This window comes from Magallana gigas, chromosome 3 (assembly GCF_963853765.1).
Source record: "Magallana gigas chromosome 3, xbMagGiga1.1, whole genome shotgun sequence".
NCBI classification, from domain to species: Eukaryota; Metazoa; Mollusca; class Bivalvia; order Ostreida; family Ostreidae; genus Magallana; species Magallana gigas.
This window is the reverse complement of record NC_088855.1, coordinates 8,483,160-8,555,248: the sequence shown is the minus strand read 5'-3', so window position 1 is coordinate 8,555,248 and position 72,089 is coordinate 8,483,160. Positions and strand designations below refer to the sequence as shown.

Here is a 72,089-nt window from a genome sequence, read left to right as displayed (position 1 = left end):
TTATACGTTTCCGTAATTGTTACAGAAACCAAAATAGCAAGAGATGTACAGTTATATGACAAAAATAGCAGTTTGAGACTAATAACCTGTTAAAACATTTTATGTTTTTATTGCTGATAAACAGATTCTACGAAAAATCAAATTGTAAAAATAAAATTTTCATTTGTTGAATTAAGGTCTACGTTTACTCAGGGTTTGAGATTTTAAAAAATATTTTTACAAAGTTTAATATCTGAAGTCCCAAGTTGTTTTAAAAACACAAAATAACAATGTTATTAACAAATATCGATATTGATATCCATGACTTGTTTATTTGAGGAAAATATGAATCATCAAAGGTAGTTTTATATTAAAATAGAGGAAATTCGGACTAATTTTTTCATTTTCTTTTTTTTCTCTTAAAAACTTTCTGCTGCAATGTAATTGCAAAAGTTAACTTTCTATTATTTTTTTAATATCATTTTGTATATTTTTTGGTTGTATTTACTCGTCTATTGACACGCAATGGGAAAAATCTTTAAAATACATAAAATCGAATCAAGATAAAATATCTCGAAATTTTGATCATTGACCTTATATTGTGTTAATGTCAACATAATACAGGCAACAGACACAGTTTTAATGCAATCAATGGTTTGGAGCTCCTATTAGTCAGTTTTTTGGTAAAACTCGATTAAAAATGGGTACAATTTTGGAAATTGATTGAAATTAAAATTCGGACTAAATTTAATTTAAAATATGAGCTAAAAATGATTCAGTCAAATATGAAATTAGTAAAGCTATTCGTATTTTATCATTTCCCAACCTACAAATTGTTTTATTATTTCTAAAAATTTCAAAATAAAGAAAGAAAACCTAGAAAATGGTGGACAATTTTGACAAATTTTGACAATTTTTCCAAAAAACATTCAGAGGTCACTAGCAGAAAAAGTAGGTCATTGATCTAGTTATTTGAAAATGAAAAATAGCATCACAATAGTGAGTCTACAATGTAGAATAAGTAGTTTTACGTTCCTATTAGTGGATTTTTTCCGCCCCTGAGTAAACGTAATCCTTAAATCTATAGAATAATTTTAAAAGATTTATGTCAATAGTATAAAGCAATTTTCAAACAATCAAATCTTAAAATGAAGTTTGAAAAGAAATTGCAATTGTTTAAAAATTTGAACTAAAATCGATTGAATTTAAACTGAACCCGAACGAAATTATTAAACTTGGAAATAAATCATAATTTTGGTAAGTCCTTTAAGTTGTTTCTATTTAAATTGGTCTGTAAATAAATTGATTTTACTATGCATATAGACCTATCACAAATTTCGCAATTTCGTTTTAATTTTCGTTTTCAATATATTTGTTTGATTGTAGTTTTTTAAGACCGGTGTATTGGGTTATAAAGAACTAATTAAGTATTTAAAAGTAATGGATAACTAATTAAGGCGTAACATTATAAATATACTAAACTTATTGTACAATATAAGTTTATATAGTACCCGGTATATAGATATAATTAAACTTTTCAATTACATGTAAATTAGTTTTTCAATTACATGTAAATTAGTTCTTCAACTGAAATAACAAATTCATAACTAATTTTAATGGTGCTTTCATACTGTTTCGGTATTATTTAAAACAATATTTTGTAACCTTTGTGGAAAAGAATGCTCAATTCCTTTTTACAGCCTTCAGACTAAGACAAGAAATAATTTTACTTTGAAGTTGAAGTCTTATTACACCTGTTAATATTCGTTCAGTGTTATATACTCTGATTAGTCAGGTGTAAGGTGTATATTAACCTAATAGTCACTGATACATATAAATAATTGATCTAAGGAACTCAAAATAGTTTTCTATTACTTACAAAGATAAGTAAACGGTTTAGTTTATGTGTACCAAGATATTTGAATTTAAGCATAAGCTTTTCTCTACAGCGTGGGTCATGGTCTAAGTTTAAAATATGGGCAGGATGCTTTGTAGTTTAAAGTTTTGTTTATCTATCAATTAGTAAAAAAAAACTTGCTGCGCAATAGATATTTGAGGCAAAATTTTGAAATACCAGAAAGTCAATACACATGTACTGGAACATTAAGCTAATAGTGTAGGCGTCTTTAGTTGTTATGAAAAGAAAAGAAATGAACTACAATTTTTCAAAAGCTAATTAAGAACATGGTAAAATTAAAAAAAGAAAAGAAAATATACCACTGACAGGACTGAAATCTACACGACCCGTTAATAGATTGGTCAACCATCGACCTCAGAAAAATCACGGATTACAAGGGATAATTATGAGGACAAACCCAAATTATCATTTGGGTTTGGATTAACTAAAGATACAAATTTGAACTTAAATCTTCGATATATCATATGCTTTATACCTGCTTACGGTTTCCATTTGGCCAATTTCAATAACTTCAGGTCCAAGTAGCGTAGTGGTCAATGCACTCGCTTGTCACCGCTGCGACCAGAGTTCGATCCCCGTGATGGACAGTGGTGGTATGTGATAGGGTATGGTGGTCGTCCGCTTGGACACGTGGGTTCTCTCCGGGTACTCCGGCTTCTTCCCACATCAATGACCCCCTCGCGCTAACATCCGTGCCAACGAGAGATATTAATATAAGTTGTAGAACTTGTTTATCAATCGTTGTAAAATAAATAAAGTTTAGTTTAATGAGAGGACTTTACTCTGAAATATATGATCAAGAAAGTCGAGAATATTGAAACTTGTGGGTAGACGGGCTTGTTCAAGTTGTAGTAGCTCCAAGTATACCATAATTCCGAGAGTTATCGTCGCCTGTCGCAGAACAAATATAGTAATTAAGTCAATCAATAAATGACTTACTTATAATCCCATACAGAATCATGTTAATAGATTCAATATTCTGCTTTTGGAAAGTCAACAGATTTTTCCACCTGGAAATATCAATGAATTGCTCTAAACCAGCTGTAAATATAGCCGAAAACTCGCCTTATAATACTAACAGCAAATGAATGAAACATTTCTTCATTCACAGATCTGAATGAGCATGTAAATGAAATGGTATCCCCAGGGTAACAAACCTGATGGAACCAATAAACCCATTTCCTTTCTCCATGCTTTTCAAATCAAATCAAATTCAACTTTTCTTAACTCGCCCATGAAAAAGCATTTATACTTGTAATTTGGTTTCGCCACAATGCATCCCTTACATCAATGCCAATCTATTATTTGAAATGCTGCCCGAAATAAGTATTGCAAACGAGAGCATTTTGAGACGATAGGTATAAGTTTGCAATAACTTAGAAGGTCACATTTATTAGCTTATCGAGACAAACCAGCTGTCATACATAGGTGAATCTCTAACTGTAATGTTTATAATTTGGTGCTTGGCAACTTAACGTTCATACATCTAAAATTATTTGTGAATATAATTAAATATTTTATTATAGGACCATTCACCTAAAAATAAAATATTGAGTTCATTTTCTAGCATAATTTTATCAATATAATATTTTTTAGATAATAAGGTTTTCAAATTTTACATTTGAAAGATCATTACAGGATCTCTAAAAATGATAACACATGCATTTTATCTCTTAATTAAATGATTTGGTATATGTTGCTATTTTATATCACTTAGAAATCATTTTACTCACATTTTCAAATGTCATTAAAATGGTCATTCGGCACTCAAGACCTTTGTACAATAAGAGTTCTTTATCGTGCCAACGCATGCAACAGGACCTTAGATGACTTACAACTTTCACTGCGTGATTTAAGTTCTAAGGACTCGGAATCGAACCCAGGACTACTCGCTCTACTTACAAAGTCACCAATGAAATACCCCTTCTTAATATCTAGAAGCCATTATCATTGAACACTATGATATTGTATTTGTTTTGTTTAGCCAAATAATATACTCGTATGAAAATTCTGGGGCTGAATTGAAGAAGAAATTTTTTAACAGAGTCCTAATTTGATTCCTTCTCCCATTTGTTTGTTTGTTTTATTTCTTTTGTAGCCTCTTCCTGACCTAAAGGTATCTTTTATTACACAACTCCGATACTATTTGTCACGCATGCCTATATGTCATGCCACTATATCATTTGACCGAAAAAAGTATCAATGCAAGATCTGTAATTTACTGTTCATTTACCTTTTTATATGTATTAAACAGTACATGTAAGTCTGCGTTTTCAATGGCACTCAACTAAATACAGTAACTAAATACTTGTATTGCTCTTTTTACTGATATCTTATGTTCAGATTTGACAATCCTTTAAACTACTCACAATGTACCATGACCTTCACATTCGATTTCCACTTTTTTTAATCAAATGTTGTCTTGATTAGCATAATACGCCAATAACGGGAAGTTTTATCGTTTTTTTAAACGTCTTCCCAAGTTGGCGCGGTGTGGGATGGTAGAAGCTTGCCAGGTTCTTGCTCCGAGCGTATCTGTTTCATTTAAAAAACTGAAAGAAAATTAAAAGGTGCAGCTGCACACATAAAGACAGTGTCAGGAAAAGTCATAATCGTAAAGCATGACATAAAATATGCACCCACTGAAATGCAGCAGTGACACTGCAGTTTGTTCATAACGAAAGACAACGAAGTAGTTTTGTCAACTGTGTTTCAGATTCAAATCTTTTACTTGCGTTATATTTTTGAAAATTTCAATATTGGCGCTATCTTGAAATATAAAATTGTGGAAATTGTGACAAAGACACGAACCCCTATCTTGCATGACTGATGTTTTATAGTAAGAAAGCTACATGTCTGTAGCTCCCGGTCTGAAAGAAAATTCAGATGGACGACCTGGGAGCTACTGTTCCGTACGCGTCAAAAGTTGCAAATTACGACGCACAACAAATTGCGCTACTTTAGGACTGATTAAGCTTATTTCTGAACATTCCTCTGACATTTTACTACAGATCTCGTCACTTGCTTCTGATAGTCTTCCAAACACCATCACCAGACCCGTTAAGTGAAGTGGTGCAGTTTGTTTACATGTAAAAACGGCGAGTCTCGATCTGCACGTGAACTTAATATATATTTCATTTCCCGAGGTCAGTTAACGTGTTTAAGAGAAAGTCTGAAGCAAGTAAAGTAGCAATTTCAGAAGTAAATTGCCTGAAAAATTTAATGGTACTTTTTTCCCCTTAAAATGTGTGAAAATAAGGTTAATCGGTCCAATTTATTTTGTGCGCCGTAAATTTCAAATTTTTAACACTTATGGAAATGTACATCCGATATTTTTATCAGACCGGGAGCTACAAATTCACAGCTAATTGTGAGAATGTTTATAAAGACGGGACAAACTTTATTTAAAAAAAATATTTTTACCCCTTAATAATAATACATGTAGAAGACTATTCTATTTTCTTAAATGCCAGATTATAGGTTTCTGCATGTATCATGTTTGATATAGTTTAAAGAAGATTGAAACATAAGGTATCAATGACTAACTCAACGAGTTAAAATATTCCACTTTTAATAAATATCTATTTGCAAGCTTAGTGTCGCATAACAGCACAGAGTTATCTATTAAAATAATATAATTAAATAATGATACCCGTCTTTTACATTGTCTGTGGTTCAAAATGAATTTATATTACGTCATGTTAAACTAGTTAACATAATGTAGTTTGACATTTATTTTCATGAGATACAGCTATAAATAGTTTAATATATGAACTACTCTTTGCACAGATTGGATTCAAAATATACATCAAACTGTATTTCCATTGCATACAATTTTAGACTTCAATGCTCAGAATGATATGCTTTAACTTGCCTTGTTCATGTAAATAAATTTATGCCGAAATCTGTCAATTCTGTAAGAAGAAAAAATGTTGGAAGAAATATAATATTGAACAGAAACTATCAAAAATTCGTTATGGTCTACGCTGCATGTATACAAACACTCGGCGTGGAAGCGACTATTTATTGAAATAGGCATCGCTCCTTTTGAGATAATCCTATGATAATCTTCTTATACAGATGTAATAGTAATAACACAGATATGTAACAGTTGTGCTTTTTATTCAAAGATCAGTTATTTTTCGCTACATGTGTATTGTCTCATTAACATTGACACATGTAATAAAATGCTCAATTCATTTCAATTCAACACATATTAACTGGCAACTAAAAAACCAACAACAAAAACAAGCAGAGTAAACTCTGGTAGAAAAATCATTAAAGGTGATATGAAGAAAACATGAACGATGGTTTAGATAAATGAATTTTATTTTTATGTTAAATAAATGGTTTGTCATATACAAAAAAAGTTAGTGGAAAGACATTCTGAGTAGTAGTGTACTGTACATATGGTTTGGTACAGTATCTCTGAGTTTACAGAAACAGAAAACAGAAATTTGCCCAAGTTCCAAAGTTCTTAAAGGGGCATGCTCACGATTTTGGTCAAATTCTATTTTTCTGTTTTTATTATAAACAATGCTGTGGGAATGCATTTCTAATGATCAAATGAAATTTGAGAGTCATTCGTGGAGTTATGACCAAGATATAGGGCTCACAATTCTTTGTCATGTAAACAAGGCTCGTGTCCTGTTTTTGTTTACATATGTTCAATATACCTGTAAAAATCTTTTTCAAGCTGATTTGTCTATCTTTTTATTCATGTAAAGCATAAATCAGCAGTTCCTATAACTAAACGAATGACATTCAAATTATGATTGCTTATTATACATGTCTTAATGAAGCATTGTTAAAATCATAAAAATAATTTTTGACCAAAATCGTGACCATGCCCTTTTAAAACATATGCGTGCCAAACAATTGAAAGATTTAAACGTACTGCTTGCTTATGCTAACAGTATGTTTACCAAATATAATGAATTGTGGGAAGTTGTAATTTCTTTGACCCGTCCTTTAGTCAGTTAGCCCGAGTGTCCTTTTTTTGGTCAGCACAACTCATCTGAAACGTTTGAAAACAGAGTTTTATGAAAATACATGTATGTAGTTAATTAATAAAATATTGTTGTTAATAAGTAAAATATAAATGTGTATATTAACAAGAAATTCGGATTCCATTTTTCTTTAAGTAGTTACTTCTTTAGAAGTATTTTTTATATACCTTTAAAACAGTGCCAGTGCATCTCTTCTTAAATCGAATTTTAATTAACGTTGTTGTTACATAACGTAACTTAGATGGGATTATTTACAGGAAGTTTTTGATTTAATAGTTTTTTCGGGAGTTCTGCTCCTTTTATCTATATTTTATAGATTTAGTGCATGCTTTTTCAAATCTAATGGGATACTTTGTCAGTGCTAAGGTGGCATTTTTGTACCTGATTAAGATGCAGCATCACTAAAATCCATTTAAACAAAATGATAGACCATTGCTAAGAGAGTTTAAGATCTCTTTTAATTTTACTGTGTCTCCCCTAAAAATAGCTGCAGGTCTGTAGCTCCCGGTCGACCTGGGAGCTACAGTGCCTCCCATAGTAAAAAAAACTGCAATTTACGGCGCACAAAAAATCGCGCTAGTTTTGGACTGATTAATCTCATTTCTGAACACATTCTGTACAAATGTTTGATTCCAAAAAATTACTCGGACATTATACTACAGATATCGTCACTTCACTTGTATCTGATATTCTTTTAAACACCATCACCAGCCCAGTTAAGCGAAGTGGTGCAGTTTGTTCACATGTAAAAATGGCGACTCTCGATCTCGACGTGAAATAATATACCTCATTTTCCGAGGTCGGATAGCATGTTTAAGAGATAGTCTGAGGCAAGTAAAGTGACGATATCAGTAGTAAATTGCCTGAAAATTTAAATGGTTCTAACTGTTTTCCAGAATTTGTGTGAGAATAAGGTTAAGTATTTTTGTGCGCCTTAAAATTTTTTACTATTGGAGGCACTGTAGCTCCCAGGTCGTCCATCCGAATTTTTTTCAGACCGGGAGCTACAGACCTGCAGCTAACCTAAAAGGTGAGATATTTACCTTTAAAAATCAATATTCCATGAGAAAAAAAAATTAATCTCATATGAAAAATAATTTTCCTGAAGGAAATATTGAGATTCCTGTGGGATATTTAAAATATCCTACAGGAATTATATATTTCCTATTTTCTACAGGAATTTGATTCAGACATGTTTCCTATAAGAAACTAAGATTTTAAAATCCATTGAGAGGTTTTTTTTTTTTTTATAAATTCGCTCAAATTTTATTTCCTACAGGAAATTCCTTTATTCCGATATAAAATTCCAAACAGTAGAATTCTATAAGAAATTTGTTTATCCTATGGGAAAAATTATTAGCCTGTAGGAATTCATTTTTATTCATTTTTAAAGGTATTTATTTCAAGTGACAGGTAAGATACACCAACGACAAAAGTGGTTATAAACACTTTTAACAATCGTCTATTGTGTGACATATTTGAATTTTTCGACACATTCACCTTAAATGGTTGCAAAATGCCACATTAGCACTGTCATAATTATCCGGCACAGTATTGTGTATCATTGTCAAGTAATGTGGGAACATGATGCATATTAGTTTGTTCTTCTTTCATTTTTTCTCGTATATAAAATGTCGGTAACAATATAATGAAATAATAATGCCCGTCTTTAACATTGTCCATGGTTCAAATATTTAGAATTTCTCTGATTCGGTAATAGTACAATTAAATCTACGTGATAAATAGTTTGAATAAATTAAAAGTTACAAATAACTTGTCTCCTATGAAAATTTATATACTTCTGTTATTAGTCCTGCAGACAAAATTTTTTTAAATATTTTCTGCCAAAATTCTTTTCAAGATTAAATGAAGACAGATAGTATTCTTGCAATTATATATTTTTTACATTCTTTTTTACAAAATATCCAAAAACATATGTTCATTCAAAATATGTTGTGAATGCCAGAGTATGCAAATTCGAGCGAACATAGCTGATGTCTGACGCTAGCAGTTTGTCACATTCATCGCTGGTATTGATCTCATGCAGTATATAGTTTTCTGTTGGTAACAAGTTTATTCAACGATATTAATGAACAATAACAGTTATAACTGTATTCATAAGCGCTTCACTAGAAGTGGGGCAAGGCCATCACTTTAATCCAGGACTTTCTATTTTATAGCATGTTACATGTATAATTCTCCATTATAATTTTTTGTGTATTCTTTTTAATCATTGTATTCAGATTCTTTTATATGGTAATTGTCTTGTTCTGCAGATAACAAAAAACTATAGAAAGTGTCATTATCAGCAGATAAAAGATATATAAGAGGGCTTAACAAAAGGTATAAAGCATCTTCAATTGCAATTTAATGCGCATATCCTTTTTTAACATCTTTTAAAATCTGTCTTTAAAGAGGTGAGTAGTTTCTGCATTCTTCATGTTTTCTTTTACAGTAAAGGTGAAACCAGGTTTGAAGCGCTTTGGGGGTTTTTTGCCACAGCTGAATTTACTTGGAGTCAATGAAGTTTTAGAACATAATAAACTCCTTTGAAAGACGATTTGTTTTATAAGATTCCAATATTATAAAAAGCTTAAATATAAGGTGTTTTCCGTTACTATATAGTAGTTTATGACGTTTATAACTTATGTCTATAATTATAAAGTTGATGTTGATTGTCTAGACTCCTTAACAACCGGTAGTCTACCACTCCATTCATTCGATGATTTGTTCGCAAAGATAATTTTTAATTCCTTCAATCTTCTCTCAACCGACTCTTTACAAAAATAGTATGGTCATAATTTTGGTAAATTTAGATTTTCTACTTTTATTGTTTATCATGTTTAGTTAATCCATTTCTAATGATCTAATTATACCGGTAAACGTTCTTTTTCAAGCCCGTTTTTCTATCTGCTCATTTGTTTGAACATAAATAAATAATACAAAACATTTGTCACATTCATTTTAGGTCTAAACCTAGAATTCTATTATTACATTACCTGACCTTGTTTTATAACAAAGAACTGTGAGCTCTGTATCTCGCTAATACTTCTACGACTGACACTCACATTTTATTTCTCAATTAACAATGCCTTACTGAGGCACTGTAAGCATTAAAAACTAATAAATTTGATTGACCAAATACTTTCAAAGAAACATGATCTAAAATTTTATGAATTTGTCAACCTTGAAATTTTGAGTTTTCATTACCGGTAATTCTTTCCAATCCCGAGGTAGTTGAAGGACTGAAACTTAAATCATTAGATTAGATCAAATTCAGAAGATAGTTAACATTGTTTTCTCCCTAGAAATTGTCTAATTAACATCTCTAATCTGAAGCCCTGGTGACAGTTTCGAACAGCTTGGACGTTTCTGTTTACTTGTATTTACCGTCTCTCTGGAATTCTTAAAATAAGCACAACACATAATTTTTATGATCTTTTTGAAATTATTGTTTTTATAAACATGCGTGGGACTATATTGACAATTTACATAATTTCTGTTTTGCAATTTATTTTTCTTAAATGTATCGCTTTACCTAGACATCCTTGGAAGTAATTGATAAGAATGAGTTCTTTTTTCCATTGTTTTTCTTCTTTACTTCAAAACTTTTGTTTTTTTCTATTTATGTTCAAAAACTGAAGCATCTTTGTTTTGAAAAAGAAATCTTTTTAATCGTGGTAATTTGCTCATATTTTGTTCCCCTTTTCCATTATTAATTGTCTTCATCTGTGATGAAAGATATACCTTATATCCGGTAATTTTTTCGATTAAGATCTAATTTTAGCTTTTTTCACGATCACTTTTACAATGCAAATTATTGAATTCGCAGAAATTAGAGCCTTAAATTTTCGATAAGATATTTTTCAAATAGCAAAAAAGACTAACGCAAATTAAAAATGCTACACATCTTCCCCATTTTCCCAAATTTTGTGACAAGCGAAAACCCCCTGGATGTACGGTAAATTAATATCACTGCAACAATAGAGAACCTTGCTTCTTATTATACTTTATTTTTCTTCAAAGCCTAAAATTTCATAATTTTTTTCTCCAATAAAATCACACCAAACAATATATTTACATATACTAGTAGTTGATTAAGATTTTTTTAGTCCCTTATACCGTTGAAACCGTCTATACTGTTTTTCGTTATGGTTTTGTGAATTAATTTGAAGCTTGCTTTTTTTTTGAAAACTCATTAAGTTTGAGTTTTATAAAGAATAATCAACAGATGACGAAGAAATTAATTTAAAACAACTCTTTTTTAAAAATTAATTATCGGGGTTGATCTTAAATAAAATCTTTCACCGATTAATTTTTAGACCTTTTTAGCACATAAACCGCGGACGACAGTTGTGTCCTGTTAGGGAACATGTACTCCAATACTTTCAAACTGCTTGTTGAAATAATATCTTTGATATTAAATGTTTGAAAGTGGGAGATATGCCCTCTTCGTTAGTGTAGTTGGGCCTCAGCCTTCCCCTAGGATAATCCTATAGTTATAAATACATGTACGTGAAAATATTATATTCTTTATATTTTTCTTTATCGACCGGTTTTATTCTCAGTCTTATTACTAATATAAACACAAAAATTGCATACTTTATTTAATTTTTCACAGAATTTTTGTGTTTACATCCTCCAACTAAAAAGTTGAAAGATTTAGTTGTTTTGCGGGAAGGAAGAGGGAGAAAAGAAAAAGAAATGAACCAAAAAAAAATCCCTCCCCCCCCCCCCCAAAAAAAAATTTCAAAGCTTACACTCTTTTGAAGGTAAGTGACAACGTAGAACACACAGTAAGATTGCGATACGCAATTTTTTTTTACATTCATGTATTAAATGTATGTTTTATTATTTTACTCATGTAAAGTCATTTGGTGTAAAGTCATTTGGTATGTAATTCAATCCCGCCCTTTTATATTAGTTTTGTATGTTGTCTTCATAAGGAAGATTTCTGGGATCTGTTTAAGTTACAGTTTAGGTAACTGGGGGAAAATACAGAACCATTAGGCTCATGCCATCAGTTAAGCAATAGCAGCCCCCTCCCCCCTTAAAAGATATTCAATTGATGCAAACAGAGCATAAAAATCGTTAGAGTTTGTTAGATACACTAACGAAAAGGTATTTAAAAAAAACTCTATGCAAAATGAAAAAAGCGCATTTCAATATTTTTTTTTACAATTCGCAATAAAGTAATTGCTAGCATGAAGTGTGTCTTAAGTAATGTCTTAAGATTTCAAACACCTCAGATAGAGTTGTGAAATCTTATGATTGTTATAAGTCAGATCTTAAGATTTGTCTAATGATAAATGTGAAGACCAAATCTCAAAATTAAAGGTGGACCTGAAGACTACATTGTTGACCACCCAGTCTACTAAAAGGTAAATTATAAACGATAATCTAGCTATGTCAGTTTTCATAGAAATCGATTTTGTCAGTAATGATGAAATAAACGAGACGTTCAAAGATTATTGGACAATGGATCTTCCAATAAAATAAAATATTGGTACGCAAGAACGGGCTTATAAATGAAATGATGCTAAAGATATTTTCACCTGTAACGCAAGCAGGAGACGCATTCTTTATCACTGAAGGCTGTTACTAGGAATCAAAGATTTGAGTTTTAGTGTGGCGGGCCATTGATTTTTCGAATTATTGTAAAACAAAAACAAAACAATTGAGATTTAGGCTTAACTTTGCGTGCCTCTTTAATTACATTCGATTATTTGTGGAGTTTGAATAGTACAATTGGACAAAGAGAGTACAGAATCTGATTGGTCAGAACCCGGGAGCAAATTCAATAAAAGAACCTTTAAAACTTTTATGGAAATAAACAGATTCATAGCGACGTACAGGTCAAGCGACCGGTGAAAAAACTCGACAACGATGATTTCACATCGGATCTACTTCATTTTCTTCTTAAACTTTTTAGGTAAAAACGATTTCACAAAAATCGGTGACGTATATTCCCCCTCCCTCACCAAAAATAAAACATGGTAGTGTTTGTGCGTGCTTATGTTTCTTTAACAGATAGCCAATAATTTGTAAAACGTCTTGATGGTTTTTTTTCCCTTTTTCAGCAGTGACACGGCTGGGGGCATCTCGGCTACGAATTCGACAAATTGAAGAAATTCTTCGTGAACATAATCGACACAGGCGAGATCTTGCCTTAGGAGTGTATGGTACTACTGTTTCAAACATGAAAAAACTGGTAAGTTTCTACTTCTTTTTTATCAAGTTATTTCAACAATTCGGATATCCTTCCTCATATATTCCAACAATTTGTACGACAAACGTCAAAATGAGGTTCTGAATTCTCGAAAAATTGATATATTTAAAAGTTATAATCAAATTTTATTTCCAAAAAAATGAAAATCGATGAACATAATGAAGAGTTTCGCTCAATTTTCATTTTTTCTTTTGTTGCATATTATTAATAAAAAAGCGCCTATTTTTAGTTGTCAACGAAATTAAACCATGCCGCACCTTCGTGGGTGAGATCTAAGCCAAGGTTTCTTTTTAACTTCTAAGCATTTGAAATGACAGCCACAAAATATTTACAAATTAAATCTTTTGGAGACATTTTCTTCTCCAAGATCAAATCAAAACACGATTTACATTCCTTAATTCAATTCAGCGTTTGTATTCTACCACTTCAAATGTAAGTGTGCTTTTCATTCACATTACCAAATCGTTTTAAACCGCTACTGTATCGTGCGGTTTCAGTATAGACCATTGAAAGAGACCACAGACCGCCCCCTAAGTAGATTTTACTTTCCAAACATGTATAGTGATTCTTTTGAAAGTGTAATTCTATAACAGTATAAACAATTTACTGAATATTTGAATGCTCTGTTCTTAATTAAAATTAAAACATTGAATGAAATATCTTTAAATAGAAATAAAAAAATTAAAGTTTTTGTTTCGTCGTAAAGCGATATGATTAAAAAAATCAGAAGTTCATGTATTTCAAATTGGATTTGATTTTATAACTGTAATTTTTTTTTTCTCACCAGTTGAATGTTTTCAAAACTTTTAGACATAATAAAGATCAATTAAAAGGATAATAAAAACGAAGCATTCAGGAGTGCAATATATTTTTCGGTGTTGGTATTTCCTGAAAAAAAAATGCATTATTCTCAAACATTTTTGATTCAGAAATAAATTTCAATATCCAAATGTGGTGTTGATGGCAATATTGTTATCTTAAAGGAACTTACGTAATTAGTTTTGTCCATTTTTTCTGTTATTTCAAAAAACAGTGTTAAAACAATTATTTTGAAATTAGCCGATTTGCATTTCTAGATTTTCGACAATATTCCCTTCCCCATTTACGTAAATGACATTAAAGACGTTCTGGCTTTTTGTACTCCTTACATTAATATACATATATTGGGCTGATTCAATATGTCTCTGAGAGAGTTTCCATGTACTGTGATTATTTCCAATACCTTTTAATCTTGTTCGTTTTAAAGCCACTTTTTGAGATTTTTTTTTTAAAGAAAAAATACTGTTTGGGCCGTTTTCTTTTTGGCACTTGCACCAATATGTGTCTTGCTGTATTTTGAATTTTTTTATATTCAAGAGAAAATAAAAAGAGAACATTTTTTGCTTTATATATTAATCATATTTGTGTTCCATTTTCAGACGTGGAGTAATGCCTTACAGCGGCATGCCTCTGAAATTTTACAGTGTGGTACGGAGAGTTCAGAACTATCCCAGAATAGCTTAACAGTCAACTTTGGACAAGGTGTTTCTATTCATGAGATAATTAACAAGTGGTTTCGAGAAATTCAACATTTATATCCATATGAGGCCTCGTGTCTCGACTTTTCTCAATGCAGTAACATTTTAACGGTATGTGTAAACTTAGTGCATGCTAATCCTTTATATCAAAGTTTAACTGGTACATTAATTGAGGATACAATTCAATGGTCAAAACTTGTAAAGAGAAAATATCAATATTTACATTAAAACATAACTTCCTTTAGCGGCCAAGTTGATTTGACGTTTGATATACTATTTAAATGACATGCTTCATGTTGATCAAGGACTCGTATTAACACACCTTCGAATAGTCCTTATGCTTCAATACTATTTTATTTGTATAAACCAGGCTGGCCTGGTGAAGTTCCGGTCAAATGACCTTCACCATGACAGACGTAACCTTCTATTTCTTTTAACTACAGATGATTAATGCTGAACACCAGGCCTTAGGCTGCTCTTATAAAAGTTGCAATGGAAAAAATAAACTATTATGTATATACGAAGGAGGGTAAGAAAATTGGCAACATATGGTTAAATTTTCTTTATGATCAACTCATTTTACAAATTTCAAATTTACATTATCTGCAATTCATAATGTAATTACTTACTTTTGTAATATAAAGAGTAGGACGTGATAACTTAGTGAAATGGTCATAAATAAAGTCTTGATATCAACTTGCAGGGCTGAATATCCACCAGTTTACAAACCAGGTGTACCCTGTACTAAGTGTTCGGATGAAGCTGCTTTTTGTGATAATGGACTGTGTGGTAATTGCCATTGTTAGTTTTATTCAAAACAACTGTCACTCAGATTACAAATTTAATAGTAGAAGATATCTCTTGTTTGAGTTTGAATCTCAGCTGGTCCTCTGAATGAAAACGCATTGCAATGCATACGTTGTTATAGACATGTTATTGAATGCTCTCGGACTCCGTACGATATATTGGTATTATAATGAATACTCCCCGTACAAGTCATAAGCATTATAAGGAATACTCCCTGCATACACGTAACAAGAATCCATATCAGAAAATAATCCAATTATGATGATATCATTTAACTTTCATTACTTTTTTCCCTTTTAAGTTGCTTGTGACCCTTCAACAGAAAAATGTGGTGAGTTTATCATAAGAAAATTTCATCTTTAGTTAAACAGAAATCCCTTTTTATGTTTTTAATTTTATTCAGATCAAAACCCTTTGTAAATATTTCTCACGAAATTCATTGCAGCAATGAACAGTTAAACGATTCTTGAACGATTGTTTTGTTAACTTTATCATAATATCTTTTTCAGATTGTAAAAAGACTTGTCTTCGACCTTTAATAGGCCGAGGGACTTTAAATAACAACACCTGCACTTGTTCTTGTAGCTTTGGAATGGGACCTAATTGTGACGGTAATTCACTTATTCAATATTTGTATGCTATAAGAATTTGGCACCATAATGACACTTGATATGTACATTAGAATAGTTGATCTGTTTATGTGTAAAAGTAAATATAATCCAGTGATTCTAAATATTTGGATATGAAAGGTGTCTGAAATATGAAACACTTTGCCAAATGCTATCATTTCTCAACAACCAAGGGTTTCAAAACAAACTTAAAGTTACATGAAATATTATCAGGAGACTTTTAAGATTTTAATGTATACTTATGTTAATGCCTCAAGGTTGACATCTGTAAGATTTTACTCCCACCATTCTCGGTTTTCAGTGTAAATATCATAAGACGACCGCCTGTTAGATTTTAATTCTTACTTTTGAAGTCTTAATTTCCGAAGAAGGACGAATAAATAGAAATATTTCCCATTATCGATGTGTCTGTCATAAAGTCTTAATGCAAGAATATTTATGTATATTCTAAGTTTCGTTTATTTTATAAAATAAATGTACCGCTAATTAATGGGATTCTTTGACGACATTCATTTATTATACAGTGTTTTATGTCAGCTGGACGAATGTAACTAAGTAAATGATTTATTACAGTGACATGTGTTTTATAAACAAACACAGAGAAATGTTTATTATTTAATAGCTTAAGGAATGCTCATCGGTTTACCTATGGTGGCAGGGGACAATTTATTTGATACAGTTCATTGTAGCCAAGAGATGCATGTCTTCGGAACTCTGTAACTAGAATTTCCTCTGTTCCCATTCAGCACAAATACCTTTAATTCACTCTTTATAAGGCCAATCACCAATTTCTGAAGAAAATTACTAGTCAAAACCTGTAAAATTCTCTACATACTGGTTTTTATGAGATTTTGATCCTTTCATATTTTGCTATTTCTTTCGACCTTCCCCAGCTAAGTCCCTGCAGATGGTTGACCTTCCGTACCGCATGCATGTTGCACTATCACATGTCAGAAACTTACCGGTGTATAGTTTACAATGTCCCATGGCCATCCACCTACTTTTCGTGCTATTTACATCCCGTCTGTAATTTGCAAATTTCACTGTGTAAAGTAAACACAACAGTCATAGCCGCAGGTTTCGCATTTTACTTCTGATTCTCATGTACCTAACATAAGGGGCCTACATATTGCATATCAATTTTAACAAGAGACACCCCTCTAATTAATGATAATCATTAAAAATCATTTCATGAATTTTAGCAACAATCATAAGCCTTCAAGTACAGCAACTCAATTTTACAAAAATATTGACGGGTACTTTATCTGAAACTGTCCCTTGCTACCTATACGCCACTTTATAAACATCACCTATGCAATTAATACGTTTACACAGGGCTATTTCTGAATAGGATAGATTGTCTGCACATAAAAGCTAAATATAGGAATTTGGCAGTTTGTCTTAGAAAGTTGGATAAGAGTAAATTAGTACAATCTGAGTCTGACATGTATAGTAATTAATGATTACTAAATCCAATACTAGTAAAGAATTCGGTTTTAAGTAAGATGTACAATGCAATGAAAAATTAAATTTGTCTTATTTTGCTTCTACAGAACAACAGAATATATAATACAAAGTCTATCCTTTACTCCCCCCCCCGCCCCCCCCCCCCCCCCAATCGCCCGCGTCTATTCTGATAGGAATAACACCACATCTAAATTGAGCAAGTATAGATCTGTGAGGTTTGGGTATGTCACTTGTAGCGTATTTTTCTAAATTAATATCACTTTGAAAAGACCTTTAAGTTCTGAGCTTTGAAACACTTTGTAGTTCATTGTGTCATTCATTCACAAATTTCTGTTGAAGTTTGATCTCGGCTAAGTTCAGGTTACAGATCTCACGATTTAAAAAAAAACATGTCATATCGATCGATTGAAGTAAAAGTTTTACATGGTGTGACCAGTTCTGGTTATTTGATTTTTCCAATGAAAAATGAATCAAGATCAACACGAATATGAATGCAGAGATTTACTGTTTTTTAAATATTTGACAAAACATTGATAAATCTTGGTATTTATTCATTTCAAAAAACCAAATGAAAAACACTACATTTTAGCCATGTGTAAACTATAAAAACTCAAGTATCTAGTTCTTACTGTCTTAAAATTGAAGTACAAATGCTATTGATCGTGTGTCCAGCAAAATAGCCTACTACAAAGCGAACAGAACTAGTGTTTCAAACATTAGCGTGACTTAGTGAACTCGATATTCTGTGTTTATGTAATATTGAAAATGCTTAATTTGTACTTATATTAAGCAATCTTGTTTGCCAAGCTTGATAGAAATACAGATGTTTACTTTATAATTTTACGAAAATAATGATCACATGATCGCTCAATGTTTGTTTACTATTCTGTATGCTAAACTATTTGTCATTGAAAGTCACGAAATTATTCCCAGCAGATTAAAAAATGTAATTAGCAATATATGTGATAATAGAGTAAGTAATTTTGAAATAGTTAAGATTTTACTTAAACATATTTGAATTGGTTGGTACGCTTTGAAATCTACAAGAAAATAATAAAAAAAATTTAATTTGTGACCAGATAAATTACATTTATGGTGGAGAAGAAAATTATAAGATAGAGGTTGTGTTATGTCATTATCAATGCTTTTTTTTTCCAGAGGAATGTGAAAACAAAAATATGTACGAAGATTGGGATATTTGTCAAGAATTGACAGATGAGGAGTGTAACTCTCCATTTCCAGAAGAGAGAGATATGTTTAGAGAATTTTGTCCTAAAAAATGTGGAGTGTGTAGTAAGTATTCTACATATATACGCATAGCATTATTCAAGCTCAGACCCAGCCACCTAGTGGTAGCATAAGCAGGTTACATAATTCCAAATAGATTAAAAAAATAAAAACAATTCTATGATAAATTATCTTGTTAAAACACTGTAACGAGTAATCAATTATCAATATATGGAAGCGTTAACTTAATACTTTTATTGCTAATTTAACTTTTATCTTTAATCATTTTATATTTCCGTAGCTCATCAGCCCATAAGTGTTTAGCTAAGAATTTTTCTCTTGACCATTTTAAGGCTATCGTGAAGAAAAGCTTTGTATAAAGAATTAGGAAATTGCTTTAATTTTAAATCTAAAATATTCGGGTTTTTCAAAATTTACTATTGGTAGAGTGCATTGCGAAAATTATCAAAGTTTATGACAGATCTAGTAGTAAAGTTGACCACCCAGCCTCCTTAAATGCTTTTAAATCAAATATCTTTATAAAGTCACCAGAACTCTAGAGAGGCCTATGTTCCTTACATTGTACTTTTAAATTAAAAGTGTGCAAACATTCTAAGGCCATATAAATAGCAAAGTAAATCTGCAACAACCAGTTTTCTTTTCATAATCTTATTTTTTTGTTTAAAAGACGGAACAAATGAAAACTAAATTATTTACATGTGTATTGATCTTTTTCTAGATGTACTTTCTATTTACGTCATTGGTTTTAATTAAGATTAAACAAAAGCTGGAGGAAAAATGTAATGGTGATTTGGGCTTTTAATCGACATTTTGTTGTCATGGTGTATGAATATTTATTTGTAGATTCCTTTCCTTCGAGTCATATAATGTCCATGTTGATGAAACGAAGCGGAACTAAGTGACAAAAGGTGCAATGCTACGATATTTTTAAAGAGGAATAAAGTCCTTTATCTGTGAACCCGCATACATCATCTATAAATCGCAGTTGTTGTTTGCTGGAACAAATATTTTTGTGAATACAAGCCAACGTTCAGTATATAATGGCTTATTGTAATTAACGCAAACAGGAATGAGGTTGGAAATTCGCGTTGCATGATATGACATAAGATTTATTTAGCAGTGTGCTATATTTGCAACTTTTGTTCTAAACATAATGCTCTCGCAGTTATGCGTTACCGAAACTGAATGTTTCAAAATTCGAGAGTAATCAATGTTTGATATTTACCGCATTTTCAAACTTTATAAGTTTGTTTTATGTATGATTTAAAGGTGTTTGGTTCGAATATAAATTATTTGAACGCAAATATCATTTCCTTTTTATCTCACTTGAGCTGAAAGCTCAAGCGAGCTTCTCTGGTCACATTTTGTCTGTGGTCCGTCTGTCTGTCTGTAAACTTTTCACATTTTCAACATGCACAAAGCACCCTTAGGTAAAGGAATTCAAAGTTATGAAAATGAAAGACCAAGCCTTTTTTCAAGGGGAGATAATTAGGAATTATTTAAAAAAATCTTCTTCTCAAGAACCATTTAGCCAGAAAAGCTGAAAATTGCGTGGAAGCATCCTCAGGTAGTGTAAATTCAAAGTTGTGAAAACCATGATCCCTGGTTTTAGGGTAGGGCAACAACAGGAAGGGGGGGGGGGTCGAACTTTTAAATAGGAATATATAGTGTATTTTTAAAAAAAATCTTCTTATTAGAAACTACTCAACAACGAAGGCTGAAACATGTGTGCAATCATCCTCAGGCAATGTAGATTTAATGTTGTGTAAATCATAACCCCCGGGGGTAGGATGGGGCCACAGTTGGGGGGTTCAACTTTTACATTGGAATGAATAGAGTAAATCTTTAAAAATCTTCTCAGAAACTAATCAGCCGGGAAAGTGAAACTTATGTAAAAGTATATTCTGGTAATGTAGATGCAAAGTTGTGAAAACCATGACCCCAGGGATGGGGTAGGGACACCATGGGGGCTCGAACTATTAAATTGGAATATATAGTGTAAATTTTTAAAAAATCTTCTTCTTAGAAACTACGTAACCAGGAAAGCGGAAAATTGTGTGGAAGCATCCTCAGGTAGTGTAGATTCAAAGTTGTGAAATTACCTAGGAGTAGGGTGGGGCCACAATTTGGGGTAGAACTTTTAAATAGGAAAATATAGAGTAAATCTTCTTTGAAACTAATCAGCTAGGAAAGCTGAAACGTGTGTGGAATCATCCTCAGGTAAGGTAGGTTAATGTTTGTTCAAATCAAGAACCCCGGGGTTAGGTTTGGACCACAATGAGGGGCGAGTTTTATATAGGAATATATAGAGATAATCTTTAATTAAACAGAATCAAAGAGAAACGAATTGGCCAGAAAAGGTGAAATTTGTGTGGAAGCATCCTCAGGTAGGGTAGATTCAAAATTTGTTCAAATCATGATCCCTGGGGGTAGAATGGGGTCACAACGACGTTGGAAAGGGGTTTGAAAAAAAATTACAAAATTTTTCTCTTAAACCAATCCAGTCCAATCTAATTTTACAAAGTAAATATTTCATTTATTCACAAAAACTGAAATTGTATAAAATATGGTTTTACTTATATGCAAGCATTTTGACATTTTGTTGATTTTATAAAATTGTTTAGACTTTGGCCCCTGGACTAGTATATGGCAACAACAATAACGACGACAACAACAACAAAATAATATCTTTTGCCTTTACAAAACTGATTCTATGCATAAGTACAATATTTTTATGAATATCTTTATATATGTAAATGATGCATATGAATTTGAAGAAGCATCAAATCAAAAGAATTGTTTAGAGACCAATTCCGATAGCATAAAAAGTTAAAGTTAAGTTATTCTAGGAAAAATAGGTTGTATGAAACAAAATTGATACATTCATGAACAAAGCAGCTATTACTCGTTATTAACTTCACAAAATGGTTTACAAGTACATGACCTTATCCCAATTTTAACAGAACTTGTCGGGTTTTTTTAATCAAGCAAAAATGAATTTTACATTTTTTAAAACATTGCCTCTGTGCAAAGCAAAACACCTCAGTGGTGTTATTACATTTTTTTGGATGGTGGTAAAATTCAGCTGTGTAATTACTTATGGCCGTTGCGGCGAATCACTTTTCTGTTGGTAGTAAAAAAAAAAAGGGTTTACCGTCCGGTTATTTTCATTCAAAATAAACGACGTTTGGTTAAACTAGGAAGGAAATGACGGGAATTTTAAGTGGTGTACCGTCGAGTGTGGGAATTTTGCAATAACCTCTATCTGTTTGCTTATTAAATGTCAACATTTAACCCACACGTAACTAGTGTATTAGTAAGTGGGGAAACAACAGGCTGGTTTATACTTGATACACAATTATTTAAATCGGCCGGACGACCATTAGATTTCAAGAGTATTCCAACAGGAACCTAGTTTAAAAACATGGGAAAACATTAATTTTCGGTAAAATTTTAAGTATTTTTTTTTATTTGGTATTTTTCGTGAAATAAAAAAATATGTTTTATCAAGTAGAATGATATATTTAATATATGAAGGTTAATGAGACGGTTATATGTTTTCACAAAAAACCGCTTAATTTGTCATATATAAAATATGTAATTATTGTCATATACATTAAAAAAAATTATAATAACGTTTAAGCATGCAAAATGCATGTTTTAAATATTTTTATGAAACACAAACTAAACATTTTTTAGTTTGTATTGAAAAAACCCTGTTTATATTGTTATGAAGCTTATCATTCGCTGTAATTTTGCTTAAAGTGTACTGTATCTCTTTATAATAAAATTATGCGATTTGCATTATGTAAATGTAAAATTTTAAGTTTGATAAAAAATATATATATTACTACAACAATACATGAAATAAAAATTGTTTTGCTTTCTTGTTGTTTGTTTTGACTTATCATTTATAATTGGTTTGGTTATTGCATTGTTTTCGGTTTTGATACAAAGTTCATGGTCATATATATGTTTAACTTCCAGACTAAGATTCATCCAATAAATGAAATCGCGAGAAATCCTTTGACAACAATTCTTAAACCTAGTCTTCTATGGCCTATTAGAGAGGTCCGACTTTTTCTCACATATGTTATTTAGGACGTTAAGGACTTTGGTCCACTTAAGTGCGTCGGAGGACAGTGGATTGTGCCCCATTTAATACCACCCACCGTTCTTTTGGTAAGGAGTGTTCAACCACCGAGAAAGCTTATTTATTGTACAGTTTGACATCTAGAAAGAATAAGGATTGAATAAAGGTTTCATTCTTCGTAATTTAAGAATTAAACACTTCGGGTATGGCCGAAAACAAAATACGTCTCAAGACACAAGAGAATGTTTTGGTAGAGTATCATAACAAACGGCTGTCTTCTCCAGGTTTTTAAAGCATTGGGTATAAAGTCTTTGAATCTAATCTCTGTCATGTCAATATTTAACCTTTTCTTTATTTGTATTTGAAATTTATTATATAGTATTAGTCTGAATTAAATCATGCATATGCAATGTTATGACATATTGTCTTTTCGATAACGAGTCACAAATAATGTAATCTACCCATGCATGTATTTATTTATTTTGACACTTTTTAAAGTTACATTCATTGTCCCTTTAACGTATAGTTCAATTCCTATCGGAATTTGAATTTCTATTAAAAGCATTTAATCGTACATTTGAAGTATTTCAAAGGAAAGTTATTTTTTTTCCAACAGGATTTACTAATTTCTTTAAGGAATTCATTTAATAAAGATGAACATCTGAGCTAAAATGGCTACATGTACATACACTGTAGGCAATGGTCTATCATATGCTGTGTATCAATAAAATTTGCTGGAGACTTTGAATAAATATCGTTAATAGTAGCATGATTTCACGATTACTTATTTTAAAAGGTATCCTAATTGATACTTTGAATAAGTGTAGAATCGACTTGTACTTTCTTTAAAAAGGCTCCCCACTAGTGTGTGAATTTAAAGAAAAACAAAAATGACGAAATTACCGGTAGTTCTTAAAACGAATATGGTAGCAAGGGACAGTTTCGGATAAAGTACCCGGTCAATATTTTTGTAAAATTGAGAGTTGCTGTACTTGAAGGCTTATGAGTGTTGCTAAAATTCATGAAATGATTTTTAATGATTATCATTAGTGAGAGGGGTGTCTCTTGTTGAAATTGATATGCAATATGTTGGCCCCATATGTTAGGTATATGAGAATCAGAAGTAAAATGTGAAAACTTGCGGCTATAACTGTTGTGTTGACTTTACACAGTGAAATTGCAAGTTACAGACGGGAGGTAAAATAACACGAAAAGATGTAAACTATACACCGGTAAGTTTCTGACATGTGATAGTGCAACATGCACGCGGTACGGAAGGTGAACCCTCTGCAGGGAATTAGCTGGGGGGGGGAGGGGGTCTAAAAAGCTGAAAAATCATGAAAAATTAGCAAAATATGAAAGGGTCAAAATATCATAAAAACCAGTAGGTAGAGAATTTTACAGGTTTTGACTAGTAATTTTCTTCAGAAATTGGTGATTGGCCTTATAAAGAGTGAACTAAAGGCATTTGTGCTGAATGGGAACTGAGGAAATTCTAGTTACAGAGTTCCGAAGACATGCATCCCTTGGCTACAATGAATTGTATCAAAAAAACTGTCCCCTGCCACCTATAACCAAGAATAACATCAGAAAAGACCACTCTGTAATATTTTGCAACGATCAATGTGGAACAACTGTAATTTGGTCCACAAAGGAATGTCTATTTTCTTTATGAATTGGATTAATTCTGAAATCACATTGATAAATTATTTTGTTAGACAGTAAAGGTTCTTTCATTTTTGTAAATCTTATTGGATAAGTTATTACGATTTTTATGTCCATTACTAGATCAATTCGTAAGCTTTAATAACTATCAAATTTAAGCTACACAAACATTCCGAACGTTATGATTTAAAATTTCAATCAGGATATTTTTCTTTCATGAAGAACAGTCAAAAGGGGGAGCAAATATCAATTCATTGAAATGTAAACATTTTCTTTACCGACATAGATATTCATGTACATTTATATTTATTTGTTATTTAATTTTGATTACAAAAACACCGAATCAATAAATAATTATTGTAGAATAATGAGTAGCATCCTGTTGAGTATTTAATGTTCCCAAGTTTCTAGACTATGCAAGCACACTTAATAATTAACGAGGCCGGGTCTAATTTTTTCTGCCCTAGATTTTTGAATGAAATTTTTTACATGAATTTCTACTGATATAATTATTATTTCAAGATAAAAAAAGAAAAGAAGAAATTTACCATACCGTTTGTTTAAGGGGTCATCTCAATGTTTGTTAATTTTTAACATAGGACCCTATGGGATTTTGCTTGAAATGTATCAATTTTGCGCATTTTTTTTTTACAATTTTCTTAAACTTCTGCCCTAGGGATTTCTTTTTCTATTCTACATATTAAAGTTATTGCTAAAAGGCATAAAATGGTCAATTAAAAAACCTTTTACATCCTGGTTTGTTCCAGGGGTCTTATCAAAGTTAATTTTTGTATGCCCAATTTCCCAGTTTGTCAAATAATGGCTATTTTTTATTTGACAAAGACGAAAATGATGATCCTTATAATATTTTTAAAACATTCAGACATATTTTAGTAATAAATAAATATATAACATCACACATTAAAGGTCATTAATATAAAATACATGGTTACTGTTTTGAAATATATGAATTAAGCTATATTTAGGCGGGTTAAGAAAACGTGACAGAGGGCTAAGCTTGCTGAACCCTCTTCACGTTTTCAACCCGAGCCCAAATATAGCTTATACTTCGAGACATTTATGTTTATTCCACAATATAATATCAATTTTACGCATCAAACGAGCTATTTTCAACAAATTTCACTGGATATCTGCAGTTGAAACTATCACGCCATGGCGTCAACAAAGCAAAAGATGACGTCACAATACAAATGAAACGCTGCGCGAAAGCGTGCGTACTCCTTCTGTACTCGGCCTCGTTAAGCCTATTTTTGATTTTAAAAAATGACTAAATAACCTTTCGACGTACTTCCTTCTGAATTCAATTTAAACATTCAACCCAACTTCATATACTCCACAATTTTGTTCTCAACAGTTTTTTTTTTATCAGTGATTCAGCTGCCGTTTCTCCGTTTTTTTGTAAACGATATACAGTCTTGGGTCAAAAGTATTCGTAAAAAATGGCGGCCGTCATGTTCACTACCACGCTTCGCTCCCCATTTCAGCGTCGTTATTGACGCACAAACTAGAGTTATCCCTCTTACTTGGTACAAATATACACAAGCACATGACGGATCACGTGGCTGTGTTATGACGTATTTTTGTCGTCTGCAAATGTTTTGTTTCCGCTATCAAAACAAATGGGTAGAAAAGGATCTGAACTGTGTGCATCCGAAAAAGAGAGTATTTTATCATTGTCTAAAGCTAATATAAAGTTAAAAGAAATATCAGAAATAACAGGAAGACCAATATTTACAATATGCAGTTTTTTAAAGCGACAGGAAAGACGTGGAATTACAGAAAACAAGAATCGAAGTGGCAGGCCGCGTAAGTGTAGTGTCCAAGGGGAAAGGCAACTTATTCGACTAGTGAAAAATAATCGTCGAAGGACTTTGACTGAATTAACGAATGTTTCCAATGAGAATGGAGCTAGTAGACTGTCGGAAAGTACGGTAAAAAGAATTTTGAGAAAAGCGGGATATCGGAGAAGGCTTGTAAAGAAAAAACTCCGGATTCGTGAAGTGAACAAGAAAAAGCGAGTTAATTGGTGTAAACAATACAGACACAAAACTGTCGATGATTTTTGGAATAATATAATATTCAGTGATGAATGTAAGGTGATGATTGATGGAGAACAACGCGTGTATGTATGGCGAAAGGATGGTGAAGAGTGGGACCCCCCTTGTGTTGCACCCCCTCCTGGATATCTTTGAAAAAGAAGGTATAAACTTTCTTAAATTAATTAAGTTAAAAAGTTGATAAAACTAAGGTGACCTAGATTTGTTTACATCGCTGCCATTTTGTTTTTTTACGAATACTTATGACCCGAGACTGTACCTTGTCGACAACATTCTCTCCAGAACATTTTACCCAAAACCAATTAAGCATGCCACATCTTTGAATAAAAAGGATTAGATAAGTAATTTAGAAAGTTTATACCTTCTTTTTCAAAGATATCAAGTCAAAAAATATCGTCCAGTTATGAGACCTTTAAAAATCGGTTTGTAAAGAGACTTATGCCATAATTTTGTTACATTGTTTAGATTCAAGTTTGATTTTGACCGTGACGCCATGACCAAGAAAAGAACAATGGTCAATATAGGAATAATTGAATTTACAAAGAAATTATTTTCAAAAATTTTTTCTCACGATTTATTATGTAGTATTACTAAGCATAAGGATTAAGTTAAGAATTAGTTTTGTTCATGCCTTGACTCCTGACCAATAATAATGCAAGATCAACGTAGGTACATGTTATATAATGAGTCTCCTTTAATTCTTTAAAATTTTCTACTAAAGAACTTGTATGCTACTACTAATTATGATATGATCCCGGAAGAAATCTAAATAAGAATTTTTGTTATGTATCTCAACCCTGCTACCCACCATGCTTAAAATGTAGGCCCAAATAAGTTTCTTATCATATTTTGTCGAGCGTCTGAAGACATTGCGGGGTTTGTTTACTTGGTCATCTGTTTTGGGACCATTCAGTAAATTTATACTAAACTTGACGTATAACATCCCTTTAAAGTGCATTTAAAGTGTTTTTGTCCATGTTGAGATAACGGATGTTTCAAAGGTATTATAAAATAAGGGGTCTATATATATTAAATAAGGGGTCTATATATATTATAAAATAGATAACCAACTAGCCAGTAATTGTAAAATTTTACAAATGATATAAGCTACCTTATTTAGAAGAGTTTTTTCAAGTTAAGGTATTCCATAAACCGTGGGGTTTATAGAAAAGCCACAATTGAAAGGTGGATGATTTAAAACCAAAACAAGTAGAGAAAATACAATGTCTGAAGAATTAAAGCGTATGATTTGTGAAAGTAAATATATGGAGAAAAAAAATAGCATTACTCATGGAGTTTTGAAAATGCCTCAGTTTGGAGAAGTAAGCTTTTTCTACAATATTGAATATAGTTGAGTTTGACAACGTCTTGTGCCTGAGCAGAATGAGCGATGGCACTGGATCTTATATTTAGGCTTGTTTAACATAAACCTTTTTGGTTCATGTTTTTTAATTCTTCAAAAATAGATATCTATTCAACTCCTTGTGTTTTAATAATTATTTCAGCAGACACTGATAAATATAGGATCTCTCATGCTTTGCAATGCTATATGATTTTATCTAACGAGTTGTGTGTTTTCTATAGAAAACACTTAACGAGTTGGAAAAAAATCATACACCATCGCAAATCATGAGAGATTATTTTTATCACATGTTTTACCACATCTTTTGTTAAATCTCAATTGTTTCTATAAATTATAATTTTTAGCCGCACAACACATTTACTACCAGACGTTAACAACTTTACGCACGTAAAAAAGTTCCTTAAAGATAAACAAACAAACATTTTATTTTTGAGCTTATTTTTATAAATTCTTAATTAAAATTTTTTACAGCATTAAATGCTTCTCTACATTTTTCAAATGAATTGTTTAGTTACTTTTTCCTTCTGCGTCAAACGTGATAAAAAGTGTCTCCCATGTGAGGAAACTGGGGCTCTAAGTTTAACCGTCACGAGTTAGTTTTCTTTCATAAGCAATGTTATTTTCATTGTATGGTAGCGGCTAGCCGTTGACGTTTCCTTCTGTTTTCTTATCCCCGCATTTAAATCAAATGAAACATTTCAATAAATTATACAATGCTAATCTTGAATATAATTTTCTGAAATGTAAACAATCTTAGATAACACTTTGTTTACCTATGCGAACATATAGGATTTATTTTTTATACACTGCATTTCCTAGAAACAAATAGGCTAATATATAATTTTCAAATATTCATTATTGGTTTTTAATTGTTATTATTTTTTTATTCTAATTCCTTCATATTATTTGCTCTGTTGTATATCCATGAATTATTTTCTGTTATGTCATATACTCGTTTTTGTTGTTTTTTGTTTTTGTTTTTAGCTCACCTGAGCTGAAAGCTCAAGTGAGCTATTCTGATCACATTTTGTCCGTCGTCCGTCTGTCTGTCCGTCTGTTAATTTTTTACATTTTGAACTTCTTCTCTAAAACTGCTTATCCAATTTCAACCAAATTTGGCACAAAGCATCCTTATGGGAGGGCAAATATAAATTGCAGAAATAAAAGTTCGATCTATATTCAAAGCGGAGAAAACCTTGAAACTGTAGAAAAAGGGGGGTGCATTTTTAAAAATCTTCTTCTCAAGAACTACCGAGTCCAATTCAACGTAGTTTAGCATAAATTATCCTTATGGGAAGGAAAATATAAATTGCAAAAATTAATTGATAATTCTGTTTCAAATCTGAGTTATTATGAAAATAATAATAAAGGAAAAGCGTGTTTCAATCAGTTTAATAGCTTCGGGCTCGGCATACGGTAAAATGGGTAGGCAAGACTTGGCCTGAGCAAAACAAAAGATTGGCAGGTATTAATCTGCCAATCTCATTAAAATTTCAGGATATTTGATGGACCCGTATATTTGTATTCGCTGTAAATATTGCTGCAAAATAATGCGTATTTGGAATTGACGATTGCCGATCTGCCCCGGCTTTTATTTTGCCACGGCCCGGGTTTGCATACCCATTTTACCAAGACTCGTATTCCATACTTCTAAAACGAGGTTCTTTGTTTAAAGCAGCCATGACATTATACGAAAAAGGGTCGATCTGACTATGATGAATTTGCTTGCTATGCAACAGTTCGCGTATGAAGGGAAATTTTTGAAACATGCAAAATATATTGGTGCCGATTTTGTGAAGTAAATTAAGGCTAAATATTTCAATGCGTTCAAGTTGACAGTTTTCACACATGACGTTAGTGTTAGCTTGTTCTGATTTTCGTTTCGTTTTCATTATTTATGCTTTGTAACCTGGGAACTATCGTCTGTATTTCGTGATTTTTACGTATCAAATCAAACAGAGACTTCGGTAAATCAAACAGTTAACTGTTTACCTGCGCAAATAAAGCAAAATCTGATGTATAAAAAAAGTACTGAAATACAATTCATTCTATCGGTAATTCGGCATTATCTTTTGCGTAATGGTAGATTAATGCAATAGGTTTTGTTGAAATGCTCGGCATTTTCTCGAGTTTATTCAGTTTAAATAGAGTTTGATATCGCTGGCGGAAATATGTAGGTATATATATGTATATATCTGATTCATTTCGAAAAAATAAATTGTGTTCTTTATTTGTTATAGTGCATGTTTCTTGTGATTAATTGTTTACAATTTCTATTTACTAACCATATTTGAGTGTTAAGCTTCGAATTATAAGCAAGATACAGAGATTTGCTCACAATTCTATGTTTGTACACAGATCTTAAAAACTAAAGATTAAAAAAGTAAAAAAACTGGTCAATATTTATTAAGAAAATTTTCAAAGTCTGTTCTTCCAGAAACCAACTTTAACAACTTATTGTATTGTAAACTTGACCTTTTTTCGTCATTATTACTCCTACTGTACATGTGATCCTTGACTGTGTTTGTGTTCATTGGTATGAACTGATTTTGAACCTCAAATACCAGTGAAATGGTCTTGAGTGAATAAAAGAATTGAAAATCTTAGGCCATTCTTTTTTTCCATTTTAAATGCTGAATAGGAAATACCAAGTTAAAAATCTTAAGCTGAATGTAATAAACTCACGTGAACAAAATATGACTCAAACCTAAGCGAACTGTGAGCTCTGTATCTTGCTTATAATTCTACGATTGACACTGAAATTTTGGTTGAACATTAGAAATTCTATATGAATTAGAGTATGTTAAATACTTGTACAAACGAAATAAAAGAATGATATTCTGTATATACCTACTCTCTGGGGCCCCCTCTTTATACAATAAATAATGTGAAATCTACATCAATTTTGATATCTTGGTAGGATTTTCTTATTCTGGTAAAAAAATAGTATTTCATGAAGGTTCAATGTCAAAAATTACGTGTATGCAAAAATAAGTGAAAAATTCGAATTCTTTACAACATTTATTTTTTGTTATTGTACCGATGGACCATATGGCACAATATCTTTTGAACGCCCATTGTTGCTCAGGTAAGTTTTGATAGTTTTTCAGACACGAGTAAATAAAAACGACGTCTTTAAAACAGTTTCCATAGTTCTGACACATTTCTGTTGCGGGGATAAAATAATTATTGCTATTCCTAAGAAAATATCACAGCGGAAAATTATCCTGGTTTGTACGCAAAGTAAATAACAGTCATTTAATTATAATGGAGAAGACAAATAAAATTTTTGAATGTTTTTAATTTGAGGAATTGAGCACATTGAGGTACAATTTTCTTCTTCACATTTATACTTGTAGGATTTTTAAAATAAAAAACAATTACTATTATATTTTTTTTAAAAATACAATAACTAGTAAGTAGTTGATGAAAAAAATGTACCTATATGCTCTCATATATTTTGATCGCTTTACAAAGTGGGGGGGGGGGGGGGCAGAACGAAAATATAGGGAATTGGAAGTTAACAACTTAACAGTGTACCCCTACCAAATGTTTAGTTTTATATCTTGCGTAGGATTTTCTTATTCTGGTAAAAAATAGTATTTCATGAAGGTTCAATGTCAAAGATTACGTGTATGCAAAAATAAGTGTAAAATTCGAATTCTGTACAATATTTATTTTTTGTTATTGTACCGATGGACCATATGGCACAATATCTTTTGAACGCCCATTGTTGCTCAGGTGAGCGATGTGGCCCCATGGGCCTCTTGTTTAAAATTTCATTCTTGTCTTTTTTCCATTTACTCGTTGTTATTTTTAAAATTTGATTTTGATTTCATGTAATTTAGCCCATGTTTTTTCTTCTCTAAATTAAAGTCTCGTTTATATTCTATTCTGTTTCATAATTCTATATCATGCATTTCAGATAATATTATTGTTTAATTTTACAATTTATATTTTTTGAGTTTCTTCTTTAGAACATGTATATTTTATTTCACATTTATGAATTGATTTCGTCTTTTTAATTGTATATTAGAATTATTTTTGGATATCTTGCATTATTTACATTAATTGGGTGGTTTTGTTCCACATACCTGGAATTAAAAACCGAGTAAATCTAAATGGATCAGGCATTTTATTGTGTTTAAATTGTTATACATTTATATGGTTATATTGAGTTCAAGTGGTAAAATGGTTATGCTGTGTTCAAGTGGTTATATGGTTATATTGTAATCAACTGGTTATAAGGTACTATATTGTGTTTAAGTGGTTAAATGGTTATGATGTGTTCAAGTGGTTATATGGTTATCTTTTGTTCAACTGGTTATAAGGTATTTTATTGTGTTTAAGTGATATATGGTTATGTTGTGTTCACGTGTTTATATGGTTAAGTTTTGTTCAACTAGTTATAAGGTATAATATTGTGTTTAAGTGGTTAAGTGGTTAAGTGGTTGTGATGTGTTCAAGTGGTTATATGGCTATGTTGTGTTCATGTGTTTATATGGTTAAGTTTTGTTCAACAAGTTATAAGGTTATATTTTGTTTAACTGGTTATAAGGTATTATATTGTGAAATGGTTATATGGTTATGTTGTGTTTAGTTGGTTTTACGGCTATGTTGTGTTCAAGTGGTTAGTAGGTTATATTGCGTTCAACTGGTTATAAGGTACTATATTGTGTTTAAGTGGTTAAATGGTTATGATGGGTTCAGGTGGTTATACGGCTATGTTGTGTTCAAGTGGTTATATGATCAAGTTTTGTTCAACTAGTTATAAGGTTATATTTTGTTCAACTAGTTATAAGGTTATATTTTGTTCAACTGGTTATGAGGTATTATGCTGTTTTTAGTGGTTATATGGCTATGTTGTGTTCAAGTTGTTATATGGTTATGTTTTGTTCAAGTAGTTATATGGATATATTGTGTTCAAGTGGTTATATGGTTATGTTGTGTTTAAGTCGTTATATGGTTATGTTGTGTTCAAGAAGTTAGTTATATAGTTATGTTGTGTTCTTGTGTTCAACTGGTTTTAAGGTTATATTGTGTTCAACTGGTTATAAGGTTATATTGAGTTCAACTGGTTCTAAGGTTATATTGAGTTCAACTGGTTATAAGGTTATATTGAGTTCAACTGGTAATAAGATATTATAATGTGTTCAAGTGATTATATGGATATATTGTGTTCAATTGGTTACATGGTTTTAAAATACGCCATCATCTTGCTACTTGGAATTACCATCCGATTTTTCCAATAGTTATATCATCTGCAATTCTAACCCTTGCATAAAGACTGACATTATATATGTTTCAATGTATTGGATAAATTGATCTCTAATCATGCATATTATCGATATTCGGTCCTTACCAATGTTCGATAACTCTAAAAAATCCTGAACCTTTTCGATCGTATCATGGAATAATCATGGATTTGGATCTAATACTGGGAAATGTAATCTTATAATGTTAAAAAAACAAAATGGTTAGCATAAACAAAGTTTGCTCTGTGAAATCATTGACTACGTAACTTTATGTCAGATGGTTGTGGGTTCAAACCTCCGATTCGCTTTTTATTTATTTTTTTACACTAATTTTCTTTTCTTCATATATTTTCCATGGCAACTTAGCTAGACAAACATGCAATTACTTCATTAATGTCTGGGAAAACAAAGCTTAATTTCCTTTTGATTTCAACTTGTATTAAACGTTTCAAGAACACTGAGATATTCGTAAGGTCCGTTGTACCAATTTAAAGTATATAATGACGTTCTTCGAGAGTCTGGCTTGTAATGCTAAAAGCATGTGAACTACATGTACCTAGAGAATTATGGTTTGAATGACCTAGTGAAAGAGGTTTCGGTGTTGATAAACTCAAAGAATAATGTTCTGTTTTAAATTAAAATATATGCACTCTTTAAGAATCATGAGATTAGTTAGCTACACAAAAGACGTTATGTTAGTTTGACTTCGGTGAAAAAAAGAAGTTTACCATGAATTTTGCATAGGATGTTTTCTAAAAAGTACATTATTTATTATGAATAGAAATGTTGACACTTTTCCAAATTGGTTTTGATCTTATTTGTGTGTGTGTGTGTGTGTGTGTGTGTGTGTGTGTGTGTATATATATATATATATATATATATATATATATATATATATATATATATATATATATATATATATATATATATATATATATATATAAACTAGGTTTTGTGCAATTCGACAATTGTTACGTATAGTCCCATATATAAGTAAAAAATTAGTAACAGTGGCAAATTGTAAAAAAAAAAAAAAGAAGGCAGTATTTCTAATCACTCTAAAGCACGGGAAGACAAAGGAAAACAAGTTATGCAATATGTGTTTCAGGAATTGATCTATATCTGAGCGACACACGCTTGCTGTGCGGGTGATGGATATTGCCACCCAGAAACTCTAAATCTCGCTCACTTCTGAGCGACTCTGTTGTCGCATGTGGTGATGTGATTCTCGATAACCGTTCGTGCGAGTACATAGTCGAGTCGATTCAATATCAAATCTTTTAAAACCAATTTATCTCAACTTTTCTGTTTAGTAAAGTTTTTGGTCTCTGAGAGCGAGTTACCAGGTAGATGTAATTATTGTTAGAACTATCAATATAGACGTTTTAGCACTTGTCCTTGCAGAATCAACATCAGCGACGAAATCACTGACAATCATTTCTTATCTAGGAGTAAGTTTCTTAAATTTAAAATACAAACAAATGAAATTTACTTTTGTATTGAATTGAAAGAGAAGGATTTTGATTTTGCAATTTCCCATTTATGTTTTACGCAAGATACAAAAGTAATAAAATGTTAAAGTTTATAAATTCGTCAAAAATAATCATCAATTAATTCTAACGTATCAAGTACGGTACCATATGATGTAAAACGCTTTTAAATGACAAGTTTGAATTTTCGGGAAAATCAATAGAGTTTATACGATGGAATTAGCAACGCAGAATTAGAAAAGACCCATATGTGTGGTTCAACGTTGCAAGATAAATCTTGATCTGCTAATCGTTTTAACACCGCAAGATGTAATATCTCCGTTCGTCGGTTTATCGCCGGTAATTAGACTCACCCTTTCCCGTTGATCTGGAAAGGAAAGTTTGGTGGTAAATGAAGCGACTGATAGCCCCGCGGAAACTGAAAGCAGTGAGACACCTGTTTTAAGAACTTCAGTTTTCACAGACAAAAAGCCGCTGGTGGTCATGTGATGACCTATTGGTCCGGCTAATTAACGCTAACTTCCAAGGTTTCTCCAACATTTTCGTTATCAATCGCGAGGTGCATCTAGAGAGATAACAGATTTCTTATTTTTTTACCAGTTAACATTAAAGACTTTAGGAAAAAGTTAAAAGTTTATGCGTTTTTGGTGACACAATAAAAAGGATATTGTTTCTTCAACAAATTAAAAACTGAAAAACGTTGATCACACTGCACACGAGAGTTTTTTTCGTTTAACACTATTAGATGCCAAACAAAATATATATGTTTAAAGACATTGCCAGGCACTAGTGACGATGTATGTCATTCTACATTACACGTTATTTCCTGTTTTAATGGAAAGACATTCTTATTGATCGTTTTATCTTTTGATAAGCAAATTAATTGAAAATTAAAGTACTATTTGATTCATGTATTTTTAATGGTTGAAGAAAAATGATTTAACAACAAAGCTAAAATAATTATTCTTCTAATTATTATTCTTAATCTCCTTATCAATAATTAGTTCGACAATTTATCTAAATGGCCCCCAGTTTATTCAAAAATGTAAAGAAGAAAGTTTTTGGATTTAATTATGGACTGTAATTCATTTAGCTCTTAGAAAATACCAATTTTTTTTATTGAAACATCCTTTGTAAATCTGTTCTTTTTTTTCTTACCGAGGTTATGCTTTCATTGCCAAAACATGTCGATGTACATCCCATGGCTGTAAAAAAAATTTATGTTCTATTCAGACTGAATTTAGCAATGCTGTAAAAATCATTCGAATTTAGATATATATCCAAAAAGACCCTGTTTGCATTATTGCATTGCGTGACCATATATTTGCAACATTTGGAAATGTTTACATTGGGTTTTTTTCAGCAGTGATAAATTCCTTTCACAGAGGATACACAAAATATGAGGAACTCTTTAATACTAACTATATATATCAATTATATAAATATATATATTATATAAATATCAATACTAACTACAAGGATACAACTTTAACTGAATATCTTTATGAGCCACGATTTCTCACGATTTTTTTAATAAATGTATTCAGTATATGGTCAACCGTGTACACAGAAAATGCAGATGAGCATGTTTTAGCTCAAAAGAATGCAGTTGTTTTCTGAAATTCTCACGAACTATACCATAAAAATATTTTAATAATTGAACACGTCACGTAACAAAATCTGCGCAAACTCTTGTAAATGCCTCGGTGTTACAGGGGAAACTTCAATGAGTAATTTAGCAGCGCAGTTGTTCTCATTTTAAATAATAAACTTATCTCAAATTCATTTCGATCAAACCGTGATTAAAACTGGATTCTTTCCTTTTCTCATATCTTGATAATGTGCGATACTTGCTTGCGCGATCACAGAACAAGGTACTTTTACGCAACATTGGGTGATCTATCGGTGAATGCGATGGGAAACCCGAGCCCCGGGGAAGCAAGCCTCTGTTCCGTATCTACTTCGTCAAATTCTTACCACATGTTTCTCTCGTGCCGTATCAGCCATGTCTCTAGGTTTCCATGGCAACGCCTCCTTCACCGAATACTGTAATGTCACTCTCGAAGTTTATCAAACTATTTTATACGGCAAAGCACGTGCTTTTTTGTTGGCTCGTCGGCAAAAAAATTGGAAGTTGTAAAGCTGTTTGTGAATTAAAACAATTAGAAAGCGACGGAAACTTAACTCCACACATTGCTTAAGTGACGCAAGAAAAACCATGAATGAAAAATTACAGAGTTCTGAAAATCCAGAAATACTGATTTCAAGTGAAGAGCCGTATATGCATGCATTTGCCATGAGTTCCATATAAATAATAATTGACGTTCTAATAAACAAATAAACACAAACTTATTTTACTTCTTCAATATTTGTAATGATTTTAATGAATCGCAATAATTACAGCAAATTTTATTCCTCAACCAAGAAAAGATTTGTGCGAGAACTAAACTTGTGACAACATATCAAAAAGCAGAAAATTTTCAAAGGAATGGTGTTCACTGTATTTCTAACAGATCTAGTATATAGATATATTTGATATTGGCTTGTGCTTAAGCGCTTGCAGTTTATGGACAGTAGGGGGAGTCGCTTTGCCTTTGACACTTGTTGCGCGTGCTTCTTGGCAGCACTGCCAGAGAGGGCCTGCCAGCCAGAAGATCGACAGCAGGCGCACGTGCTGCACGTAAACATTCGCCACCGGCACTCATCTTCATGTCACCTGGAAATTTACCATGCCAAAATCCTTTTTATTGACAAATCGGAGGTTTTTAATTGAAAAGAAGAAGTTCAAAGAATCCCCTTCAGGTAACTACTTACTTTTATTGCTGTGTTTAGTGTAAGAAGCAAACTTTAGGGTTCGAAGACGCTGGAAACATCCAGTTAAACTCTGTGACGAGTCTGTTTCCTTAATGCATGTTGTAAGTAATATTTGCCGCATCTGTATCATCAGACTGTTCAACTATGCAAAGAACGTTTAATTAATCAATCTTTTTAATATTTCTAATGTATTTGTTATATTTATCATATTCTAATCTTTTTTTTAAGTTTTCGAATCATGATTTTGAGATTTCTGTTATAAATTAATTGACGGATATTTTGTACAGTGTATGGGTTTGTAACATGTCTGTTTTCATATCATTTATATAATTCATAATTCCCTACGTACAATCATTAAATGATTAAACTTTTACTAATTATTGTATGTTTGTTAAATTTCTGATTAAATAATATTCAAAATGCATTCGCCTTTTTTCTTACCCCTGACACTTTCAGTACCTCTCCTTTAGCTTTCTAAACGAAACAATAATTCAGGAGAAATAGCCGACAATAAAATTCCTAGAGAAGTATGGTCTCTTTAAATTTTAAATATTTTAAATGCATCGAAAGCGACATTTTTTCTGACCCCCTTAGAAACTATCTGTTATCTTTGTCTAACGAGGCAATGATACAGGAGAAACAGCCGACGATTCTCAGAAAGTTCTGGCCTCTTTTAAGAATTGTGGTATAGAATATTACAGAGTCGTGTCCGCACAGCGGGGATCTCAGACAGTACACCGCAGATCCATACCGCCTCTTTTTGATTTCACGATAATTACCCCAGGCTGTGAACCGCGCAGCGTAAGCGAGGGTCTAAGTTTTCGAATGTCGTAATTTTAATGCTGACCCCTAGTGAGACGTCGAGGGCTCGCCAGGTCATGAATCACCTGCAGATTCATCGCCACTGATGGTGTGATTAGGGTATCTCCCCGAGACTGAATCATTCGTAAGTGTGCAGCCAACAAATGTGTTCTGACATCGCTGCATCGTTTGCACACTCATCATCGCGCACCTGGCGGGCTTATTTATTGAGTAAATAAACAAGAATTATGACACCTTCCTGACATTTCGACGACAAGTCTATTTTTCTTTAACTTCCACCGAATTGTTTTATATGAACTTAAATCTGAGCCTATATAAAAATTAAGAAACCATGTTAATCAACAAGAAAAATCTCGACAACAAGGCTTTTTTCATTTTTACCGACTCAGTATATACAAGCTCAGTTCTGTGCCTTTTTAATAAAAAAAAACAAGCAAACATGTTAAGTTATCATTTTCTCTTTATGCCTGTCTCCAAATTTGGTCTAACAATGATATACATGTACTTTTTTTGCAATGAATGAAATGAAGACATAAAAAAGATTTACTGGAAATCGTACATTGATATTACAGGGAAACCGAGTAGAAATGAAAAGACAACACATGACGACGGCTATGAAGCTGGGCAGTTGCAAGACTGGGATGACAAACCGTCCCAAACAACACCGCAACAGTGTCCAGAGTTTGTAGATTACCGTCAGATCTTTTACATCGAACACGACGAAAGACATCCTCCGACCAAAGACTTTTCGAATGAAACTGATACTGATGATAATGACACACCAAAAGATTTGTCAACAAAAAGAAGAACATCACCATTCATACCAACACGGGCAAACGAAGCAAGTTTGCCAAAACTCAATGAGGGACACAATGTCCCTCAACAAATTTCGACTGCGCACACGATTCATGCCCCATCTTACATGATTGGACAACGACCATCATATTCCTACTTTCAATATCCCGATGAAAGTAGTGGACAAAGAGACTACACAACTGAAGCTGTACCCGATTATAAACGAACGGCACAGACCCCGTCAATGCCATCAGAGCACCGACCGGAAGTAGAACTGTCGCCGTATAACAGGTACTCGGACTTCAGTGCTGAACTTCGACCTGAATTCTCACCCATTAACCGTTGTCATGCGGAATGCTCTGACCATTTTTCGCTTTTGTACGATCTAATAAGGAACACTAATGGTCTTTTAGAGCACAGGGAACAAATAGAAGCCCCTTTAAATGCAAAAAGGGCACTCAATTTCGACAATCCGACTTATTCGCCGGTTATAGAACCAATATCACCAAGATCAACTTCAGGAAACGAGCACGACGCCTTTAACAACTATCCATGTGAAGAATGTGGAAAGAGGTATAGCACCTCAAGCAACCTGGCCCGACACCGACAAACTCACAGATCTTCAAGCGATAAGAAAGCCCGGAAATGCCCTCATTGCGAAAAGGTGTACGTGTCAATGCCTGCTTTTAGCATGCACGTCCGTACACACAGCCAGGGCTGTGAATGTCCGTACTGTGGCAAGAGATTTAGCCGACCTTGGTTACTACAGGTAAGGTTAAAGGTCATTTTTTGGGAAGCTATGGTCAGTAAGCTTATGCGAGACTGACCTTGGGTAAGAGCTTGCCGTTGGCAAGAGTAAATATAAATGAGTTGACAACTAGATTATTTTTCTTTTAGTATTTACTTCTATAAAGATGTCTTTTTTAATTTTTAGGGTCATATCAGAACCCATACAGGTGAGAAACCATTCGATTGCCCAAAATGCGGAAAATGTTTTGCCGACAAGTCCAACCTTAGGGCGCATGTGCAGACTCACTCGACAGAGAAACCATACGTATGCGGAAGGTGCGGTAAGGCGTTTGCTCTAAAGAGCTACCTCTACAAGCATGAGGAGTCCTCATGCATGCGCGGACAACGCAATAGGGCTAAACTTGAGAAACCAGGAACGCGTGCGCACAAACACCGGAACAGACAAAACTCGATTCACGACTCATCACCAAGTACCCCAGAAAGCTTGGCTTAACGGACAATGGCATGGTAAATTTTCCAATCATCTCGACCAAGTTCATACTTGTAATTCTTTACATCCTTTTCACTACATAAATCTCATTAAAATCCTGGACTGGACCATTCCAAAGTACGAATACATCGTATTGGTGCATCTTAACATATTCTTTCGAATTCAATATCTTTTTTCAAAGAGAAGCAGCATTCCGTGGCAAACCGTTCTACTGCCAGATTTCCGTTGTCAAATCGCACAATCATTTATCACCTAAATATACATTTTAGCGGATCTTCGATAGCTTTTTATTCCATTAATTGTGATTTCACACCTGTTTACACTATATACGAAAAGAAAATACCGCAACCACGAGCAGCCATTTTTTTTAGACTGAAACAACGATTTCTAGTTTTAAAAAAAATCTGCGTAAAACGGCGTCAAACTGTAAGATTGATTGAACGTACTCTTCAACACTGAACAATTCTTTAGAAATCGAACACAAAATAGACCACATACAATAACCTTTTTTTTTTTTTTTACTGTAACCTCGTTTTAGTCGTGACCTTTGGTTTATGGTTGTCATGGACACTGCAGCAATACATCATCTATCATGTGTATTCTCACATGGTTTTCATTAAGTCGAACTTCACGACAATTTCATCTTTAGTTGTTGTCCGTCCGAAATTGACGATAAAGCTATATCTCTATGAAAGCCAGAAGGCGAAGTCAAAGAATAGAACCAATCGGGATCTGATAAAGATTCCGAAATGTGGAAAGCATTAACGATATGATGTCCCATCTATGGCCTTTTTGATAAGAATACTGAACCAATCGAACCATCGAAAGACACGAATCTTAATTTTATATACGTATCAAGATTCAGTCAGATATCGCAAAAGTGCTAAAAACTACAACTTTTTTTCATTTTCTGTACATAAGTTCTTTAAGAGCGTGAGTGTTTTTTCACCAGTTTTAGTGCTTTTTTTCATGTGTGAGTTATGTGTGATTATTTATTTTAATTTATTCATTCTGGAGTGTTGTGCGTTTTCATATTTATTACTTATTTATAGAATTTTTGTTTAAATTTTTCCATGATGGTCATTTACATAATTTATTTATAATACTGTATACATGATGATATCGGTTTTTTAAATACAAAATCGACATCGGGCTTTATTTGATTTTTGTTGAGACGTTTTACATTTGTAATGATTGTAGATTTTTTTAAATTATCTTTTTTAATTCACAAAAAGTGATTACATGTCAGATGTTGAATGACCTTATTTCCATTTTTTTTTTCTATTTTTATACATTTTTCCTTAATTGTATTTGTGTTCTTTTGAAATTTGTGTGGTGCGAAAGCTTATGCCATTTTTGACAAATTTTATCAAAGGCTTTAACTGTTGCAAGCGAGATCTAGAAGTTATAATGGTATGGAATCATACAAAAGTTTTCAAAGTTTTTCAAATAGTTTATATCTTTAATGGCATTAACTTAACCAAAGCTATGGTTATAATAAGAATGCAGAAAAAAAATGTGTTGTCCCATTTGCTATGAGAATAAATTCAGGAACTTTCGCATGCGTTTTCTTTTGTTTATGCCAGATAGTATCGTAACATGTGGGCCAAAAAGAAGAACTGCTGCATGTCGACGTGTGAAGCGATGCTGGGAGGGTAATTGTGGCCGAAAACCAAGATAAACAAATGATTAATCGTGACACTAAGCGGCCTCGATGTTTGGGATACGCTACTGGAAGCAACAATTCTAGTGTCATTTATACGACCAAAACGTCTTCAGACAGAGAATCTTTCTGACAATTTATGATTGAAAAATATTCCATGTGTTTGTCTTGAACAGAGATGCTCGTGACCCGTGCGGGGCGCTAGGAAAGATTTCCTATTTTGTTCAAGAACGGAGTTGTATCAGAATTACGATTCAAGGCCGTTTGTCCCGCTCTGTAACCAAGATGAAGCAGAGGCAGAGGAATATGCTGAGCGTTGCATAATTCTAATTACCAGGAATCTTAAAATGACTGCGCTTCTTAAAGAACGTCAAAATATACCAAAAACACATGTTCCGGTTTAAAAATCGTTTTATGACTATTGAGTAAAAACCAATAGCAATGAAACCGATTTTTTAGTAGACATGTTGTTCATAAGCTAAAATACATATAAGTTGATTTAATATTTCATTTCTATTTGAAGCTGTTATTATATTTCGTATTTATGAATGACGTATTACTTCCGTTGCACTATTCCCACGGTTGCGTAGAAATAATTTGTATAGTAGGCACTTTTCCAAAACCATTTGCAAGAAAGGAGAGTGCTAAAAAAACAGCTGTCAAGTCACAGAACAACTTCCGCTGTTTATATTTTACTCAAAAAACATAAATGAGGAAATCTCTATTGACAGAATGCATCTTCCAGATTTTTTTTCCTTAAACCACTGTGCAAAAAAGTTCTTCATAATGTTTGTTTACAATAGCGTGGGAAAGATGTGCTCTATTATATACTGGAGACGCCTGTTAGGGAACGGGATCGAGCACAAGCAGACAAGAACAAAAGTGATCCTCGAAAGCTTCAAAAACTAGCCACAGACAGACGAATCCAGGAGACACTTTTTGCGCACGCTCTTTATTAGAAACACGTGTTCTTGGAGATTTTACTTGCATAATGGATTTTTGCAAACATTCGGCACAGAGATTGTATAAAATTTAGACAGGGGTAATTTACTTGCTTAGTATCCTCGCGTGCCATTGCTGTACGAGTCAACATAAGATCGTCTTGTAAGCATAAAAATCTACTCAATCTAAGCAGCCGTTGCTTTTGTGGTCTCTGGTCTTAATTATCAATGAGAATTGACATAATTATTGGTGTCAGGTCGGCGTGTCGAATTTCTACAGAGGAGGAACGCCTTTACACACAACCGTAGACCTCAAACTGAGCTGTAGTGGTCACTTTAAGAGAACACATAAAACAAACATTGACTAATTAAACAATCTAAGTTATATGCAACAGTATGCGGGGTGGGAGATTTTAGGGAGTATGATGATTTCCCAGATGCCGAAATATTTGTATTTAGTCGGGGAAATGTTTCCGTCCCATACGAATACTGAGAGCAAGGTCGCTCAATCTGCAAGCCTTCTCATTTAACATATGGCGAGATACGGACCAACGAAAACTCCTAATGACCAAGCAAACGCGACTTTGTCTTCAATTTGTTTATGATTGCTTTGTTAGGTGATATCATTACTACCGCGATAATCAGTAAATAAACACATACACCATATCTACTTAATGGAAACCACATCCTTTTTTTAAGTTGGACGTAATTTTTAATATATTCATCCAAGGTTTCACCACCGGCTTCCTGAGGAGGTTTGACCCAAAATTCAAACTTTTAAGCTCCACTTGATAAAATATCATGCACGAAATATTGACTGCAGATGACAAGTTTTCATTTCCGTTAATACTGCACGTGCGGGATCGCGCTCACGATAACCCTCCCCCTCTTGGCAGAGGTAATGTAAGCGCTAAAGTAGGCTTCTGTTGTGTAAACTGATGTATAAATTAATTTCCTGATTCCTCATTCTTGTACTTTTAATGCAGTGACATTGAAAGCAATCTTACTAAAACATTAAGTATCTTCAAAGCTGTCAAATCAGAAATGTAATTCTTGATTATGCAACATTCAGCTTAAGTTGCTCTCACCATTTATGATATTCTTAATGTTTCATAAATAGTTCTGACAGGGCATGCTTCCTTCTTGATAATTGGTATTTTGCATTGAATTGCATCGCCAAATTTCGGTTAATACCCCTAAAAAATTATGTGTCATCATAACAAAATTGTTTTATTTTTTGAATTTTTATTCTAAATATCACACATTTGTATAACTGTATTACGTTATAAACTAATTCTATTTCTGAACAAATAATTTTATTTTGAAAGTACAGAGCGTCATCTCGCGTCACACAAACTTCTATTTGAAATTTCGAAAACCTTATTGCATTCTTTGAAAAAAATATGTGCAAGAATATTTAAACAAATGCATATTGACACAGTATCAATTTAAGCATGTAAGTTCTTTTTAAATATTTTAGATAAAATGAAGTTGTTTGTCAAAGATCAAAAATGTTACGTCATACGTATAATTGCACCAACAGAACTGGGTGGTTGATCAAAGAGAATTGCTCGGTGGGTGTGAACGAAAACACAACGCTATAATGCATTAATCTTAATGAAATAAAAGTTCATGTTTTCATTACTTTGATATAATAAGATCGAAATGCTTAGAGCAAGGTTGAATATTAAAACTGATAACTTCGTTAAAATTCAGATTGAATTTTAATAGCATGCAGTAGCAGTTTGGAATTCTTAAATTTCTGTCATTTTGGTGGAGTTAGAACAAAAAATACACCATAGCAATGTTTATCAATTGTCTGTAAAACACTCAAGAAAAATAAAATAACGATAAAACATAAACCATTGCCGCTGCTTTTATCTTGGTCTGGGGTGATGTGTTATATTTTCACATGTACTTTACAAATAGGCTAATTTGATAAGATATACCGCTTGCAATGGAAGACCTTATCAAACCAGTGACTAACACTGAGGTTCCGATAGCGATGACTAAGATTCTCTTGGAGAAAGCAGGTTTCTTCAGACACCTTGTATCCATGTAGAATTATCGCAAAAAGCACCTCACGTTACAGTCTCCCTGCAAAACGGATGACTAACCACACCTTGACCTATCGACCTCCGTTTATAACGAGGACTTTCTTTACCCTACCCTGTGTTGCATGAGGTTACGTTCACTATACGTAATACATAATACGTATAATATACGTATGTTCAAATACATTATTTTGCACACTTTTGGCATTCATCCCGTATAGTGTCATCAATATATATATTATACTCGGCCGCATTTACTACTAATGTATTTCTTTATTCTATTGTTCATTGTGTATCTTACCTTTGACCTTATCACTGAATGAACAAAACATCTGAACAACTTATGTTCTACAATATCAAAAAACCTATATGAAAGAATTCATCCTGTAAGAACTATTTCTCCATCGGATAATTCCATAATTAAATCCGTATTTCATCTGCCAGGTGCGATACACCGACGACAATAGTCATAAGTGTTAACTTTGTATGAATGCTCTGTCGTCATTTTGGCACAAGAAGATGTACCTTTCATTATATTTTGCCCCGATAATAATTGCTTGCTTTTACATTCCGTCTTGTCAGATCATCATACATGATTGGTATCAAACTTCTAAGTATAATAATCATTTATAATGTAAGGAGAATTGTTAGGGTCAAATAATAAGGTTTAACCTTAACCGCCATCGTGTTTTATAGTGTATTGCAACACTCTAACATCATTGAAACATCCCGCAGTTACCACAAAAGCTCACAACTGGTCAAAATTTAAAAAAAAACCACGAAATGTTGGAGTTTTTGTTGTTTGAGAAGTCACATGTTAATTGTTCGGATCATCAATAATTGCTTTTGTGATACATTCATTTGTATATTACTTTTCACACAAGAAGTTTACGAGAGCACTCAGTTTGTTATTTCTCAAAGATAAATTAGATAAATCTATTCTAATTTACACGCAAATGAGTGCTTAGGCCAGCCACAGTTTGAAATTGTTCCAAATGTGAATTTCATAAATAAATACTGCTAAATATCATCAAATTATATATTAAGCCACCGTTTTAATGATATCTCAATGGTGTTGAAGTGCGTGAGAAAATGTTAAAATTTGTATCTCGCACACTATCTTATTTATGACCTCAGTGCACAAAATTACTTTTGCGATTAGATATGAATTTTAATTTCACAAAAATATTCAAAATTCAATTTCTGTGTTAGCTAAAGAAAATTTTTTGTATAAACCTTTTCCCCGATGTCACAATGGTTTGCACCATAAACATATCTATTCGTAAGGAGTTACATTTAATTTTGTGCAATCCATCGTTATTTCCGAGGACAATTAATCTCAGATTACATTGTATGTATTAAATAACAAAACATTAAATCATAAGGAATGAAATGATAGCTTAAGAATCTATATTAGAACAAACAGGATTAGATATTTTACACAATGATTCGCAGTTCATTAAGGAATAAGGGATCATTCTTTTAGTGTTACATGTATGAGGTGATCATTTTGGTCGAAGTGTGATCAATTCCAATAAAGCCCGAAGGGCCTTATGATAGATTTGATTACGCCCCGACCGAAATTATCACCTCATAATATTCAAAGAATGGTTTCTTATTACTTATATTTATATAATTCTCGGCAATTTTACGATTGAATATTTTAATATAAATAAGCGAACGCCCCAATTATACGTGATTTGATTTTTTTGGTCTGTATAGTACAAAATCGATACGCAGTGTTATCACAGGCAAAGACACTGAAAAAAGTAAATTATACTTAAGCATAAACTGTTAATTCCAGGATAAAACCATTTAAACAAGAGCTTGGATACTAGTATAAGGTAGGTGTGTCAAACAAAGTGACGTAAGCTTATCTATTTCATTAATGGCCAAAATGTTTCTGCTCCATGAAATCCACAAGATTTGTCGAACTTTCAGGCTAAGCCTAGCAATTTGTGCAAGTTCAACATGACACCAGCGTCGTTTTTAACTTGTTTGTACTATATAGAAATAGAAAGTTACATCCTACCAAAAGTCCAAGGTCTTTTTAATTTGGTTAACATGCCTGTAAGTTGGGGTAAATGTTAAAAAGATGAAAAAGACATTGGAATTTTTTGCCGGGCTTACAAGACAAAGAAGTTTGAATTTTTTTTTTACTTGAATGTTACAGTGCTAATAATTTTTAAAAAATTCAAAAACAAACATATTTTGATTTTTATTTAGTAAAAAAGTATAATTGACACAGCATGTAAATATATAACTATTTCAGGTTTAAAAAAAACATTTGTTCTTGGAACCAAAATAAAATACATAATTTTAGTCCGACATGAGGTAGCAACAGTGCGATAATTCTTCATACACAAGGAACTTGGTTATCTCTCTTTATATATGTATTGTGTTGTCAACACGAGCTTTTTGTTGTGGGAGGGAGGTTAACACATGATAATTCGTACTCACTTGTTTGTGGTCCCCCTTAAAGCTATCTGTTATAATAGCTACAGAATTGTACTGTACTACACAGCTATAATTCAACGATTGTATATCACAGCAAGACAATGTCGGAAATAAACCAAATTCCTTAATTGGGTTGTTCGAGATATCTACAAATAAAATAGCTGGAAATCTTGAAAGATCTGTTGAATTCAAGGATGAAATATAATTGTTCTTCAAATCTAATACTGTGATGGAAGATGTCGATAAGGTTTGCAGATCGCTTATCCGTGTGAGACTGTTGCTAGACAAGTCTAAAAATCGAAGCGACGGAACAAGATCCAACCCAACGACTTGATGCATGGAATTTTTGGACAAATTTAAATGGCTAAGCCCGGAAAACTCATAAAATATTGAAAGGTTTATAAAGGAAATGTTGCTGCAACTCAAATCTAGATGAAAAATCGCACTTTTGTTCTTGTTACTCGGCAACGCTTCTATATATATTCTATCTTTGGGCCATGCACTTTTTAGGAATGAGATGTTTTGAATAACATTGCATGGTGTCGGTGTCTGAGACGATGTATGGTTCGTCGTTTGGATGTAAGCAAAGTTCAGCAAAAAGAGGGTGAGAGTGAAAAGTCCTACAAGTATGATCATTTGAACACACCAAATATTAACTAAGAAATTGGAATTCGTTTTGACAGGTTCCCTTTCTCTGTGGAGAAGTGGATGAGTTTTTGATGAAGCCTTGCTGTATTTCCTTGTAAAGTAGGACTCATGATTTTGTTTTTTCATTTCATGTGCGTTTGGTGTAAATAGTGAAAATTCTTCCGATTCTATTGACAAACAAACTGGGTTTGCTGCTGGAGACTTTTCTGTGTGTTTAGAGCTGATAGAATCCCCACAGTCTGCAATTTGATAGATGTTATTCATTTAAAATACAGCAGAAGATAACTAATACGTATTAATAATTGTTGAATAATTTCTAACAATTTCAAACAACTCACCTGTAAATTCCTTAACGCGTTCATTCATAAAATGGGCCCCGATTTGTAGTTCTTCATTGTCGTCTTCTAAATTTGGATCCGCGACTTCAAGAATAGTTGACACTAGTTCTCTCTTCCTCTCATCCGACATACGTTGTATCGCATTTCTCGGGGCAAGGGTCACATCAATAACTGCCAAATTGAAGAATAGTATACTATCATTATTTGTACTATTAATATTTACACAGAATTTGCATTCATATCCAGTTCACTCTACAGATTCTATATCATTAAAATCGCAATATCGGTTATGTCAATACGATGATTAATCGGACATCTAATTTACATCGTTTACAGCGTTCTAGATCGATCCTGTCGACACAGATCGTCCACAGTGTTGATATGATAATAAGGTTAAATGTCATCGATATTGTTATCAATCTTTTTATAAGTATTTTTTACTAGTATTTCTTGATTTCGATTGCTGTCCGACATTATTGTCATGTTGTAAATTTTGAAATTTTGTAAATTTTGTATTTGCACCCATCCAGTAAATTCAAAATTTACAACATGACATTAAGATGTTGACAATATCGATAAAACATCATGCATTTGGCATAAGTTAAATTTAATCTTTGCATCAAATACAATATTTTTACCGGTGTTCTTTAACTGAGACTCTTTGAAGTGGTCCACGTCTGCAGAATTCCCAAGTGTCAGATCAACCTGAACGTTAATCTTTGAGAGATTGTCATTGGAAAATCCAACTAGTTTAAATAAAACTGACACGAATTCTCTCAGAACACTTTTGTCCATTAGATTCTGAGATATCGGTTTCATTTTGCGTAGTACGAGAACAACACATCCTTTTCTCGAAACCACAATTTGGACACCAAACTTTTCCTGTAGAACTTTGTTGATTTCTAGCAATTGTTCTCCGGATAACGACCGAAGAATACGTTCCTCTATACGGGCAACGTATAGCCCGGATGTAGATGTTGTGTTCAAGTGAAGGATCATCTTAACTAGATCATCTTCAGCCTCTGTATTCCCTGATTCTTCCTGACTTTGCAAATGGTCAAAAACTTCCACGTTCATAATGCATTTATTGTGCTGGCCAATTTGTATGCTAACGTCTTTGCCACATGACACAATCTGAATATCGCCGGGACATTTATCTGAAAGAGACACACAAATGATATTATGATATGTGATATACCGGTAAATCACACGAATAATTGGTAAACAATACTTATGTTAGCTGCAGAATGTAGCTCCACGAGAAAATTCAGGTTGATATACCTTAGAGCTATAGTTCCCCCGATACAAAATTTACAGCGCAAAAACACGCGATTTGATCAACCTAAATTTCTTACTCATTTTGTGAATAAATACCAAAAAATCCTCAAACATGTAACTACTAACATCATCACTTTACTTGCCTCAAACGTTTTTAACGACCTCGGAAAGCGAGGTATGTTTACTTCACGTGCAGATCGAGAGTCGTCATTTTTACATGAAAGAAAACACAGACCTCAACTTTACAGGGATGGTGAGAGCGTTTACAAGAAGTTCAGAGACAAGTTAACTGGCTAAAATATAGTAAAATGTTTGAGCAATTTTTGGGAATCAAATATATGTACAAAATATATTCAGAAAAATTGGGTTAATCAGTCCAAAACTAGCGCAGGTTTCTGTGCGCCATAACTGTATTCAATCCAAATTTCCCCCGTTAGAGCTATATATCTGCAGCTACTGTATACAAAAATATATTAGTGGTTATTGTTTTTGAAAAAAGTTTTCAAACGTTATTTTGTAAATAAACACTTATACCAGAACTCTAAGTATATGAAATTTTCTTTTTAAATTTGGTTAAAAAATCCTCAGAAACATGTGACCATCACATCATATTGCCTTCTCCCGGTATTTGATAATTTAATCCATCATATTTAAAGGTCAACAGTAGTCCTATCGATGGTCAGTCATTTACCACTCCTTTAAATTTTTAAAACCAATCAAGTATAATACAGATATGCCTTAAACAAAACTCAAACTTAGGTCGTTATATCATAGTTAACTGGAGCAGAAACATGACAACTAGTCCTTCCGAAAACTTTCGTGGATCTCCTCAAGAACTCATTCCAACATGTGGAAAACACAATATGAATATAGACTTGATATGTGAGGACTGTGATGAGTTTATTTGTTCATGATGTGCCAAAACCGACCTCAAGGATCATGACTGGAACACAATTATGATACACACAGCTGGCAGACTTAGAAGAGAAGAGCTACAGGAGATTCTGTCTTAAGATTACGGGATAAAGTGTTAATCAAATCGACGAAAAGATAAAGAAGTCAGTCAAAGGATGGAAGACAAACAAAAATGTGATAATATGAGGTTTTTAATCTATAGAAACATTACGATGCAATCGTGACAAAACTTGATGAAATTAAGAAGAATTACGATAGCTTTCAAGAAAAATCTAGAAAAAAAATAAATTACGACGTCACGCCAGGTAAACTGAACCCCCTAAAGATTAGTGGTAAACAGATGATAAACATTTACAGAGAAGTACTGTTGGGGTATATTTATGAAGATGACCTCTTATCGATAACAGACGAGTGCGAGAAGAACGGGGTGGTTTTAATCAGACTGCCATTTTGACATGATCACTATATTAATTTAACACTTTATTTTTCCGGTCTTACCTGTGCACCCATTGAACCGTGCACGTCAATCCAAGGGGTTTAGCCACCTGAAGATACTTGGGAAATTTACAAAAATACCCTTCTTGGGAAATTTAAAGGTATGATAATCCAAAATACCCTTTCATTTGACAGTTTTTTAAGTTTGGAGTGAAGTAATTTGCATTCATATCAGGAAAATATTTATTACTAACAACTCGATTTAGTTGAATAATTGTATACACATTGAGATTAAGCTTTACAACGATGGAAAAAACACACGACATATTTTGAAAAAAAAAACTACAAATACTGTACCATCATCTTGTAACTCTCGGTTCATAGATTCTCTGAATGATTTCCCAAAGGCAAAAAATGATGAAACATTGTCTCCTAAAAATTTAAGAGTCTGCAAACTTTCCTCATAAATTTCATCAGTCATGAAATTTGATTTGTTGACAAGGTTCCATAGTGACATAAATTTCTCCAGGTTTTCACCAATATGGTCGCTTTTTAAGCCCTGCACCTGACACTGTCCACACCAACCACAGAGGGGTTGTTTTATCCGTGTAAACCTGGTCAAAAGATAAAAAGTCTGCTCTAACTCCAGGTCGGAAAATGTGTTGTCATCTTTGATCGAATAGAGCGCTTCCTGGTCTGCCAGGGAAAGACCTGAGTAATAGTCTGATTGGATGAGTTCTTCATACAGAAGCGCAGGGGACGTGTATACCTCCAAAACCTCCTGAAGAAAGTCCCTCCCGTGGGACAGGTAAAAATTGAGGAGACGTACTTTATTTTTTACCATTTTCTGCCGAAGTAAACGCCGGTCTGACTTTGGTAAGGAAGACATGCCTGTATCTTTAACAGCTAAACGCCGACGACTGCAATAACAATAGAGTGAAAATTTTAAATGCCATTGAATTTATATACTAGGTTTTCCCTATGTCTAATTTTAGTTATGAACATCATTTTAATAACAAAGTATTTCAAAACAGGAAGAATTTCTTTTTCATATTGGTTTTCTACCAATCAAATAGGAGAAGTAATTTCAGTTTTTATCACTAAAACATCAATTAACATTTATCGGGGATTTCATAATCTATTGCAAATTTTAATTTCCATTTTTGATAAAAACTTTGTACAATATCTACTCAAAGATTAAGTACATACTATTGAATACTATTAGTAGAAGTGGCTTTTTTTTTTTACAAGCATTGACGAATAGGCAAAATTAATACTTTTTGGCCTTAAGTAAATAAGAACACTAGAATATTTTAATCAGTAAACAAGATTATGAAAATCCTTCGTTACTTTCAATAAACATTAGAAAAATGCATCTCATTTTTTAATTTCTGTTAGAAATGTAATTTAGAGAAAAATAGTATCCATAACGATGAATTCCTCATTGTAACTACTGTTGCTGATCTTGTAGATATGCACAACTATGAAAAAAAGGGGGAAAAACCCAAAGACTAACGGATAAAAGAGGATATACGGAGAGAAGAATATATTTTATCTTATGCGATGAATGTTAACTGTGGAATATGTTATTGCTTTAATTTTTCTTTGCATTTAAGTTACTATCATTAGAGCATTGATATTGGGCAATAACTATTTCTCCTCGAGATGTAATTTGCCATGGATTTTCGTGGCTCATTCAACAAACGCATGCATGTATTTACATGTTGATGTAATTGAGTTAGCTGTAAAATTGCGCAATCCCTGCTTTGGCATCAACATGCACTTCCTAACTTTATATTTTTTTATTACAAAAAACACATTAATATTACAAGTTCATGTTACCAACTTCATGTCTCAATTTTGATCTTTTGGTTAAATTTACTGGACACAAAACCTTCAGATGTAGGCTATACTTATATATTTTGTTTAGGAATACTAGGTTACCGTAGATACTTAGGTATATTTCATGTACTTGTCGTAAGCTGAAAACATAGTTGTGGAGTTTGATGGAACTAAGAAAGAATACTATTGAATACATACGTCTCTATATTTCTATTTTAACTATTTTTTTTTCACAATATCTTATATGTATAATTGTTTTATTTTGTATTGCTGAAACTGCTGCATTCACTTGTAACTTGTCTTCAAAATAGCTTAAATGAAGATGTTTCGATTTTTTTCTCTTACCATTGCAACAAGTCCCTAAAGCAACCATTGAATTTTGTCATGTATCTTTGCTAATCGCAGTATTTTGAATTATGAAAAATGAATGAAATCGGTGTGACTATGTGATATTTACGTACGTAGATTTGATCTAAATGTTAGCTGTCCTCTATAAATTTTTCAATTTGTCTTTTAAAAGTTTTAACTTGTGCTTACTTTGAATTGCATATAAAGTTAACCGTGTACAACTAATGCAAGACTAAAAGCAAATTTCATAATCATATAAACTGAAAAAAAACCCATAAGATATTGCAAACCACTTTTCTTACAGAAAACATAGGAACCATACGAGTATTTTGACAGATATATTAAATATGTTTGTTTCAATTAATTGCAATCAAAAGCAGAATATGGCATAAGAAGTTAGACTTATTATGCAATACAAATAAAGCAGGATTGTTCATTTGTTTCGATGGGTATACTATTGGGCGACCATTTTTGTCATTTTAAGGGCAAATACATATTTGATGGAAATATTAAGCTTTTTCCAGGATGTGTTCAGTGGTTCCTGGAAGAACATCTGCCTGAAAATAAGGAATTGTATACACAAATACAATGTATGGTAAACTTCACGGTGTCAGATATATAATTATTATAATAACGAAAGTAATAAATTATGAATTAACAACACATGTACATGTATATACTGGTTCAGAGAGAGAGAGAGAGAGAGAGAGAGAGAGAGAGAGAGAGAGAGAGAGAGAGAGATTATTGTGATTATTTCAAAGTGTCATATAAGGCCTTAATGAAGTATACTATCTGACTCATCTACTCATAAGTTTAGTATTAAGTATATCTAGACCATTCATTTCATCATCATCATCAAAATATGCGGCAAATTTTAAGCATTTATATAATAATTTATATTAAAATGTGAATGTGTTGAGCCATTCAATGTGTGTCGTGTGTGAGCATGTACAGGATGAATATGTCTCACTGTTGTTAAGTCCATGGGTTTTGTATAGAATTTATGAAAGGAAAAAAGAGATTTCCCTTTTCATTGATATCTTATCATAATGAGTATGTTACAGAATAATTTGTTAAAGGTAAAGCAAAAATGTGTAAATGAGTCAAAAAGTGCATCTTTGGAATATATGCAATGAAGCTTGTTTTAAAAGCACATTAAAATTTCTAAAACAATATGGGTTTTAATCAATAAAAAACTATATCAACATACCAGGAATACAATTGTGTATAAATCTTCCTGGTACGTGGAATACAGTTGCTCTTTGATTAAAATTGATGTTGCATCTCCGTGCCTATTGATACATAATTAAATACGAATGTGTACCATATCAAGGAAAACTTGAAAGTTATATTTCACAGTCATTACACGGTATATTCATACATCATGGTCACATTATGTATGCCTATTTCATTTTTTTCTGTTGGTGTTTGTATTTTACTAAAGAAGGTAAGAATTTCGTAGCATATTGGTGCTGCATTGATCATTTTTAAAAAAAATTACAATTTAATAAATATGACACTTTAATAATTAAGTTTTACATTTAAATCTGTAAGTTTCACAATTTAATCTGTAAAATTTAATTTGAAGATTTAATATATAAAATTGAAATTTAATCTGTTAAAATATTTTGACATTAAAAGTCTCATTAGTTTAAGAAAATGTTTATGTCAATGTTAGCTAGCTAGTTAACTAGCTAACTAGACAGACTAGACAGCCAGATAGCAAGCAAGCAAGCTAGCAAGCTACACGGTTTTTTTTAAATTAGCACAAGTCATAGCAGAACAAAAATGCTGGACTTTTGAGGACCTTCAATCGCGGAGAGATGGGTCCATCTCTTGTCCAGCAGGAGGCAGTATTCTTGTAAGAGACGTTGAAATAAATGCAGAAAACGGCAAAATTTATAGGAGATGGTGCTATAAAGATAATTTGGTAATGTTTAAATGCAATGGATTGCAGAATATTTGTGACACAAACAACACAGAGATTCTAACAGGCATTGAAGATTATGTTGAAAATTGCTACATGTATTACTGGGATGAACATGCCAACGCCTGTATTATATATGACTGCATAGCAGGTTAGTTAACAAAACTTACTTCTTATTCTTCAGAAACGTATCTTTCATAGTTGATGATCATCCTGCATACCATTTAAATGGCTAATTTCTCATTTACACTTCCGAAGGATGACAATATAATCCAACAAGTGTATTTCATTATCAAAATTATAAGATTGAAAACATTTATTTGGTTTGGGAAAACAAAAATTTGTGAATCTAGACATTGTTATTGAAATTTTGATAACTATAAACAATTACAAATAATGCAGAGATATTTTCCTAGTTTGCAATAATTATATAAAACCAATACATTCAATACATATTTAATAAAATTTCCAAAACTATGGAACGCCTCAACTGCCTTATGTAGGTAATCTTCATAATATGATGCTACTTCAACATTACATGCTGATACTTTAACATTACGTGATGGTACTTTAACATTACATGATGGTACTTCAACATTACGTGCTGATACTTCAACATTACATGATGGTACTTTAACATTACATGCTGATACTTCAACATTACGTGATGGTACTTTAACATTACGTGATGGTACTTTAACATTACATGCTGATACTTTAACATTACATGCTGATACTTTAACATTACATGATGGTACATGTACTTTAACATTACGTGCTGATAGTTCAACATTACATGCTGATACTTCATTATATGATGGTACTTCACTATGCGGTGGTTCTAAAAATAGGGAAGTTTTAACATTGGGCTGTTTCTCTGTTTCAGAGATTGATCATATAGGACTGAGGTCCACTGAGACTAGTTTGGATCATGTAAATCAAAGTACTGAAGTACTGTCGGGAGTAGATTTCATTGATTATTATCAATTTTAAAATCAACGATATGTTATTTAAATTTTTATAATATGAATTCTCAAACTTTTCCGACAAGAATTTCGAGAAACCCCATATGAATCATGTTGTGTAATATCTAAAGATAAAAATAATTCCATCAAACTGTTTATCAGTAATCGAAATGTTTCTAAAAATTGTACACGTTTAGATCCAAGCAATATTGAACTCTAGTCTCCTTCAACCAGATGCTCGGCTGTCTCCGTTAATCCCCGACTACCAAGAGAGACTCTCTGCTTGTCGGAGATTTACGGAGACAGCCGAGCGTCTGGCTGAACGAGACTATATTTAACTCTAGCGTAGGAATGCATGCAACTACAAAAAACAATTGAATTGTTCGTACTATATAAATTCTAATTATTTTCAAGGTATTTATAGATACTTTTCTTTTGAAAAATAATGGCACAACATACAGTACACCGAATTTATCTATTATTTACAAGATCTACGTCTTGTCAGCGGTGATGATTTGTACTTAGGTCCAAACACTGTTTCACTTTCGGTTTGCCAGAGTGACTGCATAGGAGAGTTAAATAATAAAAAACAGGATTCTGCTTGAAAAATATATGTTATTGAAAAACTGTAGATACTCAGATTATGAAAACCACTGGCAAACAATTTGTAAGAAATTATACCAAGTTTTAGGACATATGTGATTGCTTAAACTATTCTCTCTTTTTTTTAATTATATTGACTTGTGAACAAATATTTTGATACATGTACCCCTTTTTTTATTGTATATTTTTTTATCTTCTATATCTCCCTTTTTCTCTTTTCATTTACTGCTATTATTTATTTATTTATTTTTTACAAGAAAACACGTTTTCACACTACACGGATAATCTATTCATTAGATTAATAAGATATTACAATATCTAGAATCTTGAAATGTCTGAAATATGTCTGAAATACGTGTGTATGTGGATTTATGTGTCAAAAAAAATATAAAAAAAATTAAAAAAAAAAAAAAAAGGCTGGAACTGAAGAAGTACACAATACACTACAGCTCATGAGAGAGGATCTTTACGGAATAAAAATATTGTCGAAACATACGATTTGTGTTGGTGCAATGTATTTAGGCAAACGACAACCACACATGCAACTTATAAGATTATGCAAAGGATAAAGCATTGCATTGCTGTTGAATCTGATTTTAGCAGTGACTGTATTGTTGAACAAATCAGACTGAGTGCTTTCATTGCCCACTCTTTCACGTGGATCTCCAGGGAGAACCCATTAATCCCAATAAGTCCAATCTACATGTAACATGAATGACAGAAGTCTTTGTTTAGGTGCTTTTTAAAAAAAAATTAGCTGTCCGCTCTGACTAAGCGCCAAAAGATTGGGTTCTGAATGCACATTTTTAGACAAAATTCCCCGAAGGACTTTTCGTACTCCCTGATTTTTATGCGCTGAGCCCCAATGGACTCACAATGCAGCCATTCTTTAAAATTTAAAATGACCCATTTAAAAGACAACACTTAATCAAATAGTAGCATTTGTTGAGTATCTCGATCTAAACTAGTTTTAGTGGACCTTAGTCCAATCTGATCAATTTCTGAAACAGAGAAACAGCACAGTGTTAAAAACTTTACAGGCATCCACGTGTTCTGAGTTTTAGCGTATTTCGATCCCTAGGCGACGCTTCCCTAACCCTATTTTTAGAACTACAGCATAGTGAAGTACCATCATATAATGAAGTATCAGCATGTAATGTTGAAGTATCAGCATGTAATGTTAAAGTACCATCACGTAATGTTAAAGTACCATCACGTAATGTTAAAGTATTAGCATGTAATGTTAAAATATCAGCATATAATGTTGAAGTATCAGCACGTAATGTTAAAGTACCATCACGTAATGTTAAAGTATCAGCATGTAATGTTGAAGTATCATCATATTATGAAGATTATCTACATAAGACAGTTGAGGCGTTCCATACAAAACATTTATAAAAACTTAATCATGATTGAATTTAAACTTTTCAATGTGCATAGCCTGTCCACTTTGATCTCATGGTATAAAAAATGTTATGTACATAAGCATTAAAATAAGAAGTGGTGTGTAGGTGATTATAGCTAAAGAGTATTAAAGATACAACAAAAATGAAACACTTGTACCACTGATTTCAGAAAAGTTTAACATTATGGTTAAGAGGAACAGCTCAGCGCTCACAGCCACCAGGGGGAGCTACTTTCTAACTCCTCAATTCACCGGACTCTTACGGTGTTCAGTTTATGGAAACATTTTAAACGTTACCATCTCAAAATCAACCGATTTCTTAATGAGAAATCAAAACGGTTCTAAGATTTTGGAATATGAAAAAGGTATGTCGATGTTTCAAGCTTATTAAAAGGACTTTTACACAAAATTTGAAAGTCAAATATTTGAGTTATAAGAAAGATACAGAGTTTGAAATTCTCTGTAATGCAAACAAAGCTCAAGTCGTGTTATTATTTACATATGTGTTTTATTGGTATAAGTTTCAATAAAATGTTGTTTTCTTCTGTTAGTACATGTAATATTATTTATGAACACATCAGTTTACCTTGTTTGCCACGAGTCATTTTATCAACGAAATGGTATTTCTATACTTCACATTATTTGTAAACAAATATAAGACTCGAGCTTTGTTTACATAACAATGAATTCCTACCTCTGTATCTCTTTTATAACTTGACTTCTAACATTGAAATTTTGATCAATCATTCATTTATTTTTATTGAAACTTTTATACATTAAGAATAAAAAATAAAATTTTGTTCTCAAATCGTGTCTAAGTCCCTTTCAGTTCAAACATAACGATTATGTTAGTAATGTTTTAAATAATCAGAGGCGGATCCAGCAATTTGGAAAAAAAAAGGGGGGGGGGTCCACTTGATGAAAATCAATACGTGCAAAATTCATTATTTGTCAATAAACAAGGACTTTTAAATTTTGTACGTTTTCTGTGCGTAAATTTAATAAATATTTATCTCGTCACTATCTATTTCATATCTATTTCAACATTATAGTGCACTGCATTATTGAGCGTTTTGTCGTTTTGGTTTAGGTATTAAGGAAGATTTGCATAATTTCTAGCCTTTAAAAAACCTAGGCCTCCAGCAATGAGAACGTGCGTCTATGCTTAATATATAGAAAAGAAACACTAAGAAACAAAAAATAATTCAGACTAATTGCTACAAGCTATTATGAATATCTTTGATGTTTAAATTCTGAACTATTTCGATTTTGATATCTATCGATTGCTTTCTTAAATAAAGGTCTAAATGATATATTAAGACAAAAGAACGGGGATAATTCATTTGCTGAATAGATGCATATGTTCATGTGTAATACAATGGTACAAGCAATTGTCGTCTCAGGGAACTTGGTGTGACCTCTGTAATGGGTGCGGTACATCATCCGGCACTAGTACAGATGCGATCATATTTAGGAAAGTTTTGAAAAGTTGTGCATTTTCATAATGGTTTACATACAAACCCTTTACACGGTATTTTTGTAACAAAATTTCCGATTCTTGGAAACAAAACAAAAAAGGCTTTCTTTTGTGTTTCATGTGGGTATGAAGGTAGCTAGCATTCCAGAAAAAATAACATAACCCGCATAAGCGGGTAATATGATTTTCTTTGTTTTGTTTTGTTGTTTTTTTAAAAATATTTTTCGTATGAATCGAAGTTAAAGTTATCTTTTATAATTACTTAGGTTAATTAACAAAACAATACAGTTCAAAACGGCTTTTAAAAGTAAAATGAATGCATGTACTCGTACTTGAACGTCGTTTTACTATGCTATCACCATGTAAAATGTATATTTTACATGTTCCGACTATTTTCTATAGTTTAGCTTGTTGGTAAATTAACGTTATTCACTCTTCTTAATTATCGTGAAATTCCTCCTGACTGTGATGTGATAGAATGTAAATTAATGTTTATCAAACGCCTTAACTGTAACAAAGAAATAAGACATCAAAGTAATCAAGTGTAGCTTTAGGAAATATACTTATTATAGAAGGGCAGGATTGAAGGACAATGGTTTCAGCTAAGAAATGTGTGTTTGACACTAATAGAGTTAATGCAATTACATAACAATTAGCGGATTAACGCAGGTGAATAAATGGGCGTTTACCTAGACGATGGTCAGTTAGGATCAAGAAATATATTCTCTGATTGGATGATTTATACATGTCAATTATTTAGATGGTCACGCCAGTAAAATATTATTATATGTTTTACAGATGATTCTAAGTTAGTTGAAGAGAGTAGAGAGTCAGGGTTCGATAGTTGGAGGTTAAGAGTCAAGGTACAAGTCGTCCGTCTAATCCGTTACGTTTTCCCTCACTGTCATATGTATAAGTTAACATTAAGTCAGAATTTTTTATAAGCGAGTTTCCCCTTTTTAATGTGTACGGAGTGGAGAGTAACTGTTTATATAATTGTGTTATTAACTGGAATAAATGTGGAAAATACAGCGAGTGTTGAGCTAATTCCCTAGTAATCGCCCGGTACGGAAAATACCCTATACGGTACAAACCCGGCGGTTATAATGCCTTGTCAGTTCAAAACTGTATATGAACTATAATCGATTTTTTTTTTTTAAGAAATAGAGTAGAAAATACACTGTAGATGTTATTATAAATCCTTGTTTTTAGCGATACTGTTTAGTTTATCTAATCTTTTTTTTATTTTCCACATGTTTACTCAGTGTCGTAAACACCGGATGCTGAAGGGGAGTACTTTATTTTGATAAAAAAAATCGATAGGGTTTTTTTTAAATATAAGAATACAGTATTTATATTTTAAATGGGGAAAAACTACCTTTAAATAGGCATTAAAAGTTTTGAACAAAAAAAAAACCCCTCTGGATCCGCCCATGATAATAATTATCATTATTTAAAACATTCATTCACTTTCATTCATTCATTCTTTATTTCTTTAAGCTTTGCAGCTCATCAGATTATACAAATTAAACATAGTAAAGTATAGAAGTGGGTATTTTACAGGAGACGCTATTACCCTGTACATACATAAATATGATAAATTGACACAAGTAAAGGTGAAAAGAATCAAAAGAACAACAATTTTAAGTTTATTACATATATCGTTTCTTAATTTCATACATGCCGAGGTTACACATATCTTTAAAATTTTCGTTATTAAACAATTGCAACAGCTTGAACATCGATGGTTTCTCATAAAAATACTTTTTAATATATTTTTGACGGTATTCAATATATACTGGACACACTAAATAAAATGGAATTCATCTTCAACATAATTTTTACATGAAAAGCAGTTCCTTTGTACGAAAACCGAGAAGGATCATTCGAGATTCGAGATTCGAAATACGAGATTCGAAATACGAGATTCGAGATTCGAAATTCGAGATTCAATATCTAAATTAACCAATCAAATCATGGATCTGAAACCTGTATCCTAGCAACATCAAACTGTTCTAAATAAAGATCATACGTACATGCTCTTTCCTACAAATAAATGTCTTAATAGCTCTTATATAGTGGTTATAAAATGGTTAAATTAACATTGATGAATTAACCCCACACAATATAAACAATTAAATTAGAAATAACACTGTTGGCTATATTGCGAATCTAAGTGGTTTTGTTTGCCCTGTATGTATTTCCCCCCGAACAATTTTAACCCGAAGTGTATTCGCCCCAACTGTGTAAAAATCGGCTCGCGAAGAAAGATCTGTTTAATCTAAATGTTTTAGCTATGAAACGAAAATCAAAAAAATAATCGACATGTCAAAATATAGGTTATGATAAAGTTTTAAACCATAGAAGATATAATGATTTACAACCTCAAATTCAGTTTGATTTAGAATTTGAAATTGATTTGATTTGTTACAAGCATATATAGACAATAATTAAGCCTCTAAAACGAGAAAAGAGAGGAGGTATCTAGGGTAGGGCAGACCAACTAGCTAGCTTTAATTTTAACGGTGTTAGCGCACCTGTGATTTACATCGACTCTCTCTCTCTCTCTCTCTCTCTCTCTCTCTCTCTCTCTCTCTCTCTCTCTCTCTCTCTCTCTCTCATCACCTAGCATTTCCTTTTCCGTGAGGGGGCTTGGGGTATTTGTGATGTCTTACATTAGCTAGCAAAATGATAAAAAAAAACATGAAATTTTATTTAAATTGTGTGCGGATGTTGTACGCCAATAATCTGTTTTCAGTATATACATTTCAAGAGGGGGGGGGGGGGGGGGGGGGGGGAGGCGGCTATATAGTCCTAATTAATTTGTCAGTTATTCTGTCCCCACTTTGTTTTCTCTTCGTTTTCCAGGTTTTTTTATTTGGCTCGGCAAATTAATATAAAACTTTCTGCGTAGCTCCATAACGATGCACTGTAGATAAATTATGAGTAGTTTTACTTTTGATAAACAGGTACATATCCGTACTTGATTTTTAATTTGACTCTTATAATCGGATTTAATATTCCAATAATTATAGGGTAGGAAAGAGTAGACGGGACTTTTTTGCGCATATCCTACTGTACCATTCATTCAACACAGGTATTAGCACTCATGGAGTTCGACTTGCTTTCCTTTTCTTTCATCCACTGGATTTAAAGCTATTAATTTTTGAAAATATTTTGAATTTATGGCCTGATTATATATAAATTAGAGCTGCGCTGATGCATATATTTACCCAAATGGACCAAAATATAACCAAATGAATCTAAAAGTTTTGACAAAATTAGTTTTAAACGTACGACTCTTTTTTTCAATTCTAATCAAGTCCTTTAGAAAAATCTTGAACCACACACATTTTAACAAATAAAACGACAATTGTTTCATTTTTTTATGGGGAGGGAGGTGGTGCCGGTAAAGGACATGTATTGCTTGTGGCAGTTGTGCTATACTCTCATTTGCTATAATAGGTAATACTACATATTGATATAAAATGAAAGTTTCCAATTACACTGTACATAGCTTCTATCACGCATTTTGACCCGTGCGATAGTTTAAAACAATTTTCAAAGCATTTAATGTAATTCAACCGATCATTTTTGAAATTTAATTTTCTGGATCCCCGCATGATACGTCCGCCTTCTTGTATATTAGAATTACATGTACGTTGACCATATGTACACATTAACTTAATCGGCTATGTTATGGGACGATAACATTTTTTATCAATGTTTTTGCAGGATATGCAACAAATAACAGCCTATTTGTGGGTTTTTGCACTGATTATTTGAGATAATTTGCCGCCATCTTTTATGCATTCCACACACCACTCACAGTTTCTTTATTTGGTGTTCTGTGTGTATGGCGACAAATTGGTAAATTTGCACCACTTATCCCTTGTAGCTTCATCCTGATTACATTTTATCTGGCTAAGTGTAATGTAGTAGTATATTAAATACACACATCTTTGTTTGCAGTGCTTATTTACATCTTTAGAGATTTACTTACAAAAAAAGTAAACATTTGTATGACTTATATGTAATTATTGTCGATTTTGGTGCGGGGGGGGGGGGGGGGGTAGGAGGAAACTAGAGAGAAACTTAACTTGGGTGTGAAACATATGCTTTTATTCTTTCTTGTTGATATATCAATGAATGAATTATAACAAAATATATGTACAACAACTAGTCACGATCTCGTTGCAAGCAACGAGTGGGTCTTCCGTCCGATTTTTGAATAGATTAGATTAAACTTATAACTTCAAAGATAAAATCGTAGATCTAAGCGAAAAATAGTAAAAAAAAAAAAAAATTGCGGCAATCGGGGCTTGAACCCGGGTCACCTGGGCCATGTCCACGACTCTATTGACTGAGCTACTCAGACTCTCGCTTCAGAACTTTGACGCTTAATTTCTCAAGAATGCCTGAATTACCTGAAAGCACCTTGTTGCGTGCAACAAGTGGGTCTTTCGTTTGATTTTGAATTGATAGGGTTCAGTTAAACTGTTGACATTTGGTATGATTTACTATCATATTAACTTCCTTTTAAACTTATTTTCCAACCTACACTGCGAAATGCAGATTTCCGGAAAACGTCATTTTTAAACTTCAATATCTCTGCAATGCGTTGTCCGATTTTAAAACGGTTTTCAGTTTTGTATTCAGTACAAAAGTGTCAACAAAACGCATATGCTTTAAAATTCCAAAAATCGAAATATTAGAATCACTTCCGGTGACGACCGGAAGTGACGGACGACCTGCTCATATTAAAATTTGATAAGTTTAAAACATATTCTGATGGAAAAAAAATTGTAGATTATTTGATTTAAAAAATTTTCAAAACACAATTTTCCAAAAATGCTGTTTGAGCGGACCGGAAGTGACGGACGATGGTAGTTTTACCTGACCGGCTCTAGAAATTCAAAAATCTACAATTCCTGAAACTTTCAATTTTCTATCTTTAATCGTTTTTGCGAAAAAGGGAGGACAAGATTACTTTTTACAAATAGAAAAACGAATATAACGGCCGACCAGAAGTGACGTCATCAACAAAAATATACATGATAAAAGACCTTGATATTTTGTATTATTCGTGAAATTTTCATAAAAATCCTTTGTAGCATATTTGAGATATTTGAGTTTTAAGGAAAATGTTAAGAAAAAAAAGAATAACTAGAGCAAAGCTCGTTGCAAAGCAACGAGTGGGTCTTCCGTTAATGTCGGAAGTAAAGCTGGAAGTTCCTGTAAGAAGCAGAGCTCTTTAACTAACAACAAGAGTAACTAAAATAAAAAAAAATGAAAAAAATCGAATTATTTCTGGTACGACCTAACAAAATACGAATGATTTTAAGTACGACTTAACAAAAAACTTTTCCGATTTCAAGAACGACTTAACAAATTAATTCCGAATGTTTTAAGTACAACTTAACAATTATTTTTGGTACGAGTTAACTTTACGATAAACATTATGCTATTTTTTAAACCAAGGACGCGGAATCAAAATTTCCGGAAAAATTAATTTTTAAGCCCCGATATCTCTGTAATGCATCGTCCGATTTTAAAACGGCTTTCAGTATTAGAGTCAGCTTAATAAGCTCTACAAAACACATATTCATTTTTGATTTGATCAGAAAATTCATTTTTTCGAAAAATTTGTTTCACTTCCGGTTTCGACCGGAAGTGACAGATTTTCATTTCCGGCCTTATTACAGAGGTAAATCGACCAAATCATAACCATCAAAAATTTCAAGCCTTTATCTTAAAGCGTTTTTGAGAAAAGTCCGGGACAAAATGACTTTTTGAAATTTTTAAAAATGTCGTCACGTCAAAACGGATGTGATGTTCTCTTTAAAACTTTAACATTTTTGAGGGACGCCAACTTGCAAAAATCTCTGAAAATTTCATCAAAATCGGTTTAAAACCTTCTGAGTTATGAAGCGAAAAAGGAGTCAGAAGAAAAGAAAAAGAATAATAACTAGAGCAAAGCTCGTTGCAAAGCAACGAGTGGGTCTTCCGTTAATGACGGAAGTAAAGCTGAAAGTTCCTGTAAGAAGCAGAGCTCTTTAACCGATAACAAGAGTAACTAAAATAAAAAGATAAAATAAATCGAATTATTCCTGGTACGACTTAACAAAATACGAATGATTTTAAGTACGACTTAACAAAAACCTTTCCGATTTCAAGAACAACCTAACAAAAAAAATCCGAATGTGTAACAGTACGACTTAACAATTATTAATGGTACGAGTTAATTTTACTTTTAACATTACGCTATTTTTTAAACCAAGAACGCGGAATCAAAATTTCCGGAAAAATCAATTTTTAAACCCTGATATCTCTGTAATGCATCGTCCGATTTTAAAACGGCTTTCAGTGTTAGATTCAGCTTATTAAGCTCTACAAAACACATATTCATTTTGGATTTGATCAGAAAATTTATTTTTTCGAAAAATTTGTTTCACTTCCGGTTTCGACCGGAAGTGACAGATTTTCATTTCGAGCCTTATTACAGAGGTAAATCGACCAAATCATAACCATTGAAAATTTCAAGCCTCTATCTTAAAGCGTTTTTGAGAAAAGTCCGGGACAAAATGACTTTTTGAAATTTTAAAAATGTCGTCACGTCAAAACGGAAGTGACGTTCTCTTTAAAACTTTAACATTTTTGAGGGACGCCAACTTGCAAAAATCTCTGAAAATTTTATAAAAATCTGTTAAAAACCTTTTGAGTTATTAAGCAAAAAAGGAGTCAGAAGAAAAGAAAAAGAATAATAACTAGAGCAAAGCTCGTTGCAAAGCAACGAGTGGGTCTTCCGTTAATGTCGGAAGTAAAGCTGGAAGTTCCTGTAAGAAGCAGATCTCTTTAACCAATAACAAGAGTAACAAAATTAAAAAGATGAAAAAAATCGAATTACTCCTGGTACGACTTAACAAAATACGAATGATTTTAAGTACGACTTAACAAAATCCTTCCTGATTTCAAGAACGACTTAACAAAAAAATCCGAATGTGTTCAAGTACGACCTAACAATTATTTTTGGTACGAGTTAACTTTATTTTGAACATTACGCTATTTTTTTAAACCAAGGACGCGGAATCAAAATTTCCAGAAAAATAAATTTTTAAACCTTGATATCTCTGTAATGCATCATCCGATTAAAAAACGGATTTCAGTTTTGAACTCAGCATGAAAATTACTGTAAGATAGGTATGTAAATTTTTAAAATTGAAAAACATGAAAAAACAAAAAAATTGGTTTTGCTTCCGGTTTCGACCGGAAGTGTCCGAATTGAGTATTCAGCCTTATGTCATAAGTAAAACGGTAGTTCTACCTATTCTGTAAATCTCATAGCTTTATCTTAAATCAAAAATGAGAAAAGCTCCGGACAAAATCACTTTTTAAAACTTGAAAAACGTCAATATCTGACGAATTTGATGACGTCATCAAATAATTTTTTCATATCATAGAGATCTTTCAGATACACATTAAAGCTGTAAATTTCAAAACAATTGATGCAAGCGTTTTTGAAATATTTGAGTTGGAAAAAAAATAAAAAGAATAAGAATAATAAGAATAAGAAAAAAAAGAAACCGTAGAAAAACAAAAGGGTCTTCCGTTGGAAACGGAAGACCCTAATAAAAAGAAACAATAGAATAACAAGAGGGTCTTCCGTTGGAAACGGAAGACCCTAATAATAATAAAAAGAAACAATAGAATAACAAGAGGGTCTTCCGTTGGAAACGGAAGACCCTAATAATAGTGAAAAATAGAGAAAAAGAAACCTAACAAAAACAATAGGGTCTTCCGTTGGAAACGGAAGACCCTAATTAATTTTGAAATATTCATGCACAATCAAATAAAGGGTTTTACTGTTCTCTGCACAAGAAATCGGCAATGTGAACAAATTGGCACCCTATCATCCCTACTTTTAATTGAAGAGAGTAGGCATCCTTCTATATTGAAAACAATTCCAAAAGTAAGACTCATAATAAGTTGTTTACTGAGGAAAAGGAAAAAAAATTGTATTTATTAATAATTCCGTATGATGTGATAATATCTCAATGATTTGTTTATAATCATAGTACTATAGTGTATCACTGTATGCATACATAAAAACGATAAGTAATGCTTATATTTATTAGTGAAACAGGACAGATTATTTATATTTAGATTATTTAGATACATGTACTAATCTTCATGCGGGGATCTACAAAGGAGGGGGTCAAAGGATCTGGGCTGCGTTTTACAAAAGAACTTACGACAAAGTCGTAAATATTTTCAGTCTCATAAAACGGTCTTTAATGAACAAAATTTATATCAAACCATTAATTTACAACTATTTTGATTTCCATAGACCAATCCACACTTTACAAAAGTTATGTCCCTTGTCCGCCATCTTTGAGGAAACACCCATATATTTCTCACAGTAGCCTTTGTAGTTTAGAGGGTTGTAACTTCGTCAATTGACATTAGAAATCTGTTTCCGCTGTGAATTTTATTGCCCCAAGTTGGGGCAACCCACACATCGAAGGAATGAATTAAATTCCAAGAGATTTCTTCACAAGACGTCCAAATATTTGGTTGCATAAAGAAGGGAAAAGTTGTTTTTTCCCTTTTGACCTTTGGGTTGACCCCGCAAAGGGGAACAACTTTTGCAAAGTGTGGATTGGACTAATTATTATATTTTACAGATATTACAATAAAACATTGATTAGTTTGCGATTAATAAACATTCATTAATTTGGTCATAAGTTGTAAGTTCTTTTGTAAAACGCAGCCCTGGACCCCCTCCTCGGGAAAATTGGAGCTTATTAAATTTACATAGTAAATTTTTTAAAAATAGGCCTAGGACCCCATACAGAAAAAATTAGCTACGCTTATGAAGTTCTCTACCATAACCGCATTTTTACACAAAAGGGGTGAATAAACCCGGGTTTTAAACTATTACTGCTGGTGAAATACCTTAGGGTTCAAACGCATCAGGTGGAAATGCACCAGGGCAAACAAAACCACTTAGATCCGCGAAGCACACTGCATTATTATTAGTCTATTTAGATATTCTGTGTAAAAGTAAATACAAATAATTATTTAGTTAGGTAGGGAGAAGTGAACATAGCATTTATTTGTATATAAGAGCATGTACGTATGATTTTTATTTAGAACAGTTTGATGTCGCTAGGATACATATTTTCAGATCCTTGATTTGATTGGTTAATTTAGATATTGAATCTCGAATTTCGAATCTCGAATCTCGAATGATCCTTCTCGGCTTTCGTACCTTTGGGCTCTGTGTGTATTATTATACCTTCCAGTTTCGATAGCTAAACGATGAGAGGACAATCTTAATTTTGATATACACTGTTGAAATTTTACAGGATTTGACTTTCTAAGGTAATATTGAAGATAAAATCCATCCACTAAATATTTATAAAAATGACATTTCTGCGAATTTTCTATTTTACCAAAAATATCTTGTTTAGCCAAAAGAACAAACTTGTATCAGTCATCTTAGAATTTTTAGCGTAAAATTTAGTCCCTCATAAATGTTATTTATTTTACATTTATATTATGAAGGTCATTATTTCATTTCGTCACTAGTTTCAATATGAGTAAAACCTACCATATAACTACTTGAATAAGACATTTCTACATATTAATATACAGTCCAAGTACAGTGTGTACAATAGGCTTATTTCAATCCATATGAATGTGTTAATATCTTACACAACTTGAAACAAGCACATAAAAATAAACAAAGTAAAGTAAAAGTTTGTTTTCTAGTCGGCTACATATATGGATATTCATATTTGAGGGATTTCGAGGGAAACTGCAGAAATCTATTTACCTGTTCTAAGAACATCAACATCGATGCTGTAGAACTAGATTTATACACTGAAAGTACGGTCGACATCATAATGGTTATTCAAGGTAAGCGTTTGTGTCATATCTTTTTCTTAACAATCAAATGATTTGTAAGATGTTTCATATGGATATGGATGTACATGTAGTGAGCATTTCAAAAACCCGCCATAGTTTAAAAATATTTTGCATTGATCGCTACCTTCATTAAAGGATAAAAAAAAACCCACATTTGATATAAATATACTTAAAGAGACAGACTTTAAATGATGCTTGTTGATGTATGTTATTCTAAATCACTACACACAGTGACCACAGTGGAGTATATTAATAATTTTTGTGCTCAAGGTGCCACATCTTACCGTTGTCAAAATTCTACTTCTGCAGTTGAAATTGGAGAGGAGAGACCAGGTGAATCCTCTACTTTAATAGGTAACAATATTATTTAATCGCATGCAAAATTATTTGCGATATTTTGCGAAAACCTCTCGAATATTTGTTGTCGTGAACCAATTTAAACAATTGAATATATTGTATAATAATACTCAATCGTGAAATTTTTGTTGTTGCAAACACTTTGATATCAATGATTTGCAAAATCAAAAGTTGTTGAACAGTATTTACTAATATAATATTTATTAGCTTACTTGAACGAAATGTGTAATTAGGAGTTTCTGATCACCAATCGAGCGTCACCTGTCCGTCCTTCCTTCCGGTCTGGTAGCTATAGAACCGATAAAAGTCAATTTTAACCTGTTAATCAAACTTTGCAAAAATCACCCTTACTTAAACGGCTTCCATTTTTGTTCAAAAGCCTTTCAAGAAATATTGGAAATGTAGAGAAGTGTTTGAAATATCTTTTCAGTAAAGACATATTTATACAAGCTTCAGTTCGGTTGGGGGAGATGGCATCGATACAATTCACCAATGAGACTTTCTTGATGTCTTTGATTTTATAAAGTTTAATAAAGCTTGTTTGTTACTTGGATCAAAGTTAGGTGAGCAATGTAGCACTTGGGTTTCTTGTCTCTCAATATTTAAGAAGGTAATTGCTTCCTTTTGTATAGTGAATACTTGTGATTGTAACTCCGATTCTTATAGTGCACACCCCTGGTAAATGTACCTGGTTCAATGTCAAACGGCTGCGTTGGATCACGACCTTCGTGTCGATCAGTTTGACAGTACTTCTTGTGGGAAGCTGCGTCGCTAACTGCATAGGCGTCGGAACCGGGGGGGCTAGGGGGGCTTAGCTTAGCCCCCCCCCCCACCCTTTTTTTTGCAAAGTTATACCTAACTATTAGAAACATAGCATAATAGAGGGTTCAACCCCCCACTTTTTCTCGCAGGAAAGATTATTGTTCCTAAATTTACCTTGAAAGATTGAGAAGTTGGATTCAGAAGCATACTAGCCCCCCCCCCCCCCCCCCCCCCCCCCCCCCCACGGATTAGGAATTTCATGATTGTGGGGAAAAATTGGGAAAGTAAGTTTTTTTTCTCTTTTGGAAGTATAGGTATACTCCCCCCCCCCCCCACGGATTAGGATTTCCATGATTTTGGGAATTACTTTTCTCTCAATATATCTGAGGATTAGTCTAGCCCCCCCCCCCCCCACTTTCAATTTGCTTCCGACGCCAGTGAACTGTATCTTATGGAAAGCATTCAAAGGCAAGTGAAACTTTCGCCTTAAAAGTTAATCATCGTATCGTATCTAACGTTAGTTAGAGAAAAGAAGGGAATACAGCAAAATTAATTGCTGCGTGTGTGTGTCTGAGAGAGAGAGAGAGAGAGAGAGAGAGAGAGAGAGAGAGAGAGAGAGAGAGAGAGAGTACACTGTTCTTTACAAAATATATATTGTTATGAATTTTAAAGAATCTTTCACATAACAGTATATGGATGGTTTTTGTAAACTGTTATTCTTATAATGCTGAAAGCAAATAGGTGGATATTTTGTCCTACTATTTTACTTTTCTGCTAGTAATGTAATTTTATATCTTTTTTAGCTCGCAATTGCACGTCATAACTGGCCTGTAGGAAGAACGGACAATTAAACCTGTATCGCCTGAATAGAAAAATGCAGCATTTAATGTTCTTGGTAGATCACATTTTTATACATGTTGCAAACATTGCAAAAACTCATTACATGTATATAAAGTATGCTAAAGTCTAAATCCGTTAGGAAAACTTCCGCACATGCAGTAGTGTAAAATTATAAATGTGTAATTGAGGCGGAGATTTTATTCTTTCTCTCTCTCTCTCTCTATAAACTTACCAAATAAGTGCGTGAATTTTTGCTGAGAAGATTGATTACAAGCTTGTTGTTTTAGAACTAATCACTTCTCAGACTGTAAGTTACGGGTGTTGTATGTTATTCACTTTGAATTAAAAATGCGTTTTCTCTAGCTTTGTTTAGCTTTATTCTCATTGTATAAAAAATTAAATTTCAGATGTTATTTTTTGAAGAGATTAGAAATTTATCTAATATGCACTGCAAACGATTACATGCTATTCTTGAGATAGTTCACT

At 32.5% G+C, this 72,089-nt stretch overlaps 3 protein-coding genes and 1 long non-coding RNA gene across 4 annotated transcripts; 3 read left to right on the top strand and 1 right to left on the bottom strand.

Moving 5' to 3' along the window:
* The first annotated feature begins 12,475 nt into the window (after positions 1 to 12,475).
* On the top strand, positions 12,476 to 22,531 carry LOC105344693 (hookworm platelet inhibitor 1). Its single transcript, XM_011452532.4, has 9 exons — positions 12,476 to 12,838; positions 12,987 to 13,117; positions 14,554 to 14,763; positions 15,096 to 15,181; positions 15,356 to 15,441; positions 15,761 to 15,790; positions 15,969 to 16,070; positions 18,714 to 18,848; positions 19,647 to 22,531. Exons 1-9 carry the CDS (start codon positions 12,793 to 12,795, stop codon positions 19,703 to 19,705), a joined length of 885 nt encoding a protein of 294 aa, XP_011450834.3. The 5' UTR covers positions 12,476 to 12,792; the 3' UTR covers positions 19,706 to 22,531.
* Positions 22,532 to 37,379: 14,848 nt separating this feature from the next.
* On the top strand, positions 37,380 to 41,005 carry LOC105344692 (protein escargot). Its single transcript, XM_011452531.4, has 3 exons — positions 37,380 to 37,549; positions 38,956 to 39,947; positions 40,113 to 41,005. Exons 1-3 carry the CDS (start codon positions 37,477 to 37,479, stop codon positions 40,419 to 40,421), a joined length of 1,374 nt encoding a protein of 457 aa, XP_011450833.3. The 5' UTR covers positions 37,380 to 37,476; the 3' UTR covers positions 40,422 to 41,005.
* A 6,276-nt stretch (positions 41,006 to 47,281) lies between these two features.
* Positions 47,282 to 52,095, bottom strand: LOC105344691 (MAP kinase phosphatase with leucine-rich repeats protein 3). Its single transcript, XM_066078354.1, has 4 exons — positions 51,505 to 52,095; positions 49,158 to 49,676; positions 48,520 to 48,690; positions 47,282 to 48,420 (listed from the first exon to the last, which is right to left on the bottom strand). The coding sequence occupies exons 1-4, from the start codon at positions 52,034 to 52,036 to the stop codon at positions 47,462 to 47,464; spliced, it is 2,181 nt and encodes a 726-aa protein (XP_065934426.1). The 5' UTR covers positions 52,037 to 52,095; the 3' UTR covers positions 47,282 to 47,461.
* A 6,300-nt stretch (positions 52,096 to 58,395) lies between these two features.
* On the top strand, positions 58,396 to 70,782 carry LOC136273369 (uncharacterized). The gene is made up of 4 exons (XR_010711562.1): positions 58,396 to 58,602; positions 69,489 to 69,635; positions 69,915 to 69,998; positions 70,668 to 70,782. It is a non-coding gene; the product is annotated as an uncharacterized lncRNA (long non-coding RNA).
* Positions 70,783 to 72,089: the final 1,307 nt, after the last annotated feature.

Bases quoted from the DNA above. Each gene is read 5' to 3' on its own strand.
- LOC105344693 (XM_011452532.4), top strand. From the start codon at position 12,793: ATGATTTCACATCGGATCTACTTCATTTTCTTCTTAAACTTTTTAG. The intron at 12,839-12,986 runs GTAAAAACGATT...TCCCTTTTTCAG, and splicing joins TTTCTTCTTAAACTTTTTAG to CAGTGACACGGCTGGGGGCA. The intron at 18,849-19,646 runs GTAAGTATTCTA...ATTTATTTGTAG, and splicing joins TAAAAAATGTGGAGTGTGTA to ATTCCTTTCCTTCGAGTCAT.
- LOC105344692 (XM_011452531.4), top strand. From the start codon at position 37,477: ATGCCAAAATCCTTTTTATTGACAAATCGGAGGTTTTTAATTGAAAAG. The intron at 37,550-38,955 runs GTAACTACTTAC...TTGATATTACAG, and splicing joins GTTCAAAGAATCCCCTTCAG to GGAAACCGAGTAGAAATGAA. The intron at 39,948-40,112 runs GTAAGGTTAAAG...TTTAATTTTTAG, and splicing joins GCCGACCTTGGTTACTACAG to GGTCATATCAGAACCCATAC.
- LOC105344691 (XM_066078354.1), bottom strand. From the start codon at position 52,036: ATGTCTTCCTTACCAAAGTCAGACCGGCGTTTACTTCGGCAGAAAATG. The intron at 48,691-49,157 runs GTAAAAATATTG...TCAATTTGGCAG, and splicing joins GTCTCAGTTAAAGAACACCG to TTATTGATGTGACCCTTGCC. The intron at 48,421-48,519 runs GTGAGTTGTTTG...ATCAAATTGCAG, and splicing joins ACGCGTTAAGGAATTTACAG to ACTGTGGGGATTCTATCAGC.